The sequence below is a fragment of the Sinohyriopsis cumingii genome, chromosome 6 (genome assembly GCF_028554795.1).
Source record: "Sinohyriopsis cumingii isolate HCF-2022 chromosome 6, ASM2855479v2, whole genome shotgun sequence".
Taxonomy (NCBI): Eukaryota; Metazoa; Mollusca; class Bivalvia; order Unionida; family Unionidae; genus Sinohyriopsis; species Sinohyriopsis cumingii.
Genome location: NC_142966.1, coordinates 105,950,936 through 106,023,024, shown reverse-complemented (window position 1 = coordinate 106,023,024; position 72,089 = coordinate 105,950,936). Strand labels below are relative to the sequence as shown.

The following is a 72,089-nucleotide window of genomic DNA, read 5'->3' as shown; positions in this document are numbered from 1 at the left end:
GAGCATTACTAGACTAGTGTTAGGACTGGTCGTCCTTGTGTCAGGATGATGTAACTGGATGAGACACGATTCTACATGTATGTTAGTGCTAGACATCAGTATAAGCTGCCACACTGAAGACGTCGTAGTGATATGAAACCATATTGACGGTATATGTAGTCATTCTCATTGTTCCAATGTTCATACACACACTATTTATGGCATTCTTGTCTTTTACATTCTTTTTGGTTCTTTATCATTAAAGCCTTTTAGTAAGATAACACTTTATATAAATCTAAATATGATGCCTTATGGCGCTTTCTTTAACCCCACTCATCCCCTCTTATCTTATGAATAATACGCCCTCAGCTATCTCCTCTTTTCAGCCGTTCACATTTGTGATATGAGAGTGTGTGGGTGTGAGAGAGAGAGAGAGAGAGAGAGAGAGAGAGAGACATTGAGAGAAAGAGACAGAAAAGTATAGTAATGAAATCGATAATTATTTTTCTTCCCTTGTTGTCCATTCTTCACACATGTTACAATATTGCTCACAAGATTTTAGAATATTTATCTATTCTTGATCTATAATTTGTGTAGTGTATATTTGCTTGTAATAAAATGTTCAGGCAGTCCATAGTAATAGCATTATCAGCTTTGAGCAATTCCTTTGTTTTATATTTCTTGTAGTTTTCTATCTTGTTGTTTGGCATTTTCTTTAACTTGCTCACTGTTACAATTACTTTTTTCATCAATTAGTTTTAAATAAGATCTCATTGTCTGTTTTCTTAGCCATTAGAATATTCCGGTTTTCCTTTCAATCCTTGTTTTTCAGTCTCCCCACTCATTTATAATATGTTTTATTTCCTTTCCCATTCTTTTTAATAATTCTGCCTTTACCGTATGCTGGTAGATTTGATCTTTTAGTTTTGCGTTATTTAATGTCCATTTCTCAGGACCCATTTCCACCTTGTTTGTATTTCTTTTGTATTTCTTTTGAATTGTTGCATAGTAGTACAATATCTTAAGTCCAACAATTAGCATTCTTTAACAATATTATTCCATTTTCTTATTATGTAGAAACGATCCAATCAAATTCCTTTATTGGTCCCATACATAAACGTATAGTATTTCCTTAATAATTTAAGTATTCTTTTTATACATATTATGTTAATTTTATTTGAAATGTCTACCCCCCCCCCCACTTAGTGGTTGATTCTTACCTGATAATCCCTTGTTCTTATCTATGTCCGCCTCTACCCAGTTAAAGTCTCTAGCAATTATACAAGTTTCTATTGCGTAAATGTATGTGTAATCTAATACATTTTGCACAAATTAAACTTTTTAGTTTTGTAATGGGATCATAGAAGGTTTACAATAATGAGTACCCTCGACTTGTAACTCTTGGAATTTAAAGGCGATTACCCATTTCTGACGCATGACAATTCCAACCTGTTCGTGTTTTGTTGCATGCTTATTTGGATTGGATCTAGACTGCCTTAATACTCAAATATCTGGTAACGGTAGTGACAATATTGATGATTAATGTAGCGACGATTTCCTAATGCCCAAGTTGTTATTACTGTTGTTGTTTTGTTCATGGGGTTGATGAAATTTGTACTGATTTATGCATTTCTTCAAATAAAATGTATCGAAATAATGAAATTGGTACTGATTGATGCGTTTCTTCACATACAATATATTGTAGTGATGAAACACCTACGATTGTTACCAAATCACATATATGTTTCGTTTAATCTTGCGGTTGGGAGGAAATTATTGAATACACCATTCGCATGCAAAATAAATAACATATGTGAACAAATTTGCATATGTAAGTTTTGCAGACTTATATAACATTAGCAAATACATCGGATTTACACCTTTCCACATTTGCATGATTTGTAAATTTACACGAACGTCTGGGGTAGTGAAAAAATAGATGGGAACGCCTGAACATTTGCACCGTATCAAAATGTCAACATGTACACATGTAACAAACAATACAAATGTGTTTTATTTATATGCTTACAAACTTATGCTTAAAAACTTTTGCCATGAGTTATATGATAGTATTTATATGTAAACATTTCAGCCAATTTCAGTTTTGATTATCGGCCTATCTGTACAAACTTGCGTGATGAGGTTACTACTTTTTCTAATTACATACGTCCATCTCTCCAGTGTATACAAAATTGTGTTTTCTAATCGAGACAGAGTAACGACGTTGTCCTCATGCTAAAGTGTTGACAGTGCCGTAGAAGCCAACCAAATAACAAAACATAGTACTAAGAACTTTTCAGACTTAGATTTTGACATATTGGGGTCTATTATATTCGAGGTAACTGGCGAGCCACCGACCCTGGATCAAAGACCAGTTTAACCTCTTGCATGCTATTACCGGTGTAGAAAAGCAGGACCGCAGAGGAGCGATACATGTATGCTACCAATGCGCTGTACAGACCATCGTTTGGTAAAAAAATATCTTTGTTTTATGGTTGAAGAATGTATATTCCTTTCTACAATTGTATTGCTTTCTATCGTTATTCAAATAGATGTTTTACCTTTATTTTCCTCATTTGTTTTCTTTTCTTTATATATGTATATATTTATTTGTCCAACTATTTTGCATTTATGAGAGACTGACCGAATGTGTTTGTACATAAATACGTTTCTTTTAGTCTCTTTCTTTCTTTTTTCCTTGTGTCCTTGTTTGCATGTAATCATATCATCATGTGTTGAATGTTGAAAACTTCTATCGGAAAACGCTTCGATTGGTATGTGTCTTGTTGGTTTGCATGGAATATATTATTTTGTACTAAATGTATATTTTGTGTAGGCGCTTTCAGTATCAGGCGTCTCAAATTTATGTTTATTATCTAATTAATCTCAAATTTATGTTTATTATCTAATTAATCTCAGTGTCATTTTAGACTTTCAATAATAAAACACGCCATAGACTGCATTATTGCCCAAAAGCATTTGGTCGAGTTCTTTTCAGTTATAATTTATTCGTTCTTTTTAATTGCCTTGACCCCTGCTTTGTTAGGAATGCTGAGCGCTTATAACATATTTGCCTGGGTGTCAAATATCATTCTAATGCATGATCCAGGTAATTATCTACTGAAAGTAATCAGTTCAGCAGGAGGCAGTTTGGAGCTTGGTTTTTATTTTTATTTGAATATTGTTGTACCAAATTTGTTATTTTCAAGGCTTTAGTAAGGGATCAATTAGTGGATAGATTGTCGTATACGTGGTTCCTTGCTCATCGATGGACTTCCCCACATCTGAGGAGAAGTTGTGATAGGCCGTTGAGCAGATGAACTATCGCAGAGCAAGATGGAATCCCTGCAGAGTTATTCAAGGCTTTTGACACAAAAACCTTGGAAGCTTTCCAAAACATCCACACCAGTATCTGAGACGAGGCGGAAATGCCTGCAGATCTACAAGACGCCGCCATCATCTCATTAAGAATCAAGGCACTAGAGTTGACTGCAACAGCTATAGAGGAATGTCTCTGCTTTCCATTGCAGGGAAGATTCTTGCCCGCTCCATTGTGAACAGACTTGTTGCCATCATCTCAGAGGAAGTGCTAATTGAATCACAGAGTGAATTCCGTCCAGGATGCAGCACAGTGGACATAATCTTCACTGTGTGGCAAATATGGGAGAAATGCATGGAATAGCTCATTGATCTCTATACAGTGTTCATCGACCTCACCAAGGCTTTCTGCTCTGTAAATAGAGAAACCCTGTGGTCAGACTTTGGACAATTTTCTGTCCCAGATAATTCATCACCCCTATCCAATTTTTCCATGATGACATGACAGGAAATGTCTTAGCTAATGGGGATTACTAAGAACACTTTCACGTCTCGACCGATATGAATCAGGGCATTGTGCTCGCACTTGTGCTGCTTAACCTCTTCTTCACAAAAATCCTACTTCATGCAGTTAAGGACCTAGACATTGGAATCTACTTCAAGTCGCGCCATGCTGAATCCCTCTTTGACTTGTGTTGGTCTTTGCAACAACAAAGACTTTGGAAAAGCTGCTTCGAGAAACTCTGTTTGAAGATGTCTTTATACTTATCCCACAAAAGATACACCATCTACAGACCATTGTGAATAAGTTATATGAGGCATCCAGGCCGTTGGGTCTGATAAAAAGCCTAGATAAAATAGAGGTACTCCTTCAGCCAGTTCCTTACACAAACACACACAGGATCTGGAAAGTAAGCCATGCCCTAGGAAAGCTTCGTGTAGGAGTACTGCTTCAAAAAGACTTTCGGATGCCCACCAAGACGAATATCTTCCTAACTAACCTACTCTACGGCTGTGAAACCTGGATCGTATACCACAGACACGTGAACCAGCTCTAGTTGTTCCACGTGCCCTCACTACGGGACATCATGCACATCCGACGCAAGACAGGGTGTTCAACTTATGAGTCCTCAATACTGTCGATTTTCCAGACAAATGAATTTGTATACTTTTCATCAAATTTCCAATCGAGGGTACTAATGAAAACATTTCTCTTGTTATTAGTGACTAACGTAAATATTTCTTGGAAATGCATTATAGACCGGATCAAGGATTCAACATGAGAATAACATCCTGGATTCAAAGGACACCGTGTATAATGATCATTTTTTATCTATTTACTATGCGAAACATACATACTGTCCAAGGCACAATTTATGATATACTATCCAGCACATACTTTTTTATTACTATCCAACAAGCACGTTTTGATATGATATCTAACACAAGTATTTTGATTATTATCCAATACCATCCAAATCGCCTTGTTTATTGTCACCAAACTCCATATGAACCAAAAACCACATAAATATGCTATCACACTAGATTAAATTCCACAAAGATAGATAGCAAGAATATGAAAAAGCATTCTTAGACCAAATTTGTTTGTATAAAATAACACACATAAACTCGTTTTTGCAAATCCATATTGCCGATTTAATAATTAAGATCAATATATCATCAAATATGAAAAGAACATATCAGGACAAATCGGTTTATTTTCATTAACCCTCCAAACTACATTTAACATGCATATGCATACAAGGCAGACAACGTTGTGGAGTCAGACTATGCATATCTATATCATGTGTGTCAATTTTTCTGGTTATAGATTTTCATAGTCATTTCGTAAAACAAATTCATATTAAATAGCTACTTTTGTCCATTGTGGGTTTATACTATAAGATAACGTCATTTTGTTTGGTAAATATGTTATCGTGGACTTTTCTTTAATGAAGGTGTCTTGTTCACGTATTTGGTGGGATTTTAGTCCAGGTCATTGTGTGTACCTATGTGAACCCGAACAACTGGTTCTTGATTGCCATGCTGTTAATGTAACTGACCTTGCTGACAAGTTAGAATGATTTTAAAAATGAGTATTCGACTCTCATCTTGATTCTGAGATTGTGTCTGACATATTTTTATATAAGGGATGTGTACCTGCGGATTAAGTTTGTCTAATTGTTCAATCAGTCTTAGTAAAGTCATTTAGTTGTGTTCAGTGGAGAGGATTGAATTTATTGATTAAATTATTCAGGACTAACTAAATATCTTGAAATTATTGTAAATGAATTTAATGATATTTTTGATTATATTATTGTCTTACATCAAGACTGTTAGCACATCAAATATTTCCAGAGTATTGGCACTCTATCACAATAAACTGGACTGTATCCGGTATACCACCGGAACTCATTGTGTAGGATTGGACTTGGTATCCATGCATGTAGGTTAGGTAATGTCGCCTTAGAATCTAACAATTTTCTTTAACATTAGCATACCCCGCAAGAGTGAAACAACATAACATTTTCAGGGATTTCAGTTTATCTAATGACGAAAATTTCTCGAAAATTGCATGTTTCATGACTGCGGGAATAGTTTAATTTCTATAAATACATTCAAGTCAGCTGCACCTCTCACATTTTTCACGTTCTACACCGCTAGCGCAGACGCTGAATGACGTCATTGCACCCGATAAATATGACAAATACAACATATTTTAAAGACAAAGGTATAACTGTATAACATATATAAAACAGCGTTTAAGAGAGACAAGCCAATTTTGAACATTTTCTGAGACAATTACAATGATCTAAGTCCCTAGTCCTTACAAAAATGACCCTTTTAAACAACCATATAAAAGAATAACTCAGTTGAGAACTAACTTGAAAAGGTCAGATTACTAAGTTACTGAAGGGTAACTAATAACCCGCATTAGTTAAAAAAAATTGAACCATTAAGTACACACAATACAATAAATCACTGTAGTTTAGCTTCAGTAGTAAACCTATACAAAAATGCAACAGCTTTAAATTGTTGTATGCTCGTGATCAAACTTATATCTATCAGTATTAATGTATCATTGATGGAAGCTTTTGAACAGAGAAAACCACCTAAACGGCAGATTTTTCTGGATTAACATGAGTATGACTTGTGCTTTCAAGACTGCACCAATGTTTCAGCAACAGGTTTTCCAATTTGAAGGCTGTAAAAGGACTGAAATTCCTTCAATAAAACATGGCCTCCGGTTTTTTTTCTTGAGTTACAGCTGGGGCAAACTCTCAAAATATTCTTATCACAAAGATTTAACTTTCACTATCCAATCAATCCTGGCCAACCAAACCGATATATATATATTCCTTTATCTTCACCCATTTCTAAAATGGCCCCCTCCCATTTCTAGACTGGTTCCTTTTTTCCATATAATTAGTACCATCAGTCCTATAGGCAACATAACCATAATCTCTTAATTAATCCCTTTAATTAAATGTTAATCACTGTGCCTCACTCTTCTTGCTTTAACTTGACTTAATTTCAATTCTTGTTGCAAACGACAGGTATTGTTTTTAAATTTCATTCACGGAATGTTGTCCCTAAGGTGCCGCGAAACACGGCAGAAAAAGACTGCCAGAAAACACTTAGTAATTCCTGGAAAGTACCTTGAAATTTTATAAAGTGTCATACTGCATGCACGATTTTATGATAATGACATTTTTATGTTGTATTCACGTAACATATTGTTCCTAAGCTGAAGAGAAAAAAGTCCGAATAAAATGTAAGAAAACAATTATAAATCTTGTAAAAAGTGTAAAATGTCATACCTGATTGTGTCAATATAATCAGTGTCCTAAGTTTGATTAATCAAGGACATGATCTTACTCATCTGCCGTGAAAAGCGGGCGAAAATAAAATAAGTCCTATGTATCTCTTGTTTTTCTGCGTTTTCCGGTATATGTACCGTGTAAAGGACATGACACTCGATTTTATTTACATAATATTATCGACTTATCAAATATCCTGAAGGTCGAATAAAAAATATAAAAAACACAACTACTAACGAAATTTCCATTCGGTAAACATTCTACTTCTAAAAGGACTAATTAAAAAAGGCAATAACAAAATCAATCAAGCTTTAAATCAAAGCAATGAATTATAATAGTATAATCAATCCGTTCTAATTATCCTTAGTGCTACATAGGTATTAGTTATCGGCAGAACCATTACTAATGACTAAACTAATTAAAAGAGTATACTGCAAATATAGATCTATAAATGAGCTTAATAACGCTACTAAAAAGACAATAATAAAACAAATACCATTTAAAAAATATTTAAAAAAATATCTTTTAAACAGTTTAAAATCTTTGCAGTGAAAGCAATATTTTTTTCGACTGGGGCGTTTTTACATTATGGGATTTTTAAATGGAGTGATATTTTGAAAAGTGGGGTTGATTTTGACATGATGCGATTTTGAAATTGGGGTGATCTCGTGAAAAGACAGGGCCATTTTACAGTGGGGGAGAATTGACATGTATTCATTTTCATTTGTACTTGAATTGTCTGTGGACTGAAAGCTACTAACTCACAATCCCTATGGATGTTTCGTTTCGGGTGATAAAGGAGTTTGGATGTTGACATTTAATTTTAAAAAGGTTTTTCTGTAATTGTTGTCATATTTTTAAATAATTACTCACACTCAAATACGTGAACTCTGTTTCGTTGCGTTACAGGCATTCTAACGTTTAAAAAAATAGAATAGAAATGTCGATTAACGTTACATGCTCCATGAAGGGACATTCCGTCCAATTATCTTAGTAGCCATCATCCTGTATACCCTCACTTTCTTAGATTAACGATTCCAACTGTATACATGTAGTTGAATACAGTAACTAATACCTGGAAATATAGGCTGGTCACGCATTTAGCACGAGGGCTGTCTCTGATAGTGTTACACTAAACAAATGTCAAGGTTTTCAGCCAAACGAAGAAATCGGTTAAATGATAAATATATTAGAACTAGAAACGAAACAGAAACACTTAGTAATAGGCACGATGTTACGTACAGGTAAGTAGACCCCAGTCGTCGAGTGGTTTAAAAGGCTCACCGTTACGGATCACTGCCGTCTCACATCTCTGCTTGGGTTCGAGTCTCCGGCTCGACCAGTGTGGGTACGTGAGAAAGCTTGTAGTTTCTCGTAGGTCGGGGTTCTTTACAGGGTGTTCCCGGATTCTTCGTCAACCATCTATACTGGCCGCCATGTATAGCCTCGATGAAAAATGGCGTTAAACCCAACAACAACAATATGAACGTACAAGTAATAGGAGATAAAATGTCCCTTCGGAATGTGTTTCTGTACGTGGATGCACTAACAATGACTAAAAAGAAGATTGAAAGTATAATTCAAACATAAATCTATAAATGAACTTAATAACACTACTAAAAAGGCAAGAATGAAATCAATACCATGTCAAAATTAAATTAAGCTTAGTATACTTAAAGTTTGAAAAAGGTGAAAATCTTTGATGCGAAGGCGATTATTTAATGGGGAATTTTAGACATATTGGGATTTTGAAATGGGGCTATCCTGTGAAAAGTGGGATCGTTCTTGACATGATGCGAATTTGAAATTTTGGCGATTTTATGAAGGGGGGGGGGACGATTTTTGCAGTGAAGCAAATGGACATGTATTCATTTTCCTTTCTACTTGGATTGTCTGTTGACTGAAGGCTACTAACTCACAGTCCTCATGGAGATCTCTTTTCGGTTGATAAACATTACAACGACTGATTGTACCATACTTAATTTTAGACAAATATTAAACATAACTCGCAAAACTTAAAAAATGATTCGTTATCGGTTGAATGTTTGAAGTTTTACATTGATTTGGGTGCAGTCAAAAAAATAAAAAGTGCGAAGAATGTTTAGATATTCTCAAGGTATTTGGTTATTATATGTTTATGAAGTGTTGTGGCTATAGGAAAGATAAGGTCAGTGTATTCTTTATTTCTTTTATTGGACTGAAGTAACAGTGAGTATTTGATAAATAGAGAAACAAAGGTTTTTCTGCATGGACGGACGTATGGACAAACGGGCTTTAGAAAGTGGACTTGGCTAAAGCACCGACAAACGGCGGGAAGAATTAAAGAATTATACAATTTACACTGACTAATTTAACGCTCTCTCTACTAAACGATGGCCGAAAAAATGCAAAAGTGACCAAGGACATGTAATGTACAGATGAAATATCAGTATAAATGAAGATTATATTTGTTTAGTCAAGCTTGAAGTATAGATGATTTACTTTGAAAGGTTCAGTTCTAATGGAAAATATATATTTTCAATAATGATATGATATATTTGGCGGTATATATCTGCATGCTTATATGTATGTACGAGTCTGTCAGTCTTTATTGAACTCTGCTCTCTTTTATACTTATGATGCTGTTTCACAGGTTTGGAATCTGCAATTTCAGCGTAATGGTAGATTTTATTTGTTCGTGTTGGAACAACTTGAAACAAGTGCTCATATTCAAGCAATAACTGTTTCAGGTCACTATTTTCTTGTAGCTGCATATGTAAGTTTCTGGTCAAGATTATTCAATATTTCTGAATTCCGAATATTAATTATACCAAAGTCACATCAGTCTGATTGCATTCCATCACTTAAATCCCCATTGAGTGGGACAGGTAGAAATCACTAGATTTCATGAGTAACATGGCTATCCTATCAACATACTCCTTTCACACATTTATTTGGCAAAGTTGTTCTTGTTTTCGTCTCCCAGGGGTATTAATGATAGTATTTGTCACTTACTTTTATCAACTGTATAAAGACCATAATACTTAGCCTGAACAGGGTTTTGCACTACAGGCAAAAGTGCCAGATCTCTATCACCAGGTGGAATAATCCTTTTCTATATTTCTACTATGCCTTCGTTTAATTTTTGACTTGGCCTTAGGTGTAAGACCGACACAGTCTACCATTTTATGCTGAATGCCTTGTCAAATGCATGAATAGGTTGCAAATGAGCTTAGATATTGTCTGATTATATTTTCCTACCATTTGACAAGTGTGACAATATTTGCAATATTATAAACAACACTTTTAATTTTCGGCCAATAAAAATGATGCAAAATCTTGTGATCAGTCTTACAGATCCCTAAATGACCAGCCAACTGAGTTTCCCTGGCCAGACTAAGAATATTCTGTCTATACGACATAGAAACAACAATTTGACAGCTGAATGACCACTCATCACCAGCAGGAAATAGCAAACATGTACATATGTGGCTTCAGTTTCCTTAATATCCCACAGAAATAAATAGGTGAACTCAGGATCTTGCTCCTGTTCGATAATGAGTGATTGTGGTTTGTCACCCTGATTAGAATAAAGAGAATGGAACAAAAATGATTCAGCAAAATAATGACCAATATATGTGTCAGCTAGAGCAACATTTTTCTTACCAACATCATTCTCAAGAGCTTTATTTTGCTACAGTTATATTAACTTTACAATCTAGGTATAAATCAGAGATTTCCTTTTCAGTAGGATCGACGTTACAAGTGGATTAACCACAGCCTTATCTCCAGCTAGGTCATTGCATAGTAATAAATGAATACCCTCGATGGATAAAGACTGCAATGTTCTTTCTATCAAGGGTTCTGAGACTATGTCCGAATGTTAAATTTAAACAACAATGCTGAACCCTACACCCTGAACACTGACACTCTAATTATGAGAACACTTCTGAGAAAGAGGCAAAGTACCTGATAATAACAAGATTATGTCTCTTTATAATTTTAATAGAGATATGATTGGCAGAATCGCCAATAAGTGTTATGTATATTTAATTTACGTTGTTTGTTCAAATTTAATTATAGGCTATTGACAATATCACATGGTATTTTGTACTTAACCTTGTCCAAAACAATGCTCATTTTCTACCTGACCTGAATCATTGATATTAGTTTCGTAAACAACATGTTTTTCTCAATCTGAGTCTATAACTTTCGAGTTCCCTTTAAATTGACAGATCTATAAGTATAAGTTACAATTTTATACCATGTATTATATTAGTTATTCTCCACGTTTAAAGATTCACTTCTGAGTATCACGTATTGTACATTATGGTTGAGGAATATGGCATAATTGTTGAAATGAATTGAAATAAATATATAACTATATCTTCAGAACATACTTTTCAAACTCTGAAGATGAAATGCTCGGGTGAATGGCTAAGAAATTTTGTTCCTCAATTTATTGGACTTTTGGTTTAAGTTCGTTGCGCCCAGAATTCAGTACATAGTTGCAATTAACAGACTCATTTCAAAATCAAATGCTGTAGCCGTATATCCTAGCACCTAATTATCTGTCTGTAGCTCTGTTGTTAATCTTAGGAGTACCTAAATCTCTGAACAAACTATCCCGCTTCATAAAAATAGCATCGTAGCAGGGTGGATCAGGTTAAATGTTGACGCGGAGAGGGCAGGGGTCTCCAAAATTTTAAAAAGGACCCTGACTTCCCTCGAAACAACACAAGGTAACAGTGTAAGTGTTTACTCAAAGCCTGCATAACAACCAAGAAAGGTGCACACGAATTAAACGATCGTCACACTTCAAGTGACTTGTGTTTGTGTGTAAGTTCCTTTTAGCCGCGGAGGGGCGGAAACGCTGAACCCCAACCCCCCCCAATCCGGCCCTAGTGTAAGTACCAATTTAATTGTCAAATTAAACAGGGTTAAAGTTTTGTCCAAACTTAAAGACATCTATATCCATACCTTGAGTTTTGACATGGTCACTGAGTCTTTCTTACTGTGTCAATATTTTTAAAACGTTCATTACAAGATTTCAGCGGTAAATTACTTGGGCTCTTTCTGGCTGTCATGTGAAACGAGGTTTTAGTCGTATGTCCTCATATTGCATACTAAAGTCACGCAAATACATCCTTCCCTCGCGAGGTGTTGTGATGGAGACATGAAAGATGATCTTCTCACGTAACTGAAGAAAGTCAGGCTCTGGAAGCTTTCCACGCTTGAGATACGTTTTGAAACACATTAAACATGCCATGTTTTGACATAACTGTATTTAGTTACCTTGATGCATATTTTCTTAAGTATCAATGTATCTCCTTCATTATTCTTTAATTAACATGCTTAATTCTTGTAAACTCAGCTACAATCCGACTTGAGATGTCATTTCAGTACCGCACCCTCCAGTGTGGAGGTATTAAAATTACGTTACGAGGGGGATGCGTTATGCGATTTGATTGGTTGACTGAATTTCCATTAGCTACGGTATTATAGAATTAAGTGATTATGGTTGGATATTTATCGATGTGTACATTTGACCTAATCACTCACAAAGGAAATAAAGTCCGAAGGACTTTATGTTAACTTTGTGAGTGATTAGGTAAAATTTACACATCAATAAATACACAACAATGATCATTTAATCCTTATACTTTCAATTTCGTCCTTTCTTTCGTCAAATGAACTTATTCCGTCAACAATGCATTCTAACTGAAGAAGCACGTAATTTCCTTTCATTCGCCGCTTCACATCGCCCCATGATACATAACCTGTACAGAATCACACGAACATATTGACCACTGTCACATTTACGTTTGTTCAGAAACTTCATAATTTACATCTAAGGCAATGGCTATCGATGGTTTCAACACATTTAGTTCATTTACCACAACATTCTTGTTACATTTTAGTCAGTCTCATCTGCTACGTCAGATGGCCATGACCTTACATAATAACAGCTGATACGGAATGAAGATAGCAGCAGAGGAGGTGAACAGATGTATTGCAGGAGCGTCATTTTTGGAAAAATAAAGCTTCCTACGAAAATGAAAATGCGAGGTAAATAACGCCAAACCAAAAGCTCTAACTAACTAAGAATGTTTCTAATTGGGTTAGGTTTTTTGGGTACCTTATTGTTGTCATTAGTGTTTTTAACAAGTATGCGCGCGTGTTTACCCACCGGACGTTTCATTGAGTTCGCACCCCCTCTGCTGCTATAATTAAATCTGTCTCTCATCCAAAATTGTATCAAGGCCTGCGCGAAATTGTGATCGAGGGTCATGTAAACGTATCATTATAAATCCGTGTGTGGATGACTGTGCCTGCGAAAAGAAGTTTTTAAATTTAATTATTTTCATGTCTCCGCTACACCAAGTCTGATTATTTTGCAGAGTATGTGTATCAACTCCATTAAATACAACTAAAATATTACAGTTATCTCTAATCACTTTAGGTATTTGTGTATATCGTTGAGTAACATAAATCACGTCTGTGTCTTTGTGTCTTCCTCTGGAAAATATTCGAGCTGGATTTGATTGTTTGTCCAGCATCACATTATCATAAACTACGAGATTATTAATAAATCCATCGAGGTAATCTACAGATAGAGCTGCATCAATATCAGTAATAAATTCAAGGATAACAATTTTGTTATTTCATTAAACTCTTTAAGCACTTTGTAGCATCGCTGATCATCAACTGAAGGAGCTAATAAATACAACCTATCCCATCTGATCCATCTCATTTTCAAATTAAGTAGCAAATTATTTTACCAGACACAGATGGACTTATGATAATTGCTCTGATAGGATTTTGTAACGCTGGATGATGTTTGACTGGTTCTTGCTTTCGTGAGAAATCAATTACACCCATATACTTATAATATGAACCTATTTTGTGTTCGATGTAGAGCACCCACTTTCACAAGTGGATTAACTACAACGATAACAAAAAACAGGCAAGTGTGTACGATGTGGCACAATTTTTTTTTTTATTTCTCTGACACTGTCAGTTGATGATATTGCTACTTCACTGGGAAAATTGCCAGGAACTACATGGCCCACATACCCAGGAGAAAACATATTCTTTGATATAATTAATGTGGTCCTGGAAACAGACTTGATATTCGATTTGATAACCAAGATCAGACAAAACCTGGTTAATATCCAATAAATGCTATTGATAAAGCATGTCATATTCATGAGTTTTCTTATAAAAGTAAAGATCTTCAGCAGCGACATTTTGCAGATGTGAAGTTAATTCACTCTTAAATTCTATAAAAAGTAAATCTTTAAAGAATCATTAGCTAACATTTTAATTAAATCTGTGATGAAAAGTAAGTTATTATTCGGTACCGGTAATTAATCAACCGATTATTATAAAATAAAGGAATCGATTTGTTATAGACCAAGATGATATTGGAAAGGTACAGCAGCGATTGGTAATATTGCTGATGCAGCAAATGTTACACGTTCTAAAGCTGCAAATTGATTAGCATGACAGGCAATATGGCGAATTAACTACCACCACCTAAAACAACTCAGCATGCACATTCTGATGTCGTGTTCAAAATGAAGTTCTACAGGCGGATAAATTATTTATACCACATGATACTATTAAAATTGGAATACGTCAAATATCATACAAATTCGCGTTAACTGTCTTTGACGTTGCAAGCAGACATAAGGAAGCAGAGCCTTTATCAACTAAAACAGCAACTTAAGTTTCGTCTGCTCTTGAACGAATTTATCAACGAGAACCCTTACGATGGCCACAACTATTGCAAGTTGATCCTGGCACGGAATTTCTAGGTGCAGTATAGTCTTTGATGAAGCAACACAACGTCACAATCAGACGAGGACATACATAAATTCATCATGATCAGGAAATTGTTGAACGATTTATTCGAACACTTGCTGAGCGGTTATTTGGATATCAATACGCAAAGGAAATAATTCACAAACACAAGTGATTACCAAGTGTGATAGTTGCGTTACATAATGAAATTACTCGAACAACTGCCATGAAACCTAGTAATGCGATTACAAAAACAAAAGACACATACCAATACAACAACATGAATTTTCAAAACAACCAGTGCCAGGTAATGTGACTGTCAGGTATTTATATCAACCCGGTGAACTTGAAGGTGGTATAAAAAGAGCGACTGATCCTATTTGGAGTATTACGACACATACTATTTCTAACGTGGTTACATCTACGGTCGACAAATATACAGATTTGATTCAACTGCTTCTCAACGTGGATGTTACGCGAGCAAACACAATTTCTGAAGACACAAAATTATCACTTTTGTAAAGCACCAAGGGTACTAGCACCCCTACGTTGATTAGACTCAAGACAGGTCAGCATTGTATTTTCTCGTGTATGACCAAGACTACTATCAATTCTGTCTACGGTAAATTGTCTTGGATTATTACTTGAGTATCGCCACAACATTACTGTGTTGGAGTCAGCACAGTGATTATTGTGTCGTTGTTTCAGCGTCATGATAAATTCAGCATCGAGTTCATAGTCGCGCTTATTTTTGGTCACATTGTTTATAACAAATGTTTTTTCTTTCTATATCATCGTTAGTTTCCTGAGTTTTATTATTATTTTTTCTGTAAAGTCTATGATAATTCTCCGCAACTGAGATATTCTTCTGACTTGAGACACTGCGAGATGAGCTAAATTTGACCATTCGATACGATCATCGATGATCCAAACTCGCGTAACAGAAATAGTTAACTCCTGAGATGAATGAATTGTCATTGCGTATCCTAGTCTTCATGGAGTTTTGTCCCTGACTCCATCAGGAGTAAACGCGCTCTCAACAACACTGACAGGAACTAATATAATATCATTTAATAAAAGATTTTGTTTCTCTGACGATCCTGGTATATCAACGTCGATATTTTGTCGTCGCGTATCTGCAGGTCGATTACACAACGGTACGGGTAGATTTGAAATTTGTTCTTTATGTACCACAAATAACCGCTGTTGAAGTGAATCACGAACTATAAAATCATCTGGACTCCACACTTGCTTCAAATCGTCCACAGAAGCTTCTGAAATTATCTTACGCATTATTTATCATTGAATTTTATTCGGTTGTAGTCTGATTTATTTCTTAAACTCTCTTAATTCTGAATCAAGCGCTCTATGACCAGGAGTTATTTCTTCATAATAATCCACAAAATTCCTCAGCCATTTATGTGGAGACAATCCAAAAAAGGGTGGCGGTTGACCATGATCGCCACACATTATTACAGCAGTATTTGTTGTCAACAATCAATCAACAAATCTTTTAATGTTTCTAACAACACTGTACATATTTCATCCCAAACAATAATCCTTGGAATATATTTCTCGCCCATTTATCTCCCTTCGATGGAAAGAATTTATAAGTGTATGATTTAATATTTCTTTCTCTCATTTCTCTTGCAAGTCTGTGTGTCGGTGTTATTACAACTATTTCTGAACAACTGTTCAAGAATAATTCGATCACACGAGTTTTACCACAACCACCCGGTCCATTGAGATAAACTGTTTTAATTCTAGCTACATGATAATGTACAGATGGTGCTGATGAAAATTTTGATGTTTGATTATTTGGGGTAATAAATATCTTTAATCAAAACATCAACGGATTCAGAATAATCAAGTATAATTTCGTGTTTGATACTCCATTCACCCCATGATGCATAAGTGCCGATATGTAGTTGTTCTAGAATTTTTTTATTTTCTTGTATTGATATAAAATGAAACCGTAGCGACTCTGACAGCAAACTCAGAAACTCTATTTATCATCGATAATAGATTTATCGAAACGAACGAAAGCATTGAAGATCTTAAATGAGTAAACTGCGGTGACTCACCATCAATATAACTCAAAATTTTACCTAATTTAGTTCCATTTGGCAAGAAAATTAAACAATTATAAAATCTAACTCAGCATCATCTATAACTAATATTGCACAATGTAGTTTATGATCATATGTTCCCCTTTGGATCAATTTACCGATTATTTTTCTACCAAGATTTTTTTGCGATTTTATTCTCGTATCAGGATTTTCATCTCAATATAGCTTTTGTATCGATAATCAATGATATCAGTATTTTTACATAGAACATATATCGTAATAAAACTATTGGTACCCAGCTTTTTTCTGAAAAGTGTTTACCAAACCAAACACAACAAATCGGACGAAGACCTTTAAAAGACATCGATAACTCTTTAGATAATTTCCGAACTATCACACAGAATGAGAATTGTAGATTTGATAGTACTGGAAAATATTTTTTAAAAAAATCCTAGGGTCATTAAATCCGTAAATACATAGACTGGTAAGAAATAATATTTCAATCAATGAATGAGGCTGACGAATATTTCGATATTTGCATGCCTTCGGTACAGCTTGTCGGAAATTATATCACTAAATCGGCGTATTCAAAAGAGTATAAACAAAAACTATTATTTCATTATCTTCCGATTGTATTAGATAACTCTGTCAAGGGTACATAAAGTGGTTAAAGAGTTATCTTGGTTTATTGTGTCAACATAGTCATTGTTATAATAATAATGATACACCATTTATTTCATCGACCTGATGTTGAAATGAGATAACTCCTTCAAGCCAAAGTTCTCCGGTAGATTAATTAAGTAGTTATCTCGCTTGTTACTGCGTAATTATTTTTTGTGTCATTATAACTGAGTATGGTTGTGCAGTTTAAATGTCCACGTGATAATCGACATAACACAGTCACTTCAGTCTAACTGGAATAGAGAAAATATCTGTCTTTTATAGTGATGCATACTCCGACACAGAAGTTTCCAGAAATGATGGAATTTCCAGAATGACGCATCACTTGGTTTCTATAAGTGTATTGTTGATTTTAAAAAACAAAGAATATTCTAAAAAAATGGGATTTCCAGAATGACTCAATTCACATGATTTACTGGAAAATTCTTTGTAGGCGTATGCATAACTATAAAAGACGGTGAATTTCTCTATCCCAGTCAGACTGAAGTGCAGTGAACATAGGTAAGAGAAACGTTTTTATTTAGTAACCTAGAGCTTGTTTTGCACAATTATACTATATTTCCATGGTTGAGGAAGATAATTTAAATATATATTTATTATATACTGAAATTTGAAAATAACAATGACATTATTTCTGCAATTAAAAATTCCTGGAAAAATTGTTTGTGATTTTGAATCATTATAAGAGCGTGCGTTCGAAGATAGATATACACTACAAACGGAGTACAAATTCATCAAACTCATTCAATCCTTGACTGCAATGAAGTAAACAGAAGTTGATTAATTCGTCTGGCTTTCAAGCGCGATCGAGAAAATTAGATCAGAATTGTCTCACGAGTACGAAACAAAAAAATGATGAACACACGTGCAAAACAATTAAGAAAGATTATATAAGAAAACAAAAGCGCTGTACTAGTGGAAATAAAAATTCTGTTAGTGACTTTAGTGATGAAAATAAAAGTTAGGGTCCCAGTCGTGGCTTGTGATTGTGAAAGTGAAACTTAATTTGTATTCAGATTAGTTTTTATTCTGATTCAATTTTTTTTTGTTTATATTAAGATTATACTATTTTTTATATTAATTTTCTTAGAAAAATTTGAGATTTTAGTGAAATTTAGAGAAAATTCATTGGTTATTCACTGATTTTAGTCGATTTGTCAGTAAAAATGTCAGTTCAATTGCAGATTTTTAAAGGGATAAAACCTCACGCAGTTCTCTAAATAATTTTAGGATTTATCGATACATTTTCATGAAACACAGACCAAAGTAGTGTTTCTTTTACTGAATTGTTTCTGATGTTGATTGTTTTTTGAGCAGAAAAGGGAGAATTTATTGATAAATCCTAAAATCGTTTAGAGAAATGTGTGCGGTGTGACCCAGGAAATTAACGAAAAATCAGTTTAAAAATAAATACATTCTGCTATAATATACTTATTTGATTTGACTTTGTCAAGGATTATTATGTAATTTTTGTCTTCTGTTTTTGATGAGGTGAGATTTTTATTCAGAATTAGACAATGTTTTTTTTTTTTAAGCTGACCAAATTCAATACAAGAATGTGCATAATCCTGAATCTGATCTCTATCACACATGATCATAGTAATATGTTCTCGCTGCAATTCATTTAATAATTACATTAACACTAAAGTGTTCTGCCTTGACTTGGGACGTTGTCATTATTGCTCTAATGGCATTTTCAAGTGCGTCTTTGTCGTGTATAATTCTCACATGTTAGTACATTATATTAAACCTCTTGATTAAATAATTAATTTGTAAAACACTCTTTATGATTAAAAATCGTTATGATCTTGCATATAAATTTATACTCAGAATTTCAATCCTTAAATCAAGCTAGTGTCCGGTCTGGTCAGTTAGTTTGAAATATATTATTGATAATAACGGATTAAGACATCGTAGATAAACCGGATTAATGTGTTTCATGCACGATCAAACATCCAGGAGTTACTTGAGGCGTAAAAGCATTCAAAATATATCCTTACTGAGCTTGATTTGAGTTTTCAGCATCGGCTTGAAAACTGTCATCAGTTACATCACATACAAGATTGACTGCAAAAGTTGAAGTTATATTTACTACTCATGACAATATTGACGAACCCCACCGTATCTATCATTGTTATATCGAAGAATACTTGCCGGTGGATTCATTACTTTCCACTCCTCAAGTATTTTAAGCAAATATTCATGGATGATATTGTTTACTGATTTCTTTAATTCGGCAGCGTTAAATCCAGGAAAATTAAAAGTCGGTAGATCTACTTCTATTATCGAATATTTGTTCATGAAATGTTGATTATGCTAGTTTTCTGACATAATTACCGCTTGCATAACGCTTTGATAAACAAATTCGAGATCAAGTACAATCTGGTTTAAAAATTCTATTTGTTTAGTGATTTCCTCTTTTGTTGACATCACATCGAAAAGATCATTGTCGGCTCAGTCTCGCGAGACCATGTGAATACACTGGTCAACAGTGAAATCATTACTGACTTGAAAAGGCCCTAATCTGTAGTATTTTGGTGTGCCGAACACGAATATAACCGTGAAAAATTTGTATTGGCTCTCGTTTTGAAGATATTCATATACCTCATTTTCTATGTTTCACTGTGTAAATTTCTCCAGTAGGACTGCAGCAACATCCGGAATAATGATGCAACATTGCATAATACCATCATGCTCACATCATCCACAGTTGATTGCATCATTTTCTGATGCAATGCAATACTAATGCCATGCGGCTGCTGAGGTAAGTTGACGTCAGCAGTGTACTATACATGTGTAGGCCTATTATACTAATGCCAGGCGGCTGCTGAAGCTGACGTAAGCAGTGTACTATATAAAGCCCAATCAGATAGGTTCAGCATTTAAAATATTTTAGACGTTGTGCGAGACAGTTCAAGCTACTGTTACATAAAACTTATTATTTTATCCATTTACGTACAATAAAGAACAGTAATGCCTCGAAAGTGTGTTAATACCGCGGACAATTTTTGCTATAATTGTGGGGAAGTGACATTTGCCAACCAGAAGAAAAGTATCAATTCTCAAGTGAAGAAGGCATATCATCTTTACTTCGGATGCAAGGTTGGTGACCAAGACAAGCCTTGGGCTCCGCATATATGCTGTGCTACATGTACAACACAGCTTTCACAGTGGTTGAATTGCAAAAGGTCATCAATGCCGTTTGCAGTCCCAATGGTGTGGAGAGAGCCAAGCAACCACCTAAATGACTGTTACTTCTGCTTGGTTCCTCCTCTTTCCGGCGGAATAACGAAGCGAAAGAAGTCGAGAATAGTCTACCCAAACATTCCGTCTGCATTGAGACCAGTTCCACATGGTGAGGGACTTCCTATTCCAGAACCTCCAGCAGAATATTCTCTTGATTCATCTGACGAAGACAAAGGTGAGTCGACCTGTTCTTCTCCTGGTCCATCAGCATGCAGTGATCCAGATTTTCACTGTGGTGCATCATCAACCCCACACAGAATAACACAGGAAGAACTAAATGACCTGATTCGTGATTTGGACTTATCAAAGAACAAGGCAGAATTGCTAGGATCAAGACTCCAACAATGGAATCTTCTAGAAGAAGATGTCACAATTACTGCATATCGAAAGCGCCACCAGCAATTGGAGCCTTTCTTCAGAAAGGAAAGTAATCTGATATTCTGTTCCGATATTGAGGGCTTCATGAATGCTTTAAAAATCACTCATGACCCACAAGAATGGAGACTATTTGTGGACTCTTCGAAACTGAGTCTCAAGGCTGTGCTTTTGCACAATGGAAACATTCTTCCATCTATTCCAGTAGCGTATGCTGTCCACATGAAAGAGACATACGATAACTTAAGGCAGCTACTGAATTCCATTGAGTATAACAAGTACAGCTGGCACCTCTGTGGTGATTTGAAGGTAGTTGCCCTTTTAATGGGACTGCAGCAAGGATATACAAAATACATGTGTTTCTTATGCGAGTGGGATAGCCGAGCAAGGGAAATGCACTACATGAGGAAGGAATGGACTCACAGGCAGAATGTAGCCATTGGAGAGAAGAATATCCAACACCCAGCTCTGGTTGAGGCTCAGAAAATCTTGCTACCACCCCTTCACATCAAACTAGGTTTGATGAAGAACTTCGTGAAAGCCATTGACCGGACTTTGCCAGCATTCCGATACCTGCATGAAAAATTCCCTCGACTCAGCGAAGCAAAGATTAAAGAGGGAGTTTTTGTGGGTCCTCAGATTCGAGAGCTTTTCAAAGATGACCGGTTCAACAACTTGCTGGAAGGTGACGCGAAACAAGCATGGAATGCTTTTGGCCTAGTTTCTACAAACTTCCTCGGAAATGTTAGGGCAGAAAACTATAAGGAACTAGTAGAAGACATGTTGATGAAGTATAAGAAACTTGGCTGCAATATGTCTCTAAAGATTCACTTCCTTCATTCCCATTTGGATTTCTTTCCTAGCAACTGTGGTATTGTTAGTGATGAACACGGCGAACGTTTTCATCAAGATATCGCAACAATGGAACAAAGATACCAGGGAAAATGGTCCACTACAATGCTGGCTGACTACTGCTGGACACTCCTCAGAGATGCTCCCGAACAGCTGTACAAGAGACAGGCGAAGAAATCTAAGATGTAGTCAATGACTTGATATTTTATAGGTAGGCTATTACAGTTGACCTTTTACTATTGGAATGCATTTCGTTATGTAAACATTAATTTCTTGCAGATTACAAAAAAACTAGAGCCAATTTTGCAATTTGACTGTCATATTCGTGTTCAGCACATAAAAATTGATAAGAATTGACTAATTTTATTTCAGTAACATGACTTTTGTAAAAATTTGTTGTCCAGTGATAGCGGCCTAGGAGTGTTCTCTGCCTCTGAGGTCTTGTCATCATCTGCTGTGGCTGTGTAGGCCTATGCACGAGTGACAGTCCCTATTGCAGTTGTCGCAGACATACTGGGAAGTCTGAGTTAATGCGGTTCCTGCCGCGCTCTTCTTTCTCTTACGTTACTCTATCGCCAACTGGAATCCCTTCGCATTAGCGACTGCTATGCCCTTGCTTAATGTCAATCTCTAGGTGCCTCTGTTCTCGGCCAGCACTTCCCAGTCGTATGGTGAAATGTCGCATGCCTTCGTGTCCCTCTTGCACAAATCCTTGAAACGGAGTGAGGCAAGGCTGACTCTTCTGGTGTCAGTGGCCAGATGTCCATTTATGATGTCCTTTGGCAGGCTCCCATCCTCCATGCGTCGGATGTGTCATACCATCGAAGGTGGCGTTTTCTCATCAGGGAGTACATGCTGGGCGTACTTGCACGCTGCAGGATCTCGCTGTGTGGAACGCGGTCTTGCCAGCTTAATTTCAGGATCCGTTTTAGGCACTGTTTATGGAAGGAGTTGAGCCGGTGCTCTTCCTGCATGTAGGTTCTCCAGGTAACTCTTCTATATAGAATAGTACTGGGATCACAGGCAATGTAGACTTGGATACTGGTGTGCTCTGTCAGCCCGTTGTTTTCCCACAACCATCCTCATTACTCGTGTCATGATGATATTTACCTTTCCAAGCCTTCTGTCCAGCTTCACATCGAGAGTGTTGCTGGTGGTTGACCACAGGTAAGTAAAGCTGGAGTCTGCTTACAGGGTGACACCGTCAATTTTGATGGAAGGGGCAATGGTGGTATCTTGCATGTGGACATTTGTCTTTTCCAGGATGATGGTGCGCACCGTCGAACCTGGTGTTTATATATATCTCATCAGTGGACGAGTCGAAGGAGTAGGACAGGAGCAGGGAGAAGAAGATCTCGAAACGGGTTGGCGCCAGCACGCATCCCTGTTTCACGCCGCTGTTGTTTTGGGAAGGCGGTTGATAAGGATCCATCATACAGTACTGTCAGCATCATATCGGCATGGAAAGAGATTATCATGCTGCGGAGTTCTGAGGGGCAACCGCTCTCACTGACAAGTTCAGGTCAAAGGTCTTGTTGAGGTCGATGAACATCATGTAGAGTGGTTGACCGTGCTCTCTACTCTTCTTTTGTAGTAGTCGTAGGAAGACGATCATGTCTGTCGTCGACCTGTCTGTTCTGAATCCGCACTGGGATTCCGTGTACACACGGTCCGGCAGCTGCTGAAGCCTGATGAACATGATGCGGGCATAAACCTTGCCAAAGATGCTTATGAGCGAGATCCCTCTGTAATCATTACAGTCACTGCGGTGGTCTTTGTTTTTGTAAAGGGTCACAATCGTCGCGTAGCGCATGTCTGGGGCACTGCTCCTTCCCTCAGTCAGAGGCAAAGTAGCTCATTCAGCAGATTAAGTAATGTTGTTTTCCCACGTTTGATAGCTTCAGGCGAAATACTGTCACTACCTGGTGCTTAGTCGCTTTGGATGGAGTCCATTGCTTTGTCGAGCTCCTCCATGGTGGGCAGTTTCTTTTTGCTGCTAAAGGTCGCATCTGTGATTGATGTTTCTCGGGAGTATAGCTCTGAGTAGTACTCCACCCATATGGCAATATGTTGCTTATGGTCAGTGATCTTCTCTCCCGTCAGAGATTTCAGGGTGAGCCTTCTTTACACCACTCTACATTCCTTGGATGTTTCCGGACTCGGCACTGTGCTGTATTCCTTCACACAGTTGTTGCCATTACTCGTTAGCGCACTGTCTAGCGATCCGTTGGGTGTTTCTTCAAGGACTTCTTAGAGAAGCAAGCGCCCGTTCCTTAGGGCACTTGTGTAAGCAATGAAGGATTTTCGCTTTGTCTTCGATTATTTGTTACACCTTTGTCATGTCTGTGTTGAACCAGTCCTGGCTGGGCGGTTCCTGCTTGCCAAACGTGGACATTGCTGTGCTGTAGATGACACCCTTCATGGCGTTTAAATTTGGCTGTGGCATCTTGCTCCGGCAGGTCCTGGAGAGCCTAGTCCAGGGCGGTCGCATACTCCTCCACCTTGGAGGGGACCGACATCTGCGCAGTGTTTATGCAAGGACGTCCTTTTGGTTTTGAGCGGTGTAGACTGTATGGCTGTAGACACACCCTGCTGATCACGAGTGCGTGGTCGGTGTTGCAGTCTACACTGTGGTAGGTTCTGGTGGAGAGGACGCTGTTAAAAGCAGAGCTCCTGGTGATGACCAAGTCGAGCTGGTGTCAGCAATGAGACCTAGGGTATTTCCATGACACTTTGTGTTGTGGCTTACACTCGAAGACATATAATGTTTTTTACATAACAACTTTGATATCTTGCCAAACGTTTGCAAATTGCTTGTACGTAAGATATGGAAAAGGCTTATTGATCTTGAGTTTAACAAGTCAAATGTAATGGTCATTTTTGCCCAAAGAAAAATATTGGTTTTGAATAATAACCTTTTTTATAGTAAGTTCCTTGACCAGACTTTGTGGATGTCTTGCACTTATGTTGTCAAACGAACTATAGATTCTGGAGTTAAAATGTATCATGTTTTTATCATGGTATGTCTGATAAGAAAATAATAGGTTCATCACATTAGGTTTAGTTGAAGAATGATTACCCTGTGAAAAGGTCGAAGTTATCGAGAATCTTTGGTCAGCAGTCTCCAGAACCAAACATATCGTGTTAACTCTTTCACAGAGGAAGACACGTTAAGTACCGTTAATGGTAACCTTGTTTAACTTTGTACATATGGAGGCTAATAAGTAGTTTTATATCATGGGCCCAAGTTTAAATTAGTGCACATATTGTCGCATCAAAATAGGACTGGCTTGCGATTTTAATACAAACGAATCTTTCAATACATATGCAAATACGTAATTCGCAATTTAACCCCAGTCAAGCCTGCTTGTGTTATTTGCAACGTGGTACAGTACGTATTTTTTTCCGAAATGCACCTCGAAATAAAGTTTCAGGTCAGAGCCTATAGCAAGTAACCACAAATAAATTTCAACTCTTGAATTCTGTAAACCCCAACTGTTCTAACATTGTGGTCATTGGATGTATACTACAGAAATACGAATCTTGTGTGTACGTATGTGTTTGAGTGTGAAATGTTTGATAGGTCACGTCCATTTAATAAACAATGATGAGAATTAGTTCGAGTCTTCTCTGACCCTTCAGATATTTGGACTGTTATGTTGGGATTCGAGAAAAACCGGAACTCGCCGACACGACGCTTACTATCAGGCCTTGCAAGCTTAATCGACATTGCATCAGGCACTAACTGCTAATAGTCCGTAGCAGGGTGATTTAACGGCTCATAAATGGCGATTATTACATTCGTTGTGTCTTTAATTTCTTTGATAGACGAGATGAAACTACAGCGTTGACAAAATTTGACTTAGTACTCGCAATCTATATTGGTGGTCATATGACTAAACAAATCTCACACTCTTAATGTCAATGACATCATCGGTCCATTAGTCACGTGATACGAATACAAAAGAAACATTCCCAATGCTGTTTTACAAAAGATTCTAAAGTATCTAAAAAGAGTCAGGTAATGTTTATCAAAACATTTATCGCAATTTATGAGAAGATAAATGACGTTCTTTCGACTTAATGTATGTAGAGTTCAATGTCAGATGGTTTCAGGTTGCTAGGTCTTGTAGTAAGCATCTACCCTATACTGACTCCATGTGGCGTCCGAGAATTCCAACCTTAAATAGGCGATGAGCCCTCACCACATACCCCAAAATATATGTCACAATATCTAACATGCGTTGGGAATGGTCAGAGGTAACTCTGACAGCATGATATTTTGTTTGAAAGTTGACATATGTATTTAAAGTTGTTTTGTTACTATATTAACGAACATTTCATGAGGTTTACAATGCGATACTGACTAAAAACAACTAAATACCTGGTTATCTTTGTTTAATTCTTTGTAATTTTTGTCTCGTACACAAGAAGTATCTAATTCTAGAAATGAAAATTTTGATAGTACGAATATTGCAGCGGTTTGACTGGAATATTCTTCCCAAAAGGTAGATGAGGTTTTGGCCAGCACTTTAGATTCTCGTTCAGAAATTGATTAAAAGCTGGTGGGATAGGGTCAAAGAAGCTTGCTCCTCTTTTGAATATCACATCCACTCCAAAGTTGGCAACAAACCCAGTGATGAACACATCCCGGATAAAAGAAATGGTGGGGATGGGTTTGGATTCAGCTCTCTCAGATACAGCTACTTCGACTGGGGCTATAAGATCTAACTCAAACACGTCGATGTGATTGGTAGGAAAAGCTGTGAATTGTAGGGCTCCAATTTGTAAGAACAGCGTTTGAGACCCTTTAGTTGTAGACACTAAAGCGTCTGGGAAAAGCGGAGAACCATACTGACCGATATATTCCACGAAGTTTTGAGGAGGAGGTGCATTGTGTAAGCGTATTCGAAAAGTCATTGGTTCTTCTACAAACGGCACTGGAAAAGTACATGACGTGACTTGACTGAGCCATGGTTTTTCTCCCAGTAAAAGGTCGGACACAAAATACATTATTGTCCTTACAGCTCGAAAAGGAATTTGCGGTGTTCCTGGACCATTAATGCTTAGAAACACGCCGATATTCATATCCGGGAAGAGCCATTCTAAAGCCTGGTAAGCGCCAAAGACTCCATCGTGCCACCATTTTCGATAAGCTAAAAATAACAATGTTTAAAATATAGTGATAGTTAGGAACTAGTCATTTTGATCATTTACAGTAATAATAGTTTCATACTTGAAATAACTATACGTCGAGCCAAACTGCAAATGACACCCTCCTACGACCTTGTCGTCGTACAATGCACTGGAGGAACAGGGTCTTTGTTTGTACTACTGATTCCTCCTTACAAACAACATATATCCATATCTTCCGGTGTATTATGTGACGACATATCTGGGTCTGTGTAGTAAACAGCAGAACTCGACCTGTGAGCAAGACCCTATACAGTAAATGAACCGCAGAAAAGGGGTATGAAAATGGCACCTGATTTATTTTAAATGCAGATTTTAAAATGATATATTTTGAAGCACACAGCTGATTCTGTGATCTGAGCGTTTGGAGTACTTTCCTCCTTTTCGTATGGTAAAGACGCTACAGCTGACGGGTAGCACGGCATAAACGGAAGAAATTATTTTAAAAAACTGTTATATGACATCGTTGCCGGGAAGATATCTAGTACGAACTCTTGCATGTGGGATATAAGAGGTTGAATTTTTTTTCTGCTTTCGCCTATAAGTGGTGCATTTAGACTATAAGGGTAAGAAATATTATTATCAGTGTAAATTGCTTACACATAAATTATTTTTATCCTTTTGGGATTTTGTTTCTTTAAAGTTATGTCGCTAAATAAAATCAAATGTGTAACGTTCTACACTAATATTTAGCCTCCCATGCTATACTTTTGCAATAAATTCATTCTAAAATGTATTAGCACCTGCAAATACCCCAATCTTTTCTTGACATCTGTCACAGATTGCATCTATAAAATAGATGGAAAAAAATGCATTTAATATCCATCTGTTTTGTTCTGGTTTACATTTTTAAACCGTTAGTAACGTCGGTGTAATTTCATTAGGCGTGATCGATGACATAGCAGAATAAGCTAGCCGGACGTTGGAGTATAATAGTTGCTATATCTTTCTTATTTGCTTGTTAGTTTATTGTAGGTTTGGCTTGGTTTACTTATATAAACATTTCTGTCAGCTCTAAATTTGTTCGATAGATAACTTTGTACACTTACCCCTATAAAATGATATCATTTCGATACCTTACGATGCGCTGAGAAAACGAATGCTGTAAATTGAAGATATCATGCAAAATACATCAAGTTAAATGCATGATGTAAAAAGTTCACGCGTCTTTATCACGTGGGAAATTATTTTTATTTTGTTTTGTAAATATCAGTACAGGTAAGGTTTTGAATTTGCAAAGCATTATGAATTTGTTTTGCACAGTAAAGATGTAAAGATGACTCTCTCTCTCTCTCTCTCTCTCTCTCTCTCTCGTCATAACTGCGTTTATATATGTTTAATTCTAGGTGTGTAATATATGCTTCAGATATGAATTTAAATATAAATTTGGAATAGAATACACGACTATCGAAAATACGGACAAGATTATAACCAATAAAAGATTAAAGAAAATCTTACATTTATATATGTGTTGTTGTTGCCTTAACTCCATTTTTGAGCTTGATAGGCTGATTCATTTCAAAATTCTTTAATAATTATTTTTTTAAATCGTGTTTTTATCCCCTCCCCCATTCCAAACATGTGACAAAGAGAATATTGTTATTGGAATACACCGTGATGGGGATTTGGTAAACTCATTAGTAAATGAGTAAGTTTTGATAATGCCAAACCTTTTATAACTCTAATTTTAGCAAAGAGGATTATTGATTTTGACCACTGTAGAAGTAAACGTTCTATTTCCCCGATTTTGTTATCTTAGTTTAATTTAACCGTATACGTTATCTCTGTGGAAAATGTTATACCTGGATAAATGAATTCAGATGAATCTCAATTTAAATGGAATTTTGAGAAGTATTTAATATTATTACATATTTTACTTGCAATCCAGACTGCTTTAGTTTTTTTCAATATTAAGACTAAGGCCCGAAAAGTTTGAGCATTTATCAATGAAATATATTGCTGCTTTAAGTGACTTTTCAGAGCCATATATAAAGAGTGAGGCGCCATCTGCAATTGAAAAAAGATATTATACGTGATTTATGCGTATACCTTTTATATTTGGATAGTTCCTGATTATGTTGTTTAATGTCTCTGCACAAAGAACGAAATATATAAAGAGAGGGGATCATCTTGTCTCTAGCCTACCCTAATATCAATCCACGACGAACACAGTACATTTACAAAACAGCATCTTTAACATTTTTGTAAAAATGGTTTATCAAAACATATTTAAGTCTCCTCTAAAGCTTTAAGTCTAACACCTTATTAACGGAAGGCTATGCGACAGCATCAAAAGCTTTGTCATAGACAAATTAATATAAGAAGTCCAGGTTTGTTATAATTTTGTGTAGAAAGCATCAGATCGTATTGTTATGTATACTTACTACACCCCAACACTCAATTTCGACCACACATTGTTTGAACTAGTCCAAACCACACTCACACCGGAGTAAAGGTCAGTCCATTGTTTCTGCATATACCGCCCTCCTCCTAGTAGAAAAAACAAGTTGGCTGACTCTCTCTTTTTGGAGCAGTTTCCGAATCTCCTGGGCTATGGAAATTCGATAGGTGGCAACCTGATTATTCTTGCAGATTTCAATTTTCACTTTGACTGTCCCGGAAACTCAAATACATCAAAACTCATAGATTCCATTAATGTTTTCAACCTCAAACAGTCAGTTGACCAACCCACCCATAAACATGGTCACATTTTAGACGGGATTCTTCATAGACCTGATGATAACATTCTACGGTCCTCCCTGGTATCCCATGACCTTGCATCAGTTAACCAACCCACCCATAAACATGGTCACATTTTAGACGGGATTCTTCATAGACTTGATGATAACATTCTACGGTCCTCCCTGGTATCCCATGACCTTGCATCAGATCACCTCTGCATTATATGCCATCTTGACGTATCAGTCTCTAACACTCCACCTTTATCTGCTACTAAGAGAAACCTCCGTATGATAAATAGAACCAAACTAATGCACGACATCCAAGCTAACCTAACAACTAGCTTACCTCCTACCGCAGAACACCTCGATAACTGTCTGCGTTCATTGCTTGACTAACATGCCCTAGCTTTTAAGTGCAGAGTATCAATTCAAAAGTGTTCTCCATGGTATAGCAGTGTTAGGGACCAGCTTCGCACTGCTAAAAGAGACCGACGTAAAGCTGAGAGGCTCTTGCTTTCCACGAGATTCACTATTCATAAGCAAATCTATGAAGTCGCCAAGAAGAATGTTACAAATATAGTCCATGCAGCGAAATCAGCCCACTACACTACTAAGATCATGGAAAGTTCAAGCTGCAAAGAGCTTACTAACAAGTTAATGTCAAGGAACAAATCAAGACCACTTCCAACTACCTTCTCTCCAGTCGACCTTCCGGACATGATAAAGTACAAACCATTAGAGTTAAGCTTGACACCACAATTTCAATTGACTCGTCGTCACCATACAGTTTGGATACATAATATGAGCGGCAACCATTAGCAGCATTGGAACCTGTCTCTATGGATTTCGTACTACAATCCTGATGAAGAGTGCACCAAAGTCATGTGAACTTGATCCAATTCCAACATCACTGCTGCTTGAATGCTTAGATCCAGTATTGTCTTCACTAACTGATGTTATTAATACATCTCTCTCATCCGGGAAATTCCCATCATTTTTCAAAACTGCCATTGTAAAGCCTCTGCTGAAGAAACCAACACTAGACCATAACGATTTAAAGAACTACCGCCCAGTTTCTAATCTCCCATTCATATAAAAAATCATAGAAAATGTTGTTCTATCCCAGCCTGTATCTCACCTAAATTCAAACAGTCTTTTTAGCAATGTACAATCTGCATATCGCCCTTGCCACAGTACTGAAACTACTCTTCTAAAAGTAGTTAATGGCATTCTCTCTGCGTTGGATAGCGGAAAGATTACAGTCCTCACCCACCTTGATTTGTCTGCAGCATTTGACACAATAGACCATGATATATTACTTCACCGTCTCATGATACAGCCTTACTGTGGTTCAAGTCCTACTTGGTCAACAGGACACAAATTGTATCTGCAAATGGAATACACTCCAGCCCAGTTGATCTATGTTGTGGTGTTGCACAGGGGTCTGTTCTTGGACCTGTTCTCTTCATTCTGTACACTTAGTCGCTCTCAAGTGTCATAAATCATCATACAGTGTCTCACCAATTGTACGCTGATGACACCCAAATATACAACTCTAACCATCCAACTGAAGTTGATGCTACCATCCAAGGTGTAGAGAGGTGCATTTCTGATGTGAAATCATGGATGACATGTAACAAGCTGCAGATGAATGATGATAAAACTGAGGCCATTCTGATCACAACAGAAAGACTTTTTCATTCACATCGTTTACCTCAAACAATACATATCAGCAACGCCAACATTAAATTCACACAATCAGTACGAAACCTAGGTGTTACTCTGGACAGTACCCTCACATTGCACCAACATGCCATGAACATATGCAAGGCTGCATATCTTGAGCTGAGACGCATGAGCTCAATTCGCAAATATCTTTCAGTTGATGCCACTAAAACACTTGTGTGTTCATTAGTACTTTCAAGACTGGACTATTGTAACTCAATTCTGTCTGGTTCATCTCAATATCTACTCCAGAAACTTCAAAAAGTTCAAAACACAGCTGCTCGGAGTACCACGATTAGAGCACACATCCTCGCTTCTTTGTACCCTACACTGGCTATCCATTCGATCCATAATCAAACACATCATTTGTTCTGTGTGCTACGTTTCACTGTCGGACTCTATTCTAACATACCTATCCGATCTCCTCCATGTGTACACACCAGCAAGATACTTACGCTCCTCTTCTGACAATCGTATACTCATTATTCCCACTATGAAAACAAAGTCATATGGACAGCGTTCTTTTGCATACCAGGGCCCAGCAACGTGGAATGAATTGACCACTGAACTTAGACACAAAGACACAGTGATCACATTCAAGAGGGCTCTCAAAACTCACTTATTTCGACTGCAAGAACATACTTAAAGACCTAATAATGTTTCCTACCTGAAATATTCTCAGCATGTTTTTTTAAATTTTTTAATGTTTTTGTAATTTCATGGTGTTTGTTTTTGTAATAATATTATTATATGTTTTTATCTTATAGGTGTTGTCTAATGTTGTAAAACGCTTAGACCTTCTAAAGATTAGGCGCTATACAAAGTCCTCATTATTATTATTATTATTATTATTATTATTTAATGTACATCGTGTGTTTGACCTTTGTCCGTGACTGAGAATAACATTCTGACCTCCATGAATATTGTTACTTTTTCAAAGTTGTTTACTGATTGATATTTGAGTTCAAGGTCCTGCCTTATTTACAACTTAACCTGGTTTGGAAGAGAACTTTTAACCTACATCTTGGTCATTGTTTATTGCCTTAGGTTTTTATATAAGGGTGTGGTAAACAAAACTATTCATCCTTACTTTAAGTTAAGTCTGTGGAGTTATTTATCGGTATATTCTGATATAATCTGAGACGACTCATTTTATTTAAAGTTTCCTTTGGAATTACAAATAGTTGGTTGACTTTTGAACTAAACTACTACTTTGGGATCATTCGAATACATTCTGGATTATATTATTGTGCTACATCAATACTGTTAGTACATCAACATAGTCGAGGCTATTGGCACATTAGCACATTCAAGACCTAGAATTCATTTGGAATATTCTATAATTTTGGACGTGTGATGGAATATTTAGAATTATTTGGGACTTAATTCACAATTGTCTAAGTTTCTTAAAATATTTATCTTTGTATTCTAGAGTAACAGACTTTTTTGCCGAATGTTTCAAAACTTGATGTTTTCGCTTTTTTCTGTTACTCAGTTTAAGACCTTTGTGCCGTAACAATATAAGGTAGTGATATTTTCCCCTATATATCTTCCCTTAATATAACCAGGTTAATCATTATTAATAATTACTGGAACAGCGTGCTTTGGACAATTTGCAATATCTGTTGGAGCAATATTGTACGCAACACTAATTAAAGAGATGGGTCTTCCATTCCCCAAACACTATTTTTGGTTTATCCCCTTTGGGAGAAACGTTAGAACTCATTACTTTTGAGTTTGAACGCAGCTAATTCGACATTGTTTTTAGCTCGGTCTTAAGGTGAACCAGCATTAGCTGCTATGTTATGAAATACGTCGATGGTTCACTGAATAATTTCAGATTAAGGTTGCTAGGGATACCTCTGTATGATGATACGACCATTCCATATCCATATCCAATTTGAGTGTCCGATACTGGGAAGGTGGGTTTGTTCAGTTCTATTACCGAGTCCGGGCCCACCATATTATCCATGTTGAGCATATTCTGAGTTTCCCAGGCCTCGCTGAGTAACGCCTCATGTACAAGTGGAATACCTGCCTCATTTCTGCCTCTATTGAGGACGAACCTCATCCATTTTAACATGTCGGCAGCTGTTGAATAAAGTCCTGCTGCTGGCTCCACAGGAAAATACCTAAGAAAGCAGGGGGAAAAAACATTCAAAACATTTTCATATGGTGTCCTACAGATTTTGTGATCATTAACTGGCCTAATATTTTGGCAGAATAAGTAAAGACCAGTCAGGTGAGATGATACATTTTTGTTTTCCCAGTCAGCCAGGATATAGACCTATATTCTTTAGACATTTCTGGATGAACATCTAACGTACATATCGGTTTTGGGGGTATTTAGAACAGATTATACATTTAAGAGTTTGTGATAGACCAACCATTTCATCTCGATTATCTGCACATCCAGTCTCTGCAGCTTTCTTTTTGTCGAGTGTTTCAATAAAGTTCATAAAATACAATCTTTTTATTAGGCTCCACACTATATTCCACTAGAAAGAAATAATTCCTCATTCGTATTTTTATTCGATGTAATATGTTCTAACTTTATCCATTTTATTGAAAAAATCGAATTCGACGAGTGTTTAAAACCAAATTATATTATTGATCAGATCTGGATCTGAATTTATTTTCAGTGAATATTGTTGGTAAATTAGAGAAAGAAAACAACGTAAAGCCGTACAATTGAAACTGACCAAATTTTGTTTCTTACACCAAAGATGTCATGCCATTTAATGTTTATTTTATTTCCCCTCCTAGGCAGAATATTTTATTCGTATGTGCCAAATTAAGCGGTTTCTCGGTACAATAATTGCTACTCATAAAACTAGAGTCTAAGAGCGGAAATAAATTATGCATGACAGTTTGCGGCATGACCCCGTTTGTATTACGACTCTTTAGTTTTAAAAATACAGCAGACTCGAATGTCAAAATCTTGATAAGTATAATACACTTGAATCAGCTCGTGTTTTAAAACGATATTTGGAAGGAAACTGTATTATTAGAGGACGATGTATTCGAGGTGAAAACGTTAGACTAAATCAAATGTGAGCCATGTATTTAAATTAGAATCAAATGGTGTCAAGAGGAACACTTACGTGTAAATTTCCAATATGTTTAAATTAGAATCAAATGGTGTCAAGAGGAAAACTTACATGTAAATTTCCAATATGTTTAAATTATAATTAAATGGTGTCAAGAGGAAAACTTACGTGTAAATTTATAATATGTTTAAATTATAATCAAATAGTGTCAAGAGGAACACTTACGTGTAAATTTCAAATATGTTTAAATTATAATCAAATGGTGTCAAGAGGAACACTTACGTGTAAATTTCCAAGGATGATGGCTGAAATCCCTTTTCAGTAAGGAAATACGGCTTTGCAAAATTATCCTGCAGGATATCAAAGGGACTACTTATAGGTCTCGTTTCAAGCATTCCAAGAGGGAGTAGCAGTCTAGTTATCATAAGGTTCTCCCAGGTATCGCCCGTTAAAACCTCCGCTATATGCCCGGCTAAAGCATACATTAAGTTATTGTAGCTAAAGCCATCCCTGAAACTATCTTCTTCGAGTAAAAGTCTCAGTCTTCTGCAAATGAATAAAATATCTTGAAAAACTTTGATTTTTACAGAGAATGCATTTTCTGTACAATTTATATAAACTTTCCTCTTTGATTTACATCTGTATTGATAACTATTAAATACAAAAGGTTTTGCTTGCAAAATCTTTCATTTCATCCATTTCCGTAACCTTGGCATTCCAGGATGAATTTCACCATCTCTAAATCTCCAGCGTTTTTACGTGAGTGTCCACCGTATAATGACAAAACCCGATGCAAACCGATGCAAAAATTATGAGCGTAACACAGTTTGGGCGCTGGACATTATTGTGAACGTTGCCTTGCTTTCGTAACATTGTTGCATGTAACACATTGTGTGTGACTCGATTTGGTAGACATTAAAAGCACGCATTTGAGAGCAAGCGTTGGCCTATAGCACGAACGTCTTTATATATTGTTAACACGAACGTCTTTATACATTGTTGAGTACATATATTAATGGCCATGGCCGTAGAGAGCGATCCTGGACCCTGGGGTAATAAACACCTGGGCCTCTCCTAGTTCTTTTTAAAACAAAATTTTTCTTTTATCAAACTAAAAGGTGATGTTCGGGCCGGGCCCTTATTCCCGATTGCCCCACCACCTATCTGGATGCTAATTCCATAGGCCGGTATGTGGTAAAATATGGGTCCCCTGACTAAACGTGTAGTAGAGCGCGGAGTAGGGATGATACAAATCAGGGAACCAGACTGGTGTGTGCATAATGTCATGGGCAAAAATTTGCGAAGACTCCATACCTTCACTACGATGGAGAATGGTAATGAGCTGTGGTCTCACGACACCGGAAATGTGACGTAGATGTCAACGAATGCTCCTTTGCTACCTGGCTACTTACTATACAATTTTGCATGTTATTCCTATGCACACATACTAGGTGGACTCGCATGCTAAGGTCTACTAAAATATTTCCACAAACTTGATATTTTTATTGTGATGATTTGCTGAAGTTAATGGAATACATGTCTTGATTATCATTTGAACTTATTAAAAAATTTCCTAAAACGTTTTTAAAATTTGAAATTACCCATGCTCACTGGATCACTGTTGCTGTCAATCTCTTCAATTTCTGAGTTACTAGTTCTTACATGTAGTCGGCATTCCCCCAATGCCCAAAAATGTGTGATCGATTTTAAAACCAACGGACTTTTGAAGAAGGCTTTCAACTTGACAATACAAAGCATAACTGCATGTTTTATATTGTGAGCAACGAGCATCACTTTACAGCGTACTCCATTCCCCAAATTTATGTTGCATTGTCTCTGCTACAAATGTTAATTGCCAAAAAATTGTTATAGCCTTTGCATGGAAATGGAGACAAGGTGAGAGTACACCAAATACCTTTACCTGCCACAAACGGTTCTTTTGTAACCCTTTGTTACTTATATGTATGTGGCATCTCACATATTGAAATTATTCATCCAAAAAACTGGAATCCGTAGCTATTTCCATTCTACATCAGGTCCAACATTATACTTCGTGGTGAGGTCAACGAATCCACGCATGTTACATACATAAAAAAGGGTTAGTACAACCATCTACGCGTGCTCGTAATATTCCCACGGACGTTAGAGGCCAGAGCAAATGCATCTTCCAGGTCGCAGTGATCGAAGCATGCTCTCACAGGGTCGAGGTGGGTGAGCATACCACTCATGATTTCGATGGATCAGCGTGGGTGTTAACAATTGGTGATTTTTTTTTCGTGCCATATTAAACAATAATAATGCTGAATAGGTGGCATTCTAATTCTTTCGGACAGATAATGGATGCTGATTTTAGACTGCGCTATGAGAGCAAAAAAGTGTTGCTTTTGTATGGCCATATCGCCAAACATCAAATCGCAAAGAAGTACTATTGTACACCCTTCGCCAGAGGTAACAGCTGTATCAGGTCTCAATTTTAATAGAGTGGGCGTCATTATTAAAATGTTATCCATGACCGTATTCGCCTTAAGAACGTTATCGCCTTATACTAAAGTTCCTTATAGGATAGATACGGGCATTTTGTACCTACCTGTAATGTAATTATTAATGCTGCATCATGTTGTAGTTGTTATTGATCTTCATTGTCACTCTACCTGGAGTGTCATAGAGAACATGTATGTCTTGCAAGTATTTCGCACAACTGGACTCTCTCTTATCAAACCAATAGTTTTCACATGTGTACTTTATCATTCCGAGTGACCAATGACAGTGTTCATATAGAGTGAAACATTAAATGCACGGTACCTCATTTGTATTGTTAATAGTCTGCGTATACAATGCTACATTTTCCAAATATACTTGTTCTTCGTACTGCTGACATGAGCAGATTGTTTAGTCAGTAAAAGACCATTACTATTGACTCGAAAATATTATTATTTAATCAATACAAGACCACATTACCACATTTGCCCATATATATTCATATAACATATTATCACGATCAGTTTTCCTGCCCAAGGTGTCAGTCGGTAGATTTTTTTATGTGCTTTTTTATTACGTACATGACTGATGTTGTAATTCTTTGTACTTCAGGTGTGACACATCCATCACGGAAAATCTGTTTATACTTCTACGCAACTAGTAATATTGCAATGAGTTTTGCTAACAATCGCCCTTGCATTGCGTAGAAGGTCGCCAATTAGAGTATAAAACCCTTAGAAATAAAATGTATTTTCACTAGAGAATATTACACAAGGAAGGAATCTGTCCAGCTTAGACGTTCCTCGCAGTTATAGAAGTGGTAGGATGTTTAAATGTATTGCTGGGCTTTTAAGTTCTTATTCAATATGCATGAAATTACACCCGCAATGTCACTGTCAGTAATTTCTTAGTTCTCACATTTTGGCGGCGTTGATAGAAGTGACTGCACACAAAATATTCAGCAACTATGTATGAGTATAATTTGAATATACTTCGAGTCAGTTGCTTACAAATGGGGTGGTGGTATACGTGATCGGTTAAAGGCATTTTTTTTTTTTTTTTTTTGGCTATAGATTTTATCACAGTCCACTAATACGTTTGGTTTAATCTCTAGTTTTATTTTTAATATAACGTTAAATGTTATTATAGGAAGTTTACTTGGCTTCCTTTTCAAATTTTGTGTTTTGTCTTACTGCCGTTTGTGCCCAAGATATAAAGTAGGCTGTGAGATTTGTGTGGATATTTTCTTAATCGATCTCGTATCCAAATACCACGTCTCAAGTTTGAATTAAGCCAAAGTTTGGAACCTGGTTTTATACTAACTGTTTGAGTGAATACACTGTTTTAAATGCATACCGCAGCATTGATATACCATTCAAGGTATTTCATGCCTCGCTAAAATTACCGCACGAATTCAAGGTCTATATCCCGATGCAAGTGTCCATCCATTGATCAATTATTTCGTCATTGACCTTTTACGCACCCCCCTCCCCTGACCTCTGTTTTAAATGAATGCGTTATAAAAATGTAATCAATCTCAATACTCACAAATGTGCCGCTATGATCACTAACTGGTGTAATTTCGGAAGGTCATACTACAAAGATGCGTCCGACCGTATTTCTGCCCCATCAGTTTGGCAGTTCAATAATTGATTCGCTTGTAGGAGGGGCATTTGTTTTTAAAACATGTTACAATCTTCCAATGAAACGAGGTGAAAACTGTGATTGCTAGATAAAACTTAACAGAAAATTGTATCCTAAGTATGTATTTTGCAATGTATGGTTAAGGCAGGACATTGGTAATGAGCAAATATTTATAGAAATGTTTAAACAACGATGTGAAAAATATTTTTATGTTAGTAAAAAATGGTTAAATAAATGATAAAATAGATTCCCTTTTAATAATTGCGTAAAAATGATTTAAGACGTAATAATATTTAGTTGCTTCAGGTGATACGTATATATAAAAACTACGTTAGAAGCAGGGAATTTGCCGATGACATCAAATTTAGGAAGGCACGACAAATTTGCTATGAAGATAAGATATGCCGAAAAGCTTAAATTAGAAAAAGTACATTCTTGTATTTGTGTGTAAAAGTTAAAATCTATAAACATTTGACTAATAAGTGCCCATTTATGATTCTAGTAAGGTTATATCAGAAATCAATAAAGCCTTGATTAAATTTAATGGAAAAAATAAGTTAATGCCACTCTCAATACCTCTGTGATATTTTACTATTTCTAATATATCTGCATAGTGTTGTGTGAATGTACAACCAGTTATTGTAATATCTTATCAATGCTACTATCTCTGCGTCAGGTATATTGTATTTCATTCACGTTCTAGAATGATGCTAGTGTTAGCCACGCACATCTCAGTTTGATGTACCGCAGGATAATTTTGTATGTATTTTTGTCCGATGGCCTGCATTACAAATAATGATGATGATGATGATGATGATTATTATTATTATCTACTCCACTATATTACACCATCTCTCTCTCTCTCTCTCTCTCTCTCTCTCTCTCTCTCTCCTATGTATATGGTAGATAGGATACCAATTTATCCTGTAGAACTTTACTGAGGCTGACAATTCACACTCTACATCCTTTTATGCCATTTTCAATACTTACATTCGGTGCTGTATGAAAATAGTGACATTAACTAAGTGAGTGGGTAGGTAGGGCTATTAATCCAATCCCCACCCCTACGCCTTCAAAGTGGTGATTTCTCCCTTTGGATAAGAATCTCGTGCAGCTTGTTTTCTTGTTGTTGTTTTGCTGGTACTCTATCGGGTCTGCGTTAAAAACACCTCTCTCTCTCTCTCTCTCTCTCTCCTAAATGCAAGACAGGATGCCAAAATATCGTGTTGAATTGTACTGATGCTGATAATACACCGCTCGAACCATTCTCTGCCATTCTTGATGCTTGCATTCGCAGGCATGATTGGCATAGTGACAATAACTTTGTAAGTGGCTAGTTGTGGCTATTTACACGCACCCCACCATTACCCTCATTCCATCCCCATCCCCCACCCCTCCAAAAAAGGCCGTTCCCTTACTTAGGACAAGAATTTCGTGCAGCATGTTTACTTTTTGGTTATGTTCGTGTGTGTGTCTTTTCAGCAGGTGTACGTTACGATCCCTCATAATAATAATATTGTTGCTGTAGGGTTTAATGCCATTTTCCAGCACACGATCGGCTATACATGGCGGCCAGTATAAATGGTGGAGGAAGAACCCGAGAAAACCCAGGAAAGAACCACCGACCCACGAGAAGCTACGGGCAAGCTTTCTTTTATTGGCCGAGCCCGAGATTCGAACCCATGTTGACATAGGTGAGATGGCATTGATCCGTAACGGTAAGCGCTTTAGACCACTCGGAAACTCGAGGTCCCAGACAACAATGTAAAGTGTTGTGTTGCATCATTAGATAAGAAAATGCATCCGAAACATCAGCATTTGTTTTAGGTCGTCATCAAGCAACTATCATAAAATTGTTTCGAGAAATAGCTGCTTCCAAATCATCTCATAGCTGATAAAGTCACCTGCAGTAGGTATTTTCGTTCACAGAAATTGCCACACCATCCTCAAGCTGATTTATATCATATTTAACGAGTTTCTAGTCGTCTTAAGTTGATACTTTTAACGGCGTGATATTATCCACGTGAGCTTTAATGAAATAAAAATCTTATATTTAGAAAACTGAGAAGTTTGTTGAGTTGCTCTTTAATAAAGGTAAGCAAGATCATCTTATAATTATTAAAAGTGCTGCCACCGTAACCATTGTAACAATTTGCACCTGTCGACCAATTTCCAATTCAGTAATATTTAATAATATCTATTTTGAAAATAAATCTTGTCAATCGTTATGTCCTCATTCAATTATTCCGTATAATTTCCTCATGCCTCACTTGACATGTTCTCCGTCAAAATATGATGCATACCCAATTTTAAAGTATAAACCACGAAATTATTTTGACAGCGGATGGTCAGTCTTGCTTGAATGATCTATTTTTTTATACTTCGCCGATAGATTTAAAAACAGGAACCTGTCATGCGGGATAAATGATGACACATTCGGAGAAAAGCTTCAGTCGTTTTCAGCCTGATGTCAGCGTTATTGATTTGTATCATTTGATTTAGTATACTGCAGATTTGTCATGTAAACAGATTATTCTAACAGAGATGGATGGAGTTTGTCACGGAATTGGATAAATCCCTTTATTTATTAAATATATGTACTCGGGTTTCTTTTTTTACATACACAGATGGTTAGATTATCTTTGATGGTGTAGGTAAATTTTCATAGATTGTTCTAATGCTCAAATATCTGTACCCAGTGGAACTAGCATTGTAAACATCGTTATTATTATAAGACAGCATATTTGTCTCCCTTTGGACTAACTGGGAAGTCATTTTTAAATTTATGGAATCCTCAAGTCTTACTGGTTTATCAGTTTGTAGAGTATTATACCTCACATTAGTTCTGGTATTAGATCTTTTCGATTTATTAATTAAGTTATTGAAGAAAAAAGTAATCTTATTATATCTTACTATTCTCTCTTCTTTCGCTGTCCGTAGTTCTCTAAATATTAATCGGCCAAAATTAATATCTTTGGGTATTATCAGTGATTCGTTCTTAATACCTGTCTAAAGATAATGAAAAGTACTTGCCGTTAGATACCTATCCTAAATAAACCTTATATGCATGAATGAGGTATATCATTAGCTTGTATTATTGAGATGGCGTAGATTTTGGCGCAACTGGTTTCCGTCCTTTGTCCGCAGCCTGGAAGTGTGTAAAAAGAATTCTGTTCTCTTTCTATAAAGATGATCACCTTATCTGTGTTCTTAATCTTCTTTTTAAAAAAATCTACGCCAATCTGGAAGCAACAAAAATCATACTTGTGGTTTTCTTGTTTTAAGACGGTGTTTCAATTAGTTTTTGTTTCTTCATTCTTTTATTATTTAACTCGTTTTTGTATATTCCACCCCTGTGATTCAAACATGTAACAACCCAGGTGATCTTTTGGCTTTTTTGTTTAGCCTTTGTACGTTCCCAAACTGCCGTTGTACAGTTACAAATATATATATCTCTCTCTGTCTCTCTCTCTCTCTCTCTGTTTGTCTGTCTGTCTGTCTGTCTGTCTCTCTATCTCTCTTTTCTACAATTTAAGACCGCTGTAAAACTATATAAAGCTACCATACAGAGGCATGCATGTGCTCTCAAACGGCACAGCATCAATAGAAAGGGTGGGAGAGATTATAAAAAAAAAGTTAGCTACGGATACATAGCAGCGATACATTTTGTATTATCGAGTTCAAAACATCAAAAGCAGTTTGTCGTTAGATATAAGACTCACTAATTATGTTGTTTATTGTATTCGTTTTTTGTTTTCCAGTCATGTGATTTATTTATCCTGGTATAATTCTTTTTGCTCAACCAGGTTCGCATGACTTCGAGAGATCTACGCCCGGTTTGAGGCAAGAGTCTGGGATACAGAGACCACAGCTAAAGCTTTTAGGTGGGTGGGTGGGTCGTTTCCTTTTTTTTTCAAATACCCTTTACACATAATACGGTACAATGGTTGGGAAGTCTTGGATTCGCCTAGTTTAGAAACCACGTTAATAGACATTTACTGTAAATGCCTTTTGTTGCACAGCCATTTAAGTCGAGAATGCAGTGTTGTAAAGTTGATTTCGTTGAACTGGGTATCCTGAAATAGTTCCATAGCTGTGATAATTTAGACGTTTCCCGCACACTTTTATCTATTTTTTTAAAATTCCCGGTTAGTTCTTCATTCAATATTTTGTTTTTTCAAATAGTTATATCAAATAGTTTTAAAGTTTGACTTCTTTAAGTAACTTCGTGTATTTACTTTAGTTCACGTATTCTTATGTTCCTTTATGTTTTTAAATCTTTTTGATCCACACAATGTCACACAGTTAGATACATAAATTAATATTTTAATAAAACACAAATGAAGCAGTTAAATAAGTAATGAATTAACAATTCCATTAATTAGTCAGTCAATAAATAAAATTGAGTCAGTACTCAGATGAATGTGAATTTTTAACTGAATAGAGGAATCAAACGATAATAAGCGTTTTGCTGAACAAAAATTGTAGTTGTTCCCCAAAATGTTTTGTGATATCGCAATCATTTTTTATACTGCAAAACAAAATGTAAATAAACACTATCATCTTCTTAATTTACCATGTAGAGTGAAGTGTTTGTTCCAAACAATTTTAAAAGAATAAAAAAAACGAACTGCAAATGATAAAGAAATGCATATGACCCCAACACCTAACGACCCGTCTTTTATTTTTCTTTTGATTAATACATTAATACACTGAATACTCATCGTTAAAAAGCATGAAAGTAGAATGTCCCCTATCAAGAAAATTGGCATGCATGACAAACACACTAACCATATGCATATATTTCAAAGAATATTAATAAATATATTGCATTTTAAAAAGTGTGATTCTTTCAGTTGTAAAGAAAATTGAGTAATCCAAATGTACTTCATCATTTTGTTGTAGCTTGTGTTAATCTACTAAGGAAATAAAAAACATGAAACTTTTATGTTTTATCTCGTTGAAATACTTAATACTTTAAAATTCTGGTCACTTTTTGACAGATAATTTATTATAGTTCAAAATTACATTTTGAACAAATGGGACATATGTGGTATTAATATATTTACTGAATGATGACATTCAAAATTACGAACAGTAAATTTTAGCATTCGTAAGTGCCATGACTTAATGCATGTAATTTTTCATGCAATAGTACTCTGATGGAACTGTTACATATTGTCATGTTTGCTAAGACCCAGCTATAAAGTCATGTATAAGCTATAATCTACCTGTCTTGGGAATATTACCGCGGCCTGTGTTTGATCTCTAAACATTGCCGCGGCGTTAGCGTTGAACTCTTACGCAAGGTTACCACTGAGTAACCAGATAATGGAAACTTTAGTTGTCAAAGGCGAACGATACCTTCCAAACTCGTAAGAGTAATTCAGTATTCTCCTGGAAGGATTGCAGATCAATAGGGTTTACTCCGAGGAAGAAGTCGCTCGTAGTCTGGCGGTAGAACTTAGAGGGGTAGATTCTAAGGAAAGACAAAGCTTCGAAAAGGTCAGTAAGTTATTTGTTCGATTTTTGCAGAATATTATGGAATCATAATTGTAATTACTTGTAGTATGTGCACTTAATTACTAGGATCGTTTGTAATTCGCTATTAGGTTTCTTCGTAGTAAACTAGTGCAATTCTTACTGCGTTACGTTAGAATTTACACAGCTAGAAAAAATTAATACAAATAAGAGAGAAAGTACACTTAAAGGGAAATGAAATAAGATATTAGATGAAGAAAACAAAGGGAGAGAGATAAGGGCTGGAAAATTTACCACAATATATAAAAGAGAGGAGTTAAGGAGGGGGTGGGTGAAAAATATATTGAAACTTTAAAAATTAATGAAGGAAAGGTATCCGACAGAAAGAAAATTTTAAAACATATGGAAGAATTTTATAATAAGCTGTATACCTCACAACATATTAATAATAACGCAATAGAGGAGTACTTACTAGGAATAGATTGCGAGATGATATCATCAGAACAAAAGAACCTGTGTGATGATTTCATCTCAAGAGAAAAAATTTTAAATGTTATAAATACCTTGACTAAAGGAACATCCCCAGGTAGAGATGGACTCACCGCGGATTTTTATGTGAAATTCCGTGGCGAGTTGTCGCCCATTTTAGAATGGTTATACAACAATATTCATTTGAGAAATTATACTATGACAAAAAACATGAGGGAAGGGATTATAACACTAATATTCAAAGAGAAGGGGAAAGATCTAAAGAAATTGGAGGCCCATCTCCCTCCTAAATACGGACTACAAGTTATTAAGTAAAGTTTTAGCAGAAAGAATTAAAAAGGGAATGAATAAAATCATAAACATAAATCAAACATGTGGGGCCAAGGAAAGGGACATTCAGAATAACATTTTAAGTATTAAAACAATTATAGATTATATACAGGAATGTGGGCTAAAAGGCGTTATGGTACTTTTTGACCAGGAAAAAGCCTTTGACAGATTAGAACACAACTATATGCAAAAAGTCTTAGAAAAATTTGGATTTGGAAATAACTTTCAAAAGTGGACTAAAATCTTGTACAACAAAATAACCGCAAGAGTACAGGTCAATGGAGCGAACACGGGAAAATTCGACATACAAAGATCAGCAAGGCAAGGTTGCCCACTATCTATGCTATTATATGTAATAGCAATTGAGATCCTAAGTATAAGAATAAGACTGAACAGTAAAATTGAAGGTATTAAAGTTCCAGATATAAAGGATGAAATTATGATGCTACAACATGCAGGTGATTGTACTGACTTTATAAGAGACCCAAATTCCTTCAAACACCTTGAAAAGGAATTTGAAAAATTTGGTAAGGCTTCAGGGTCTAAAATCAACTATGAAAAAACAGAAATATTAAAGATAGGGAACTGGTGGGGCAATCACCCCGGATTACTCCCCCCCCCCGCCCCCCATCTAATCAAGGACCGAGTTAAGGCATTGGGAGTCTACTTTGGGAGAAGAGATGAACAGGAAAACTGTAAAAACATGAAATAGAAAATAGAAGAAAATGTGAATATCTGGGCACTAACGCCACTATGTATAATGGAACGGGCCCAGGTGGCCAAAACATACATGTACTCTAATATAAACTATATTTTAAAATCTACAGAAATAGAAAATGCCACTTAAAAAAAAATAGATAATTATATTATTAATTATATATGGGACTATAAAACCACTACTTAAATAAAGAAACGTTATATAGAGCAAGAGAAAAGGGGGGATTAGCATTACCTAATCCCATTTTAATTAAATATGCCAACATTTTAAATAGATTTAAAAGATTAAAATCTGAACCCAACCTACCGTTGGAAGGGATATATATATATATATATATATATATATATATATATATATATATATATATATATATATACTGGTACGGTTTTACGATGAGGAATAGAAGGGAAATATATCAAGATAATAAATTAATAAAAACAATTAGAAATATCTAGAAAGTTCAGGCATATTAAAGAATTACTAATTAAATATCGCGATAAAACAGACTTATGGGAAAACGATGAAAAAGATACATATCAATGGATAAGAGAAGATACAACAACAAAATAGTAGGAGTAAAGTAGAACAAGACAATTTAGTGGTATATTGGGAAAGAGCCTGGGGGCACTGGAACAAATTAGGATCACTTAAAATTCAAAGCCTCTGCTTCAAATACATGCACAATGAATGGTTGACAGGAGAGGTGGCATTGAGACGGCACATGATCAGAGTATCGCCAAAATGTCCACTGTGTAAAAACGCACCTTTCAGTAAATACCATACCATAACGCAACGTGAAAAAAGAAAAGAAAAAAGACTAAAGTTAATATGGGAAATATGCAAAAAAGACAATTACAAAAGATAAAAACATTTTATTTTTAGATGGGAAATTTGACTAAAATACACTTTATAAAATTACGGATTATATTGTTGGAACAATGAGGGCCTGTGGGCAAATAATAGTGATAGGTAGATAACTATGAAATAACTTGTTAAAAAATTGGTATTTGGGGTAGAGGAGGGAACATAAAGGGGAGGGGAATGGGAAGGAGAGCTTTGGTTGGCTACCCATTAGGGGTGTGATACTGTCAGTGCGCAGGCCAGAGCCTCCAACTCATTCCCCGACACAGACATGAGCCCCACCAAACAACAGGACCCAATTTCAAGTCTTTAAAAGTTATTCTTTTGTTTTGTACTAAAACTTGTATGCAGTATTTGAAAATCGACTAAATCTAAAAATACGAAACTGCAGGGAATCCACAGGGAATCTATATGGGGAAAGTACAAGGCGATGACATCATGGGGCTACGTCACATGGCGCTACGCGAAGTGGACAGGCCTATGAAAGAGTCTTGGAGAAACACCCATATATAACATAAACAGACAAAACAAAAACACAAATACAAACAGAGAATATTACATAGCAAATACCCCACAGACCCCTTCTTTATCTCAAACCATGCAGCTCCCGTACTGTATGGTTGACAAATCTACAATCTTGTAGTTACACAAACAATTTTTGATCTTTTTAAAGAAATAATTTAATAAAATAATAAAAAGAGGCCTTACCCGATTCAGGAGAAATACAATGAGAATAAAGAAGTGTGGATCTTGAAAAGCACAGCCAGGTTCGGAAGAACGACCCTATAGATAACACTAGGGAAAAATAAATACCCCATCAAAAATTTAAATTTAAATTTTTGATACAAAATTCTGTTTAAATAGAACAGACAACATATCTGTGGAGAAAACACACAAACATAAAATACTTTTTAAATATTTTTTGTATGGAAATGGGGGGGGGATCTCTCTGATGCCCAAACAAAAAAAAAAACCGAATTGTGAATGTGGAAACATAGATGAAGTGTGTAAGATTAGTTAATATGGGCGAATGAAAATATCAGAGCATGGATATGTGAATAGTTGCGTACTTTGTATGAGTTGTAAGGTAAAGAAATGGGTCTGATTATTGGATATTGTTAAGTATAACGGGATTAGGAATATGTACTGATGTGATGGAATTTATTGATATATGTATAAGAAGCAATTGATACCGTGCTGTATTATGACGTTTGTTTTACCATATAAAAATCCATTGTAATCTCTATGTGAATGCGTGAGCAAAGAAATTTAATAGCCGTTATCTGATGATAGGTTGTGTATAGTGTGAGATGAGAGGGCTAAGGAAAAAGGCTGTACCGTTCTTGTATTTTCACAGAAAGCTTTTTAGGGGACAGCAAACTTTGGGTTCCATTGGGTTCCAAGTCTTCAAGAGTTGGAGAGGGAACTAAGACTGTAGCCTAGACAGTCGAAGTCGACAGAAGTGTAGTCGTGGGGGAAGAGGAGAAGGAGTTTCTTGAAAGTCGAGGAGGAGGAGGAGAAGGAAATTGGAGAAAGGTCGGGGAGGAAGAGGAGAATGAACTGGGAGAAATATGAGAGAGAAAGGATACAACAGATTAGTAGAAATGCAAGGACAGATGGAAATCAAGTGATGCAATAGGCTTATCAAAGGGTCCAGCGGAAGGAAAGTAATTGGAAATTTGAGTGATTTGATTATTAAATTTTTATCAAATTGTTATTCATTGAATTTCAACCATTTTGTATCTTTAACCATCTAACCGTCGGCATTGCTGACTGGGGGATAGGAGCTTTACATCTATATTTCGCTAAGTCTAACGTCCAACAAAATAGACCTAGGTGGGACTTCTATAAAAGCGGAAATTAAGAAAGAGGATTGTTTATATATATATATATATATATATATATATATATATATATATATATATATATATATATATATATATATATATATATGCATTTTGCAGTAGCAAGCACATCGACAATTGAACCACAACTTTATCTGTTACTCGGAAATATGATGTGAACAGTGTATCTAACATACTTGATGGGAAACATAAAGAGGTTTTAGTTGAATATGAAGATCTGTGGACTACGATTCACAAATTAAAACACAAGGAAATATGTTGTTAACCTGGATCTTGAACAATTATTTATAAGATGTACATTATATATTTTGTACACGGTTGTTGTTGTGAAATCGGTATATTTTTTACAAAAAGCATATGGAATATATTAAGTTTTTTTTTAATGTAATGAAAAATAGCACCATTAGACTGGTGCGATGAATGATGAAGATAATGTATTCTATTTCTGTCTTATATGAACATAATTTTAATGCAGATGTTTGCATCCCGAAAAGCTATCAATATTTTTTTGAATAAGATAAAGATGATCAGAATTTTTAAGACGTTTATAAAATATTAATTTTTAATATATTTATTTCAAATTCATTTTCATTTTGATAAATAAGCACTACGTATGATTTGCATATCATTACTATTAGAAACATTGAAGTAGTTATATGTGGATAATATGGGATAGAGAAGCGTACTGTGACGGTGTAAGGGCATAGACCACTTTCGCCTGAAAATTACACCCTCGGGTTATCTCGCAAAATCTTGAAAATCCGAAACGAGGCGCACACTATTGGGAGATTTACAAAGAATCGAAATGTCAGAACGTGCGAAGAATATCGATTTTAGTCTAGAGGATATGAACTGTTTAACCGTCAAACAATTAACAGAAATCTTAAATCTGTATAATGATTGTGTCAGTGTACAAATGACCTTCCAAAACTGCTTGCTAGTTTAGTTTTTCCAGTTATTATCCTGTTTATGGTTTTCTGTTCTAAATAGGTACCCTTAGGTAGCTGTATGTTCCTATCTACGTTTTTGTTTTTTGGTTTCGTGGTGCTTTTTACGCTTGTTTACTGCTTGGCCAGAGTTGACAACAAAATTATGTCCTTCTCTTCAGTGGGGCTATAGCGCTGGTGCTTTAGTGGTAGGCTATATGTGCTGGTACTCACGGCGCGGGTTCGATTCCTCGTTGGAACGTATTATAACTATAACTTGTTTGATTATATGGATGTAATTATATTACATTCGAATGTATTCATAAACTCATACTATACTTTGAATACTCAGCCCGTCCAATTTTCTTTGGTATGCCTGCAATGAAGGTGAAGTCAAGCCTTGCAAGACCTGTTCGGTGTGCCAGTAGGTCTCTTATAGTCATCTCCCTCGTTCTGATGTCGTTGGCAAAGGCATATTCAGGTCCCAGAATCTTAGAGACTTTTGTCGAAAATGTCAGGCTGTTATGAGAAGAAAACGACAATTTACAGTACATACTACATAAAAACATGACTTGTTAAGGTGCATCGATTGTTAAATAAAGACAACGCATATCGAGTACAATTTGTAATAAAGACTGGAAGGACAATAGAAAATTAATAGTAATTAACGACTTGGCATTGACATTAAACCAAATTATATTGGACACTTTGATTCTTGCAAAAGGGATCAAAAATATTCATTCCATGTTTTCATGATATTTTACAAAGGGACAATTATGCACTGGATATGACTGGGATACTTTTCGAAACAATTAACTCAGTATCAGTTATATTTCGTTCCTTTTTAAACAGGTGAGTCTCTTTCAAAATGCTTTATTCCACGATCATTCTTGTCATGTTTCGACAGGTCTTTGAGTGTATCGGGTATACAATTATGGAATAACTGAAATTACTTGTGCTATTTCTTTCTGCGAAGGCGATACATTTGGTGTTGTACCTTTTATCTTATCAGCAATCTTTTGTCCGATCGCAGTACCGGCTGAAGATGCAGATCCAGTAGCAAAAGCGTTTGATGCGTCAATTGCAAATGGAGAAATTGTATGTGCGATTCCAGGTGTATTTTCAACAATCTTTGAAAATATGTTCCAAAAAGAAACCTCCTACGGTTTTTTTTTCGATACAATTTTTCTCTGTTTCATTTTTATTCATTGTTGCGCTACATAATTCATTTTATTGCACATATCCCAAGTGTAGGTAATAATAATAATAATAATGAGGACTATGTATAGCGCCTAATCTTTAGAAGCTCCTGGCGCTTTACAACATAAGACAACACCTATAAGATAAAAAAAAATATAATAATATTATTACAAAAACAAACACCATGAAATTAGAAAACATTAAAAAATAAAAACATGCTGAGAATATTTCAGATAGGAAACTTTATTAGGTCTTTAGGTTTGTTCTTGCAGTCGAAATAAGTGAGTTTTGAAAGCCCTCTTGAATGTGATCACTCTGTCTTTGTGTCTAAGTTCAGTGGGCAATTCATTCCACTTTGCTGGGCCCTGGTATGCAAACGAACGCTGTCCATATGACTTTGTTTTCATAGTGGGAATAATGAGGTAGTATGTTACATTTTCGTTATTAATATCAAGTTGTCGCTCTGATTGGTCTGTAAGTTGTATGTTTATACTTGATATTTGTGATTCGAGATTAACATGATCTTATATTATTTATCGTGGAACGTCCGGTGAAAAGTTGTATATTGTATGCCCTTGGCTACCTCGCGCAGAATAAGAACCAGTTGCAATTTACCAATTAATCAAAATCGTGTTTACTTGCGTTATGTTTTTGGTGGTATTACCATCGTAAGATATTTCTTGTTCGGCAACTGATCCATAATGTTGATTATTAAACACAAGCACAGACGCAATACTTGTTGCTGGTGAAAAGTAAATTGATACATTATTTTTTAACGTGATTCTTTTGTGCAATGTGTTGTAATTTGGCGCTAACTCAAAATTGTCAGCAACGCCGCCATTTTTGTGATTAATTCTTTGATTGTTTTTTTTTAAGATCAGTAACGTTATACAGACCTTATGGAATTTTAAACGACGTCAACGGCGTTGCCGCTGCGCTAGGATTAAAAGTAAATTCATTATTGACGTTTGTTTGTCCATTTGCATTAACTCCACTCATTTTTGTTACTCAAATTTGTCAATACAACAACGAAATATTTGTGCCGGATCTCGTCCACAACGTTGTTAACTCCAGAAAACAAAATAAAACAGCCAGTATTTCGTCGCATTTATCTGACAACGTTATAACATCCTTGTGCAAGATAAACAGCATTACATTTTCTGTTACGCGATAATGAAAAATAATATTTATTTTATTCATTACGGCGTTGTTTGGCAGAATTTCATCAAATACAATTATGTTTTGTCCTGTCGAATCAAGTTCGTTAATCGAGATTAAAACTTCTGGTTGTTTGATGATAACAATATTCTCCCCTGCGCTAAGTTTTAAGCGCAGTTTGTTGTTATATTCGTTAAGCAATACATATTTATTCTGCTGTGTATTAATTGTGTACATGTAAACTCTGTCGTAATTAAACTTGTCGTTGATCAGTAAGTTTATTAACAAATTTGTTTTGCCTGATCCTGTTCGTCCAAAAATAATATAATGACAATCTGGTAGTCAGTTATTATGTTTATGCTTGACTAATCTCTCAGTATCAAAGTTTAGTATTGACATTTATTGATATCATGAACATTAATGTTTGCTCAATCCCGTTTTACAGTTTGAATTTTATATTGTAGATATAAAATAAACAATGAGCAATTACACAAAAGTCGGAACTACATTACCAGGACCTGAGTCAGATACTGTAAAAACAAATGGGAAAGTTTATTTATCAAGTTTTCTAAAAAAAGCATCCGGAGACACATTCATAGGCAATCTGTCAGTGGCAGATCAACGAGTACTTTATTTAGAAACAGCTTACCGGCCAGTTAAAGTAATTTACATGCAGACTGTAAATTATTCACAAATAAAAACCGTTGATGACAAAAACTTGATAAGACTGATGGAACAATTACCGGTAAGGTTGATATTTCATACAATAAAATAATCGGATTAGAAACTGATTACCCACCGCCAAGCTTAAGTCAAAGTCAAGCTGTAAGTTATTTACAATTGAAATACGTCGACGATATTAAATTAGATAAGGCGGAGGAACAGTTACAGGAAATATAAACATGTCCGGTAAAACGTTTATTGAGAATAATTTTCCAATAGCGAATGTTAACATGATTCAATCAGTTATAATCAAGTTTATTCTGTTTATAATGCAGTTGTTATAAAAGGTTGGCGACACATCAGAAAATCTTGTAATGAGAAACAACGCAAAAATAACTGGGTTATCAATAAACTCTCCTCCTGCTGACGATACTGATGCATCTAGTTATGCACAACTGCGTGGCGCTCGCTCTTACGATGTATTTACGTTTGTCTGGTGGAGCACCTGCCTGAGCACGATGCTACAGCCAAGTGGAACGCCATAAAGGGTGCCATCTACAGTACAGCTATGTCCACGTTTGCACGAAGGAACGACCCAGCCAGGACTGGTTCAACGCTCAACGCACACCTATCAAGGATGGAACCACAAATCGAGGGGAAACGAAAAGCCTTCATAGCTTACAAAAATGCCTAATGAAAGGACGCTTGCTGCTTTCCGAAGTGCCCGAAGCAACACCCAACGCATCGCTAGACAGTGTGCAAACGAGTACTGGCAACAACTATGTGAAGAGATCCAGCGCAGTGCCGAGTCCGAAAACATCCAAGGTATGTACAGTGGTATCAAGAAGATTCTAGGCCCTACAGTGATAGGGGTCGCTCCCCTGAAATCTCGGATTAGAGAGAAGATCACAGACCGTGGGCAACATATGGCCAGATGGGTGGAGCACTACTCAGAGCTATACTCCCGAGAAACGTCAGTCACCGATGCAGCCTCAGCAGCATAAAGAATCTGCTCACCATGGAAGAGCTCGACAAAGAGCCAACCTTAGAGGAGCTCAGCAAAGCAATCGACTCCCTCCCAAGCGACAAAGCACCAGGTAGTGACGGCATCCAGCCAGAAGCTATCAAACGTGGGAAACCAACATTGCTTAAAACACCGCATGAGCTACAATTGTGACCCCTTACAAAAACAAAGGGCGACTGTAAAGTGTACTCCCACATCATAATCAACAGGCTGCAGTTGCTGGCGGACCGTGTGTACCCGGAATCCCAGTGCGGCTTCAGAGCAGGCAGGTCGACGACAGACATGATCTTCTTCCTACGACAACTCGAAAAGAAGAGCATAGAGAAAGGTCATCCACTCTACATGATGTTCATCGACGTCACCAAGGCCTTTGACTTGGTCAGCAGGAAGGGCGTTTTTGAACTTCTCAGTAAGATCAGTTTCCCCCCAGACCACCGCAGCATGATAATCTCTTTCCATGCATATATGAAGGGAACAGTCCTGTATGATGGATCCTCCTCAACCTCCTTCCCAATTAACAGCGGCGTGAAGCAGGGCTGCGTGCTTCCACCAACCCTTTTCGGGATCTTCTTCTCCCTGCTCCTGTCCACGGATGGCATATATCTACACACCAGGTCTGACGGGAGGCTGTTCAATCTGGAACGACTGCGCTCAAAGACCAAAGTGAGAGCTGTGTTCATCAGGGAGATGCTTTTTGCAGATGACGCAGCTCTTATGATGCACACCGAGGAAGCCCTCCAGAGACTGGGAGACCGTTTTGCTGATGCCTGCACGCAGTTTGGTCTCACCATCAGCTTGGAAAAAACAAATGTCAGCGTGCAAGATACCACCATTGCCCCTTCGATCAAAATCAACGGTGTCACCCTGGAACAGTCAACAACTTTACCTACCTGGGGTCAACCATCAGCAACACTCTCTCGCTTGATATGGAGCTGGACAGAAGGACTGGAAAGGCAAACACAATAATGGCACGACTAACAAGAGGGTGTGGGAAAACAACGCGCTGACAGAGCACACCAAGGTCCAAGTCTACCAGGCCTGCGTTCTCAGTACCCTTCTATATGGAGGTGAGACCTGGAGTACCTACATGAGGCAAGAGCATCGGCTCAACTTCTTCCATGTACGGTGCCTTAAACGCCTTAAACGCATCCTGAAAATCAGGTGGCAAGACCGTGTTCCACACAGCGAGATTCTGTAGCGTGCAAGTACCCAAAGCATGTACTCGCTGCTGAGCAAACGATGGCTAAGACACGTCCGACGCGTGGACGATGGAAGACTGCTAAAGGACATCCTACATGGACAGCTGGCTACTGGCATGAGAAGAGTCGGCCGCCCCTCACTCCGTTTCAAGGATGTATGCAAGAAGGACATGAAGGCATGCGACATTTCACATGATGGCTGGGAAGTGCTGGCCAAGGACCGATGCACCTGTAGACTGATTGTAAACAAGGGCATATTAGTCGCAGAGAGAAAGAAGAACGCGACAGTAACCACAGTAACTCAGACTTCCCAGTATGTCTGCACCAACTGTAATAGGGACTGTCACTCACGTATAGGCCTGCACAGCCACAGCAGACGATGCCACCAACCCAGAGACAGACAACACCACAAGGGCGCTATTCGCATGGTCGCTCGAGACTGAGCCGCCAATGATGGTGGAGCAATGACTGGCTCGATCGGCACGGGTGGTAAGTTAATTTATAACACTAGCTCGATAATACAACGCTGGCCAACAATGACTGGATTGTCAATGTTTGATTTGTTAAAAATAATTTTGTTAAGTTAAACGGTGATACAAGGTCTGGTACGTTGGATATGGGTGCTAATAAAATAACAGCATTATATACTCCAAAAGTTAATACAGATATAACAAATAAAAAATACGTCGACGACACCGAGTCAGTATTGCGAAATACAATTCAGTTAATTGGATCGACTTAATTACCGCTCGCCGGCGGAAAAATGACTGGCAAAATTGACAAGGGCGGTAAAAATAATATCATGTGTTCCAATCTCAGCAACAGATTTAGCAAATAAAGCTTACGTAGATTCTATTAGTGCTAGTGAAATAAAACTAACAAAAAATAATGTAGGATTTATTCCTAGGTTAGCTGAGTCAGTAACACACCAAGTTTGATTCGTTGCTAGTGCGTCCACACAATATTACGGAAACAGTGAAAATCATTCTTTTTGTTTACAACTGGAGTAACATTATCAGGAAGCTCAGAATGAACGATAATCGGAGAAACAACAAACTTCCAGTTCAAAATACAATGTCCGTCTTCAGTAGAAACCTGACAGTTTCAGTTTCCTGGCAGATTAAACTCTGCTGTTGGTCGAATTTATAATTGGAAACTTCAAGGGTTTAATGATGACTCAAATTGAATTGATTTGTTTAGTAAAACAAGTACAGATATTTCAGCAGCACAGTGTTTTTCTATTCCAACCGCAAATACTGCCAACGCATACAAATATTTTCGTATTCACGTTATTGCCGCAAAAAGCTCATTTATTAAAACAAAAATAATTGGGCTTAGCAAGAAACATATTGAGGTTATCCTAAAATCAAATTTAATAAAAGCAAAACCGCATGGTGGGAAGAAACCAGAAGAAACTATGATAGAAAATGCTCACAATCGGCTTAAATTACCAACCGAATCAAAATAGTCAAAACTAAACTAAACAAAAATAAAAATCTCAATCATAGTTTTCCAAAACGAGACATTTTTAAATATTTCAGGATGTACTACCACGACAAGCAAACACTGCTAGAAGTTGTTGTTAAAATATTAAAAGACGGTAAATTTTTACTAAAGGCGTATATAAATTTAAGTAGTCCAATGACATATAAGCCTCCTTATGGTTTTGACCCGGTTATTGTGAATAAATTATTGGCGATGATTGGAAATATTAACGCTGAAATTGACAATTTTAGTGATAATGAACGAGAAACGTTTTGCAACGAATTTGAATTAATATTCTGCAAATTATACAACAAATGCTATTAGGAAAGATGGTGATGTTCCATTACCTATACTAGAAGAATCTCGTCAGTTATCGTTCCTAAGATGCTATCAAAAAAGTGATAATTTATACAACCTTATGAAAAATTATTAAAAAAGCTTGCTGGATATACTTATGAAGATATTAACAATAAAAATATGCTCCGGCAGGTAATTGTTTCAAATTTTATAACTGCATACGCAATTATTAGACAACATCTTGTTCCCAATTATTTTAGAATACGATATTTAGCGCTAGTATTGGATATATTGATGAATTAGAAAACGCTTGCAGCAATATTATAAATGAAGCACATTTATAATGACTGTATGTAAAAATTAATTCGTACAGTTAGTTAATAAAAAATGAATTACTAACAGATGAACGATATAAGGATTCGGCATCAGTTGTCTACGACAAGTAAAAAAAATTCTGACTGATGAAGCTAATACTAACTTTCACGAATTTCTTAAAACGTTAGTTGGAATGGCAACTTTCGAAATTGTATTGCAAAACATTATCACATAAAAATATAATAATGAAGGAAAAAAAATAGTGATTTCAATCATGTTTAAGAAAATATTCCAAAAACAGAGCTTGATGCCTAAATTGCAAGTTCTATCATAAGATACTTTTTCGTAAAAAAAATGCTATAAATACTATGGAAATATTTGACGAGTAATTTTGTATTTACCGGTGATGTTTTCTGGCGCTGGTATGATTACTAGCGGAGTAATGTTAAATCCATTTTTGTTAATCATTTCTGGAATTGTTGCTAGTTTGTCAATACCGTTAGATGTGATGTGATTTGATTTGGATTTTTAACTTAGCTTTAACAATTTTTCAGTCATATATTATTATCCTGACACCAGGCGACCACTCCTAACACTGACATCTTAATGCTGAACGCCAAGCGAGGCAGCTGTTAGTACCATTTTTGCAAGTCTCTGGTATGACTCGGCAAGGGATCGAACTCACGACCCCCATCCGAGGCGGACGCTCTAACCACTAAGCCACATGAGCGGTTAGGAGCGTTAGAACTACTCAAACTAAGATTTGAAACGAAAAAGAAATTCTTGTAAAGTAGCATGTGAAACTTTAAAAAAAAAATGTTAGATCAAATTAGGTCTTATTTGCTCAGATTTAATTATGACATGGGCGATTTAATTTGTGAGTTCCGTATAAATAATAGTGTGCTGACAGATATTTTACCAATGCGAAAAAGCAAGTATGAAAATCGCTATAAAAATATGTATCAAGTTGAATGTGGTATTTATAGTTTAGATAATATTAATAAAGTTCCTTAAATAAATTTTGTATAAAAATATAAATAATCGCATAAAAAATTTATAAAACTTTTAAACTAGTAAATGAAAAACAACAACTCTGGTTTAAAGGACCGACAAATCATCACATTAAGTACAAAATCACGTTTTATAATAATGTCTTTGAGGTTTGTGACTCAAATAATCAATCAAGTACGTCATCTAATGAGACATGTCTCATTATGTAAATGATTTTTGAGATCTTTGAGCAAGAAACTCTATATTCCTCTAAGATAAATAATCGGATAAAAAATGTATCGAACTGGTAAAGTAAAAGATGAAGAAACAAGAATTCTGCCTTAAAGTACCCAAAAATCATCACACCTGAAAGACATTATTCTGAGCAGGGTAATCAAAAAGTAATTTGTACTTGTTTTGATGATTTTGAGGTCTTTGAGCCAGAAACCTCATTATTATGTATTACTACTACTGTACTGTTTTACATGCCATTTTAATCAGCAATTTAAGTAAGGTCAAGAGTGTTAACTGATAATATACCAACGCAGTATGCATAAATGTCTATGTGAACCATATGGAACATTAGCTTTTAACAAAAAAGATGCGCTTCTTTTAAAATAAGGACCATCTTCTTCTTCTTATTCTTTTAATTATTATTATTATTATTATTATTATTATTATTATTATTATTATTATTATTATTATATGATGATGATGAGTATAATGAAGTCTGCGTGTATTAAAACAATCACCAGTAAACATTCATATTGTTGTGAGCAATGGGTTTCGCTATCTACAGAATCTAGTGTTTCCTATTTCCAAGGATCTTAACACAACACTTGCGGACAAATCAAGGGACCTTAAACGCCAGTTATAACAAATGCCTCTTCTGTAATCATCTAATAACCACAAACATTGATTTCACACTTGTATTTTGTTTGTATGACTCAGCAGTAATCTTTTCTAAACCGATAATTGGTACTTTACGCCATACGTCACAAAACGCGATCCAAACACATAATACAAAGAATCGTTCATATCCCAAATTATTAAACATTTACACGTTAGAATATTCCAAGAAATTCTAATATTAGCAAATTGTCAATAAAATGTGACAAATCTATCAAAAGATACGTACAAGTAAAAAGCACATACACTAGGTTTATTTGAATATTTTGCAAATTAGCAATTCACAATGTTTCAATGTTGCTAATCTTGTAGCTGGTTTTAACGTTAATTTTAGCACATCAATGGCTATATCATGCCGTGAATATATGAGCCAAATGCGTTTACCACGGTCAGATCTCGGCACCCGACACGCGGTGGTATGGGCTGGTATCGAACCGACAACCTGTTACAAGTCCGACACACTATCGGATGAGCTACACCGGATCTCCGGTAATATACCGTAAATATATGTTTCTCTAAAATTTAATATCGGTAAAAATTTTACTCTTTACAGCATAGTATCAATCTCCTACGGAAATGATGACAACGATGATGACGATGATAGGCTAATAATGCCTCTTTCCAACAGAACTGAAAAATATCACTGTAACTTCTACAAAAGTTTAGACTATGAATAAATACGTGTCTAATTTACATGTGTAGGCTTTAAAATGCTGCATGACATTTATATTTCATTTTACTTGTAAACTTTTAATTATTTCAAATTGAAATATCTTTGAATTGTTTTGACCCTGTTTCGCAATATATTTTAATGTGTTTGCCTCAAATTCTGATTAACAATATATGGTCATAATATTTTCATTTTTCCAGAAATTAGTCTTGTTTAATTGCTGAGGAAACTTTTGAGGATTTCTTCAGATTTAAGAAGTTTTTTTAGCATTATTTAAAGAACAAACAGATTACCAAATGCACAATTTTCAAACATTTTTTTGTATCTTTATCTTGTACGTTGTATCTCCATCTGACCAAATTCCCAATATTACCAGATGATTCACAATCTATGGTAAATTGAAAAGAAAAAAGTGCTGTGATATTTTTGAAAATTAGGTATGATTTATACTTGTTTATTGGTGCAAACGGATACTTACTTTCTCTCCTGCAGAATGATTGCCAAAAGCGTGGTTGTGAAAGCTTTGGTGACGGAAGCAATATTAAACGCGGTGCGTTCAGTTACAGGTCTTCCTGTCTTGAGATCTGCAACTCCGTATCCCTTGGCCCAAATGTCGTTACCGCGAACGATAGCTAACGTCAACCCGGGGACTTGACGGCATTTCATCGTCGATTGAATGAATTCGTTCAGCGCGTGCTCTATTTCTGGGGAAAATCCGGAGGAACTGGACGTTGCCGTTGCTAGCAATAATACAACCAGCAGCGACATTATTTCGGTCAGACTGGCAGCAGTTGTTTTTTTCGTTTTAGGTTGTAGAACACCGCTCTGTACTGACAGTAGTTCAGAAACGTGTTTCAGTATATATCTCTTACCGCTAAATACCGTATCGACACTTGTGGGTGTATCAACACATGAAAAAGGTTTTCTGCAAGTTTTCGTTTTGGAAACATATTTTATTTATGTGCAAACATGTTTAACATTGGCCAAAATGATGACATACGTGCATGTTGGTGTCTGTAAATAAAGACAGATATTAACAAATGGTTAAATCTAGGAATCTCTATATTACCAAGTTTGTGCTGTATAGCACGAATTTACATTGTTCCGTGAAACAGGCTGATATGGCAATGTGAACATAATTATTGATATACTATGTCAAGTTGTCACATTGACCTTTCATTAAAAATCAAAATGTCAGATTTTATTTTAGTATTGTTACCTTACCTGTCTGAACTTTTTTTATTTATTGAAGAAACATTTTTCAAACAGGACATCAAAAAGTAAAGAGCCGTATCATTTGCAAAATAAGCGTATTTTAAAGTTACTAGTGATAAGCGTTCACAAATACCGTATATGATTATGTATACCATTGTAGCTCAGTCGAATTGGTGTGTGCTGACACAGGCTCTGTTCGCTAGGCGTACGTTGTATAACGGAGACAATGAATCGCAAATGCCCTGTTACTTTTATGACCATAGCTATATATAATAATATTGATTATTATCATGACATGTTGCAGTCTTGTTACTAAATAGAGATATGAATGGCTCTTATTTACGTTTGAAATACTTTACGGAAATTACGAATACTGTATTTCCACAGCAAAGATTGTCATTTGCGCTAGCTGGTGTGAATATATATATATATATATATATATATATATATATATATATATATATATATATATATATATATATTGTGATCAGCCACTGGCACTATAATAAAAATATATAAACAGTGTTTCAACTACAAACATATAGATCAATGATGAATTTTTACTCATTAATTAATCATAAATAAAATATAAAAATAACGATACAAGTGTTAATAATCACTGTTTTCTAAATGAAATTAAAATGGTACGCAATTTTATAGGAATAGTTCCTTTTTTCCATTCCCCTCTCCCTTCTCATGCGTACGGGACAAAATAAGCAAAAATATGGAGTGAGAGAGAAAAACATTGCATTGGAAGAAAAACTTAAAACTGAACATATACCAAGTAATCTACAGTAATCTGGTTCGTCGTAACTGTATGCTGACGCTTTCCTTGCGATGTATCTATAGTGTTTATCATATCAATGATACATGGTTGCAGTAGTCAATCGATACTGTCTGTTATATTTGTCGGTTACGAGGCACACATACTGTAGCATATTTAATGCTTTGTTCTTGTTATTTCTTAAACCTAATACATTATCGTCGATAGGCAAGATAGGTGTACAGTCCATTTTGGAGGGCTTAATAGTCAACGAAAACTTTTATTAAAACTAATGATTAATTTTATTTTTAGACATTCACAAAAGGTTGCCCACAGGAGAGCGTAATACATTGTGCAGCGATGATATGAATACTTTCATTTTGACCTTCACGAACAATTTATTAATTCATGTAAAAGCATGTTTGCACATGTACACAGAATCTGTAATGTCTCAACATATCTTAATGCTCTCAAAGATTGCATTTTTAAATATGACTCAAATAAGTATAAAAGTGCAAGTACATAAGGAAGAGATGGTAATTTGAAAGAAAGTGACTGAATTTTTGCGTATTATGATAGCATTCTGAAATAATTAACGATCAATGGCAATGACTATGACAATTGTACGACCGTTACCATCACTTAGTTAGCTATGTCATTTCAAAGACGATTACTAGTAAATGCTTTCTCTGGCAAAAGGTGCATTTTGAATAAACGCGCATGCTTAAATTTCAATACATTAATTTCATTGTATTCACTGATTTAGACACCTGCGCGAGACCATGATTTTCTCTCGGATACGTAAGAATTTTGATTGTAACTTACAGAGTATTCCTAGTGCTTTCTTTCATACAACCAATTAATTATTCCTCGATAGACTGTTTTGATAATCTATTTATGTATATATCTATCTACGAACCTACTTCCCATCTAGCTATGTTCGTAAAAACGTTTGTATGTACTGTTTGCCTAACCACCATTATATCACAGAAAAGATATACAACGTTGCTAGATAGTGCCTGCTACTCAGATCGTGCAAATTTTATCCAACACATTACTAGTTTCTTCTACATCTTAGAACTCATACTCTGTCTGAAGATGAGTATGTATTGAAATTTTATACTTCGTGAAGATTCTTATTTATTTATGGTCACACACTCAAAGAGCACTAGTAACATCATTGTTCGGTGATGTGTGCATGGTTGAGATTGTATAGGGGTCGGTGCTTATAGACAAGGTGATTGGTGCCGTTTAATTCTCTAACCTGTATGATAATGCTGTCTATACATATTTATATAAAGTCTTGTCGTTTTGTCAAGCATTTTCATTTCGAATCTAGGGATAACACTTTTCGTTGTTTTTTGGTGTATATTTGTAATCATATGTAAAAGTAAGCAGTTCTTAATTCTTATCTTAATATCAGTCTTTTAGTACTGTTCAGTTATAGTTTTGGAGAAATCAATTGTTTAAATTATCCATTGGAATTTGCAAAGTACTCATTAACATTTTGGACTAAAACATTACATTTGGATCATTGTCAATACAATCAAAATGATTCTAGATTATATCATTGTGAAGCATCAAGACTGTTAAAACATCGGCACATTGAATACTATTCGTACATCAGCAGAGTAAAGATTGGAGTTCATTCGGTACACCACTAAAATTCATTAGGAACACTTTATATTTGGGACTTGTGATAGAACGTTTAGGATTAGTTGGGATATAATTCAAAATAAGGTAAGTGCTTTTTATAGTTTCACTTTGTATTCTGTGGAAATAACTTATCTGTTAGCTTTTAGTAAACTTGTCATTTCGTTTATTATCTATTAATAAGTTAACTACACGGGCGCCCGCAAGAAGGAGCATCAGGGTGGGGGTGGGGTGGCCACTTGACCCTCCCTCCTTTTCACCTTTCAACATGTTTTTATCTACATCCCTAAAATATAATGTCTGATCACTGTTTGGTCCCCCCCCAAAAAAAAAAATCCCACCGGCGCACTTACTTTAAGACCAAAGAATCGTAAAATAAAATTTGGATTTCGTCATGCAAAGAAATTTATTAAAACTAATTCATGCCAATTAAAATTGATTTTGAAATTTAAACTGCTTTTGTTACGGAAATTTCGTTGTACCAGGTAATGTTTTAATTTCACATACCGAAGAAATCTTAAGTGAAACCAGCAGGTACTCACGATATTATCTAATGTAGTGGACTTTGTTTCAAATTTCAAATCCTACCCAGGAAGAGTGAGTCTTGAAAACGAACGAGTTGCTTGAGATTGCCAGAAATTATACTATTTTAGAAGTAAAATCATCTTTAGCAAAACAAGAAATCAAAATTATTTTCAGCCAATATTTGGTATCTGGTTAAGTAGGAAATTTTTAAATAATTACAGTCAAAAAAGCTGTAAATAGAATTAAGAATACTTCACCTTCGAACGAAAATTATGGAAATTCAAAATCGAAGATAGATTGATAGAGGGTTAGAGTAGAGACACATTCAGATGCAGAACATAAGAGAGAGAGAGAGAGAGAGAGAGAGAGAGAGAGAGCCAGAAAGAGAGAGAGAGAGAGAGAGAGGAAATTGTAACTTAAAAGAAATAAGACAGGATGGCGGACCCCACAATCTTCACATACATTCGATCAAAACTTTCCGCATTTTGAGAAAATTACCGAAAACTTGAAATGGCCAAGAAAGTACAGGAAGTTATTATTAAAAAGTACTTGGCAAGCATATGAACTATGCACGTCACTGGTAGTACAACACAGTGATGATTATAACATAGATAAGGAACATGTATTGAAGTGTTTCGAGTTAGTAATCGAAGCATATAGTAAAGATTTAGAAATTGTAGAAAATAAACTGTACAAATAAATATAAAAAAATAGAAATTGAAAAGGTGGTGCTCAGGAAAGAAATGTAGTAAAAACTGCAATAACCGTAGATAACTCGTATTAATTGAAGCGTTCAAAAACTGCGTCCTTATTAAAGTCAAAACCTAGCTGGAAACTTTGGAAAATGCTTCTTGTATAGCTGATGATTGTTCCTTGAATCACAAAATTTCATTTCATATGAAATCGTCCTCACGAGCGGTTTTGGTACAAAATCATCTCAGTCTCATACTAATACTTGCAAATCTCAATCTGGCACTACTTTTAGGAACCAAACTTCTGATAAGACTGATCAGAAATCCTTATCTCTTCCTAAGTGGACTTACTGTAAGAAGAAACGACAAGTTATTACTCATTCCTACAGTTTGAAAACAAGCAACATAATAAATGCAGGCCTATTCCAAATGCTTTTAACTGTTTAATAGGTCAAGGTCAAGGTTTAGCATTGAAAGCAATATATATGTTTAGTCAAACAACCCCCATACTGATTTTATTATAGAGAGTTATAAATCATTCGTTTCGAAAGTTAGATATCAATTTTTGTTGGTTCTGACAAGCCTGTCCCTATTGAAATATCATAGGACACAGGAGCTGCTTAGAGTCTTTTATTATCACGTCCTTTGTGTTTGAAAAGTCTTCTTCTCGTGAAAGTTTTCTTATTCAAGGAGTAGAGTGCGTGATTATTAAAGTTACTGTCCATTCCGTAAACTTGTCATCAAACTTAATCTCAGGACCCGTGAGAGTCGGAGTAGTGACTTTTTACCCATTGAAGGACTTTATGTGGTACTAGGCAATAGGAATGGACCTGGCTGGCATTAAAACTGTGGGTAATCCACTTGTAACTGACAAGCCTTGTTTGAATCAGAAAGGTGATAATGATGAGACTAAAATTCGAAATTTGTACCCTGCTTATGCAGTTACCAGAGCAATGACAAAAAGAGAATAACGTTAATCAGATAAGTATTCCACTAACCTTTAACTATCGGTCTTTTTATGCTGCCTGTTTTGCCCCAAGTATTGATTAATCATGAGGTATTAATCACAGTAAATTCCATGTGTACTGCTCAGTCTTTCTATTCTAATCAGGGTAACAAAAGACAATCACTCATGAGATCTCCTATTTGTTTATGTGCCTACTAGTGACACTGAATCTACATAAGTACAGTTTTATATTTTGTGAAAAATGAGGTCCATATGAGAAAATGGAGACCACCTGATTTACCCGCTGGTAATGAGTGGTCAATGAACAATAAGCGTTGATACAAAGTGATATGGACATGAAATTCTTAGTCTAACTATGAAACGTTCATAGCCGGTCAGTCAGTAAAACTAATCACAATATCTTAAATCATTTCTACTGGCCACAAATTAAAGTGATGTCTATAAATATCGTAAATCTTGTCACACTTGTCAAATGGTATGAAAACACAACAGGAAGATACATAAGGCTGATCTGCAACCGATACCTGCGTTTTACGAACCATTTAGCAGAACAATAGCAAACACTCTCTGTTCTTTACATGTGACCAAGTCAGGCAAATAATTCTTGTTGACTATAATGCGTGAGTCCCCAAGATTTCCAGAAGACATTTCTTTGAGAAATATTACAATTTGAACAATAGTGAACGTCTTTGGTACACATTTTGGCTTTCTCAAATCTGTCCAGTCTGAATAAGACTCAAATTATATGTCTGGAATTTTCCAGCAAGTTATGCATGAATTAGATTTCCAACGGTTTACAATTTCTGCCTACATTTCTGAAAGTCAAGGGGCATTAAAAAGATTTCCTCAAGCTTTGAAGAGTATCATTCGGTTATACTGCTTTGATATCGTAATAACTTGGGACAAGGGTGTTCATTTACTGATGTTTGCTGTTAGGGAGGCAGTTCAAAAATCACTAGGGTCCAGTCTTTTTTAACTAGCTTTAGCACATCGGTACATAAACAAATATTGGTACATCAGCACAGTCGAGATTGGAATTCATTTAGAACATTATATTATTGTGGCAGTATTGTCTTAAACAAAGTAGTCGAAAGAGTGAAAACCAAAATATCTAGTAAAATTCAACTAATAAATCAATTCTTAAGAATAATAAGTGAAAATTTAGAAAGATCTCACATTAATGAAAATTAAATGTTAAAAAATTCCCGAAAGATCTTTTAACCTGCCCTAATTAATAAGGTTCTAATAAAATTCCAGTGGTGTTAGAAATATATCCAACGCTGAAGGTGTTGATGTGCCTGTAGTCTTGACTATTTGAACACACATTAAGCATGCCTAAGTTGGACATATTCAATTGGTTTTCCAATAGTTTCGGTATGGAAGGATATATATATTGAAAGGATTACAATATGTTTAAGCATATACTGACAGCTCTATTTATCATAGATACAGATGGCACGAATGTTGCTCTCTGTCTAAATAAAATAAAATAATGCACAAAATATACGACGCTACGTTGAGTAAACAGTGCACTATTTAAGTAATAATTTCAATGATAATGTGATTCGTCTTCACTAAACCATAAAAAGCTTCAAACAAACAAACAAAATTAGATATTTCTAAAGTACCACGAGTTGTCACTTCAACGATTTTCAAGTTTGCAAAACATCACCAGACAACGACACTGAATAACGTGATGAATCAACTGAGGAAAACCAGTTAGACGGCAGTATAAGAGACTTCAAAGAATTTGGATTTGCCAAATCAAATCGATTTTGTATAAAAAGGTAATGTGTTGGAAAATCAAACTAAAGATAAAACAGATCTATCAGCAAGTTTTAATAAAATTATTTTCCCTGATGAATGAGAAACAAAGGCGACAATGAGGCAATGCAATCTCTGCGTGACTCAGTACCATCAGGAGTGTGTAAAACATAGGAAGAATGACTATGTAAGGTTTTGGTTGTACCAAACATATCGATGTGTCTCTAAAACATTAAGCCGCATTCTAATTGTAGTATCAAATGTTTAAGTTCCGATGCACCAACTAATGCAGCACAGTGATACAACGCAGACCTCCTATTAAGTCACAATCCAATCAATGTATAACAAAAATATCCGAGTTAAAAAAAAAATGCAACGACTCATTGTTAACAGTCGACATAAACTACCATCCTAGATGTTTCAATCCAGTAATGTAGTCCTTTTTCTGAACAACGGTAAAATCCTGCTGGAAGATTCATCTATGTTAAATGATTTGCTGTGGCGCAGTAGTTGATAGCCTTCATGAAAATCATGATCGAATAGATCTGAGTCCAAAACATAGATTCGTTTTGCATTGAGGTTGAAATGATGGTACTAACCATATACACCTTGACCAGTTGAATTCAAATGCAAATCACTGCGCCATTACCACACATTCGGTAATTGCATTAGGTCGAGCTGGTGTTGCGGTTGGTGCTTACAGGCAAGGAAACTGGTTTGGTAACCCTCATAATCAGGTTCGAATCTCCGTAAAGTACGAATAATTTTTAAAACTTTTGTTACGTCTTATTAATTTGCATTATTTGTTAATTTTTATATTCTTTATATTGATGACTGTATTTTGGACTTGACCTTGCCCAGAATCAAATTAATTTTCTACCTGACCTTAATCATCGATTTTGTTTTTGTACAAAACAAGTTTATTACAACCTGAGTCCAGAATAGTGGCAATTCCCCATGAAATTTGACAGTTTATTTGGTAAACACTTACAGTCGACCTAGTTCCCCCGACATTAATTCAAAATTAGTAACGGCAACGCGAACAAGTTCTTTTGTAATTTATTTTTATTGTGGGAGTAATACGAGTGAGATTGATGCTGTATTGGATACGTGACCAATGGCTTGTAAATAGTTTTAGTGAAGTAAACATCTTTGTTTCTCAAAGAAAAGGATTAGTAAAATAATAAAATAAACTAGAGACAAACAGTCATACATATAATTATATTGTTATAAAGGATATACAATATATCAATTTAAATTATACCATTTTATATAGTGCATTAGTCTTTATATAATCTAATGAAAGACGACAGTATAGTTATTAAAAAGGCTGATAAATCAAACACTATTATTATTATGAATCAAGATGATTATGTTAAAGAAGTTTAACGTCAATTAAATGATGAAAAATACTACAAACATATTGACAAAAACCCGTCAATAGAAATTAAATCAAATATTTCAACATGCATTAATGAGATTGCTAAAAATAATAATTCCGAAATTGAGGAATTTGATACTTTCCCTCTTAACATACGTACACCTCAATTCTACATATTACCCAAAACGCATAAAAATCCTAACCATAATTTACCTTTAAATTATCCAGGACGACCAATTATATCAGGTTATAATTCACATACTTAAAACCTATCCAAATTTATTGATAGTGTTTTACAACCTTTAATGAAATCACTTCCTTCATACATTAAAAATACCACTGATTTCTTTAAAAAGTTGAAGTCTATTCCACAGCTATCTGATAACTCAATCTTTGTATCATTAGACGTAACATCACTATATACCAACATTCCGCATGCAGATGGTATTGAAGCATGTAAATATTTTATTGATAACAATCTTAATAATAGCACACTATCTAGTGAAAATATATGCAAAATAATAAAACTTATCTTGGAAAACAATTATTTTCAGTTCAATAATATGAATTACATACAAATAATGGGTACAGCAATGGGTAGTCCCATGGCTCCTTCATACGCTTCCCTTTTCATGGGTAAATTAGAAAAAGATTTTCTTCAAAACGAAAAGTTTAATCCATCTGTTTGGTTTAGATCTTTAGATGACATATTTATGATCTGGAACCATTCAAATGAAAGACTAAAAAAATTTATTGATCGCCTGAATCATTTTCATCCGACAATTAAATTTACTTACACTGCATCAAGTACGCATGTTTCATTTTTAGATGTAAATGTAATAAAAAATATTGATAAAACTATCTCTACAAATATTCATATCAAAGAAATTAATATCCACCAATATGTAGAATATTCTTCATGTCATCCCATGTCATGTAAAAACGGTATACCATATAGCCAGGCCAAAAGATACCGACGCATTATTTCAGATGATTGTCAATTACAAAATTCTATGAATAAATTACGAACTTATTTCCAAAATAGAAATTATCCTGCATACATAATTCTGCACTAAACAAAGCCTTTAATCTTACTCAACATGAGGCTTTAAACACAGCAGAATGTAAAATAGAGAGAGATGCAATTCCTTTCACAATACAATATAATCCTTCATTACCTAATATAGCTCGTATAATTAATAAATAGTATAGTCTCCTAAATTTATCCAATAAAACTAGCGTCAAATCACTTTTCAAAATTAAACCAGTTCTCGCTTACAGAAGACCCAAGAATTTGCAAGATTTTTTAATCAAAACTAAACAGACAGAAAATAAAAAAATACACTTTTCGTCATCTAAATGTAACAGACACCGGTGTTCTCAATGTGCAAACATAAGAGAAAGTACTTCTTTCAGTAGTGCTAACACAAAAGAGGTATTTTCTCTACGCGATAACACTAACTGCATATCAACTGATGTGATTTATTTAATAACCTGTAAAAAATGTAGCACGCAATATGTTGGACAAACACTACAATAAGTTTCTAAGAGAATGAATAATCATCGCTTTCATATAAAAAAATTATAGAGATCCTCAGTTTTCCTCTAATGTTTCAACACACTTTAATACCAATAATCACTCTCTACTTGATTTTTCTTTCATGCCAATAGATATTGTGCATGGTGACATGAATAGACTCATAAAAGAAACTTAGTGGATTCATAAGTTAGATACTCTGTATCCTAATGGACTTAATGCTAATGCACTATATAAAATTGTATAATTTAAATTGATATATTGTATATCCTTTATAACAATATAATTATATGTATGACTGTTTGTCTCTAGTTTATTTTATTATTTTACTTATTCAAGTTTAATTAGAGACTCGTGTATCTTTTAGATCCTGTCATATATAATTGTTATGATGATGCATATCATTTATGACGTTACGTAATGACGTAATTGTTGTTTTAAAATAAAAGACGTCATCCGTTACTTTCAAAACATTTCGTGCATGAAGATGCAGGCATTAAATACGAAACTAGTTGCACAGAATTTTCAGCGTTTGTGTTTTTTTTATCACAAAGTAAAGGATTGGTTTTTAGCAAGGTCATACTGGGGATACGTGATTTTTTTATGTGTAAACATGTTCACGTGATCCTCTATTTCGTAACTCAGGCATTTCCGAAATTGCGCATTAGTTAGTGTTAATACGTGATGCTTAGAGTGAATTTTTCAGTCTGGGCTTAAACACGCTTGGTGTCAAGTCGTTTCGTTTTGTTGAAGCCAGATTTTGAGTTATATGTTATTCTGTTTTCAGTTTATTTGGATCCAAAAGGATCGCAAATACAGAATTCTTGAACAAAAACATTTCTTAAAAATTTAAATTGGATTTCCAAAACGGGAGGATTATTTATTGTGTTTTACAAGGAACTGTAGACGACCAACACTATACAGGATAGAGCATACGTCATCGCCTTCCATCTAGGATTGTTCGTCGTAACTCGGACTTGAAATATTTAGAACATTTCAATATTAGGACTTCCAAAAAACATTATTCGTGGATTATTCTTGGATTATATTTTAATTTGATTCTTAAAACCGTATATTTTTTTCTTCATTTTTCTAGTATATTTTTTGGGAAATAAATAATGTTATATTTTTCAAAGCTTGTTGATTTCACTCTATTTTTGTTAATGTTTATTGGAGCCTAAAAACGTAACATAAGAATATCATCATTTGATATTAGCGACTTTTCATGGATTTTCGCCCGTATCTGGCAATGATGGGAGAGAGAGAGAGAGAGAGAGAGAGAGAGAGAGAGAGAGAGAGAGAGAGAGATCTTGGACACTATTATTTAATTAATTATAATTGATTTTAAAAAAAGTATAATAGGTTTAAGGAACAACATCAGCAACTAATACAACAACAACAAATCATTAAAGATATTGCTGAATGTAAGCCTTTTAACCAAAGAAAGTTACCGTATAGTGTCGTCACGTTACTGCAACTTTGTATCAATAACTATATAAGCACTGTAGATAAATCACAAGAAAAGTGTACACATACCATTACAAAGAACCATGTTCTTGTAAGTTACTTGGTGTAAGTTCAATTTCAAAGTACCATCCAGCTAACATTCTTTTCTTTATCATTCCAGATTTCTGCGTATTTTTTCCCTTATTCATGAGAGGGGAGGATTAACCTAAAAAGAAAGGATTGCGATGAAATTGTGTACCATGTTCCATTTATTTAGAAAACGGGTATTATTAATACTTTTTATCCTTATTTTAAAACGTCGCCAATGATTAATAAGTGGAAATTCATCATTCATCTATAGGCATTGAACCGTCACCACACTTGCAAGATTATATATATATATATATATATATATATATATATATATATATATATATATATATATATATATATATATATATATACCAATGGAATTAAGTTAGAACCTCATAATTGCTCACGTGATATAACGTTTAGGACTATTTGGGATTTAATCCAGAATTTAATTATTTTGCTTTTCTATTCAAGAGAAAAATTTATTTATTCAAGTTTTCAAAACTTGATGGTTTTTTTTCTGTTACCATCAAATCTGTCCGTACGATCTTCTTAGTTCATCTGTCACCTCGTCTA

General features: G+C 35.5%; 1 protein-coding gene across 1 annotated transcript; it reads right to left on the bottom strand.

Moving 5' to 3' along the window:
- Positions 1 to 26,569: 26,569 nt before the first annotated feature.
- On the bottom strand, positions 26,570 to 60,245 carry LOC149797644 (uncharacterized). The gene is made up of 5 exons (XM_089960785.1): positions 59,956 to 60,245; positions 49,907 to 50,086; positions 35,058 to 35,321; positions 33,586 to 33,857; positions 26,570 to 27,282 (listed from the first exon to the last, which is right to left on the bottom strand). Exons 1-5 carry the CDS (start codon positions 60,243 to 60,245, stop codon positions 26,570 to 26,572), a joined length of 1,719 nt encoding a protein of 572 aa, XP_089816911.1.
- Between the last annotated feature and the right edge of the window lie 11,844 nt (positions 60,246 to 72,089).

Excerpts from the sequence above, each read along its gene's own strand:
- LOC149797644 (XM_089960785.1), bottom strand. The coding sequence starts at position 60,245 with ATGTCGCTGCTGGTTGTATTATTGCTAGCAACGGCAACGTCCAGTTCC. Across the intron at positions 33,858-35,057 it reads TCATCCTTGGAAATTTACAC|GTATTTTCCTGTGGAGCCAG; the intron begins GTAAGTGTTCCT and ends CTGCTTTCTTAG. Across the intron at positions 27,283-33,585 it reads GGTCGTATCATCATACAGAG|CTTATCGAAAATGGTGGCAC; the intron begins GTATCCCTAGCA and ends TGTTATTTTTAG.